The sequence below is a fragment of the Neovison vison genome, chromosome 10 (genome assembly GCF_020171115.1).
Source record: "Neovison vison isolate M4711 chromosome 10, ASM_NN_V1, whole genome shotgun sequence".
In the NCBI taxonomy this organism is placed as follows: domain Eukaryota; kingdom Metazoa; phylum Chordata; class Mammalia; order Carnivora; family Mustelidae; genus Neogale; species Neogale vison.
In genome coordinates this window covers 31,668,910-31,739,283 of record NC_058100.1, presented here as the reverse complement: position 1 = coordinate 31,739,283, position 70,374 = coordinate 31,668,910, and the positions used below count along the sequence as shown (strand labels likewise).

Here is a 70,374-nt window from a genome sequence, read left to right as displayed (position 1 = left end):
ACAGTCCTCAGGGCTCGGGGGTCCCCTTGCAAGAGGCGCCCGCGCAGCGCAGACTCGTCCCGCTCTCCGCAGGGGCCAGAGCACGGAGCGACCTCGGCAGCCGGCCCCCCCGGGAGCCGCTCTCTTCTGCGTCCACCGTTCTCCGGACCTGCGCCCCGGCCCGCACCTGCGCAGCACGCACCCCCTTGAGTGCCCGGAACTGCCGGGGCGCCCCAGGTCCACGCGCGGGCCGGCCCCCCACCGCCTGCAGAGGCTCCTGAGTGGGAGGAGGCCCTGCATCCTCCACCCGCATCTCTCTGAGGCGACGGCTGCCCTTTCGCACTTGAGACATGGTGGGACCTGGAGCTTCTGCAGCCACTAGAGCTGCCCTGAGCCACAGGAAGATGCTCAGCGCCTCCCTCCCAGCCGTAGAGTCCCTCCAGCTCCGCCATCAGGGTGAACGTGCGTCTCTCGTGGGTTGAAGCTTGGAATTATGCGGATGCCTTGTTCACCCAAGAGGCCAGTCCTGCAAGCTGCCTCTCCTGGCCCGGCCGCGTCCCAGCCCGTCTTCCCCGAGCTGCCGTACACATGCCTGCCGCCCCTGCTGCGGCAGGTTATGCCTTGTGGCTCGGGGTAGACTTCGACCCTGGACAGTTGTGTCCTGTACCAATGTCCTACTCTATCTTTCCAAGCCTCAGTTTCCCAGTTAAAACATGTAGTCTCTGCAAAGGTCAAGTTAGATAAAAGTACCTGGCATCACTTTGCAAGTCATAAAGCACCGAGGCCGTGTGTTTGCTATATTTCATACGTGGATTTCCACGACATCCTTCTTGTCAACCTCCTTGCTCGCACGCTGAGACACGGCAGAGCGATTCCGGGGACACTGGAAAAATGCAAATTATGAGCAAACCCAGCATCCATCCTCAAATTTATCAGGAAATGCTTCCATTGTACGCAAAGAATTGATTCTGGTGAGGTAATACGTGAAAATAGAAAAGTAGAACCTGCATGTATGGGATTCCACTCTCACTCATTAAGCCAAGAAGGCTTTCTGGAGAAGGAGGGATTTCCGGCTACTCACAACTACCAGAAGGTGAACCTAAACGCACTTCTGTGGGTGAAGTGGTCCACTGACCCCGACAGCGCGCGGATTTGTCTCCGCGATCACCCGCTCTTAGGCGAGCCGGTGGGGTACACGGGCCATGTTCTCCGTCTCACGGAAGCCACAGGGAGGCCTTGCCAGGTGAGCAAGTCCGCACGGCCGGCCGCATCGGGTTTCTCCTCCTCGGTAAACGCGCAGCTCTGCACCGCGTCTGGAACGGACGTGCGCGTGGATGATGGAGGCTCCGGCGCGGCCCGGCTTCCCCTCCGCTGCCTTTTGCGGCCTCCCAGCATCTCCGAGTGACACGAATCGCTTCCACGCGAGCTGAGCACCCGTCCTCAGCAGGTGCACAAGCTCCGCTGGGACGCGCTGGCTGTCGGGCGCCGGGACGAGCCCGGGACGCTGGGTTTCAGCTTGGGTCACGCGGTGGCGGACCCGAGCCCCACGTCTGGCTGCAGGCGCGGCCCAGCGTCTGCTCGGGTTTCCTTCCCGCTCCCTCCCCGCTGCGCCCCTGCACCCTCTGTCTCTCCCGCTCTCTCCAGTAAATAAAACCTTTAAAAAAGGAAAAGAAAAGGGAAGAGAGCGGCTCCTGACCGCCTGTGAAAACCGCTGCTGAGGCGGGAGCACGCGCGGGAGTGGGGAGCCCGGTGGGCGCTGGGCTCGGCACATGAGGGAACCGGGGCCCTCGGGAGTCAGGACGCGGCAGCTCCGGGCCCAGCAGACGCCGCCGCCCGCCCCGGGTGTCCTGTCCTTCCTCCGGGCGGGCCGGGCGCAGTGGGGTCGGCACCGGCGGTCTGCGGGGAAGCCCCTCCTGACCCCGTCTGCGGCCACACACCGCGCCGGGGCGCCCGCGAGCGCCGCAGGCCCGGCGACCTCCCTCGGGCGCGCAACGACCTCCTCCGCGGCCGGCAGATTTCCGGGAAATGTTCGCGTTCAACGGCCGCGCCGCGGGAGAAGGGGCGTCGGGGGCGCCCGCTCCGCGTCCTCGCACCGCGCCGGCCTCCGGGGTCAGCGGCGGGCACCAGGGCCGCGCTGCGTGGACCGTCCCCAGACGCGTTCCGTGACGGAACATAAGGAATGGCAGCTTAGGTCCCGGCGGCGGCTCAGCTGCCCCGACTGCCGTCTTCAGAGCTGCCGTCTGCCGCGTCCGCCCTCCGGACCGACAATCCGCAGCGCCGCCTTCCCTGACGCTCGGCGGCGGGCGCGGGGCGGCGGGCTGTGCTGCCACCTGGTGTCCAGCGTCGGGATTGCGGCGGGACAGAGGCCGGGGCGGCGGGCGCGGGGGCGGCGGGCTGTGCTGCCACCTGGTGTCCAGCGTCGGGGTTGCGCGGGACAGAGGCCGGGGCGGCGGGGGAGAGGCCCGGGGCGGCGGGCTGTGCTGCCACCTGGTGTCCAGCGTCGGGATTACGGCGGAACAGAGGCCGGGGCGGCGGGGGAGAGGCCGGGGCGGCGGGCGCGGGTGCGGCGGGCTGTGCTGCCACCTGGTGTCCAGCGTCGGGATTGCGGCGGGACAGAGGCTGGGGCGGCGGGGGAGAGGCCGGGGCGGCGGGCGCGGGTGCGGCGGGCTGTGCTGCCACCTGGTGTCCAGCGTCGGGGTTGCGGTGGGACAGAGGCCGGGGCGGCGGGGTAGAGGCCGGGGCGGCGGGAGAGAGGCCGGGGCCGCGGGACAGAGGCCGGGGCGGCGGGGGAGAGGCCGGGGCGGCGGGCTGTGCTGCCACCTGGTGTCCAGCGTCGGGATTGCGGCGGGACAGAGGCCGGGGCGTGCGCTGGTGCGGCGGGCTGTGCTGCCACCTGGTGTCCAGCGTCGGGGTTGCGGCGGGACAGAGGCCGGGGCGGCGGGGGAGAGGCCGGGGCGGCGGGAGGCTGGCCCTGCAGGCTCTCCCAGTCCGTGGTGGTGGCTCCAGGTGAAGACTGGCTCCCGGGCCCAGGGCTGCGTGGAGACGGGGCGAGGGACCGTGCAGAGCTCTGGGTCACGGCTGACTTCAGGAGGTCGACCGTACATACCCAGAGACAGAAAACCCAATCCTGCCCCGAGTCCTCACCAGGGCGAAGTCGGGGTGGCCCCCACTTGCCCACTCCCCACAGATCTTTCCTTTTTTTCATTACTGTAATTGTTTTTAAGATTGTATTTTGTTTGTCAGAGCGGGCACAAGCAGGGAGACAGCAGCAGAGGGAGGGCGAAGCAGGCTCCCCGCTGAGCAGCGAGCCCGATGCCGGACTCGATCCAGAACCCTGGCATCATGACCCCAGCCCAAGGCAGACGCTCAATCGACGGAGCCACCCAGGCGCCCACAGAACTTTCCAAATGGCCTCAGTGATTTTTTCTGCCTGAATCCCACACCCCCCCACCTCCGCCAAAGACTCCCCTAGTGAATGGATGAAGGCAGAGGAGGGAAACCAAGTCTGTGATCCCCTCGGGGCTCCTCAAGCCCCTACACAGAGTTCTGAGTGGAATCATAGTTCAATCCGTGCCCAGAAATCTCCAGGAGACAGGAGCCATCCCGGTGATGCGCATGGTTCCTTAGGAAGGGCTGGACAGGACCCGTGACCCAGCCACACACAAACGCGCAAGGGAAAATACTAAAGCTAATTTAACCAAACATACGTCCGACAGTTGTTTGCAGTCCATCCGCCTGCGAGTCCAAAGCTCCAGGAGCGCCTGGTGTGTGTCCCGTATGGAAACAAAACGGGGAACGCTCACACCAGACTTCCTCGAACCTTTAGCAATAATGCTCTGAACTTGACTTCATCGGGAGGATCGGGGTCAGGAAGGTGTAATTCCATTCTCTAGTGAACTGAGAGTTAAGACAGAAACTGTCTCTTATCCTGGAAGATGGTTTCTGGCGGTTACAACGCTCACAGTCTGTGTCCTGTGACTACTTCTGTTCATACCTGGGAAGAAGACTGAGACGTGGTGACCAAATTTCACACAGCAGAGGCTGGGAAAGATGGATCATGGGTTCGGTGGCAGGACCGCATCCAAAAATCACCAAACAGGGGAAAATTCAGACTTCTCCGAGATGAGACTAGAGCCCGCTAGTTTTTAAGTTGATTGCACAAAGAAAGGGTGTGCAAACGTGGCTCAAAGCAGCAGGTGTGGGCTGCTGCCCACAGCCGACCTGGCACGGCGCAAAAATGCCAGAACAGTCTTGGCGGCACCGACAGAGACAAGCGGCAAAGGTGAACAGAGGCGGACACTACCTGATGGACTGAACCAGGAGGGCAAAGACTCCGGCACGAGCTGACTGTCCTTCGACTTGCGCAGAAGTTCCTGGGTGTCTGAGGGAATGGGGAGGGTGAGCGGGGCCCAGGAGAGTCGGGGAAGTGAAAAGTGACGGACGGCTGGGGTGGTGTTGGTCCGTGGGACGCCCACCTGGGCTTGCAAACCGGCACCGCCTGAAGCTGGGCTCCCACCTCTCGGAGGCCGGGAGATGGGGGATTGCTGGAGAAACCGGAAATTCTTCAGACGCCTTGGGTTTTCCAGCACTCCTTCTCCCCCCTCGTCTTCTCTCCGTCCCTCTGCCCCTCTCCCAGCTGCCTGGATTTCCCTGTATGCGGGGGGGAGAGTGTGACACGGAGGACCCCGGGGCAGAAGGCCGCCCTCCTCGGCCACAGGGTCACCGCTCTTCAGTTGAAAGACCTGAAGTTGAACCGGACCCTGAAGACTGAACTCCAGACGCACGGGAAAGAGGGCCCAGGGCCTGGCTTGCGTCCTGCCGAGGTTCTCAGCTGCACCAGGAGCGACGCTGTGATTCACCCACATGGAGCGAAGGGCGTGCGTTCAGCAATTTCCCCAGCAAAGGCGGGGGTGGCAGCTGCCAGGCCCTTTGCCAGCCTCCTGCCGGGCGGTCAGGACCGAGGACCCCTTTGGACACCGTCTGAGGGAGAGGAGTTCACTGGCTCACATGCTAGTCGGATACAAATTTCCCAGAACTTACGTGGGGGGTCTAAACCCCTCCTCAGAGTTTCAGGGCTGGGCGAGGGCCAGGGGGCGGTTCTGGGGAACCTCGGAGACCCCCGCCGCGCCTCTCTTCTCCCCACACATTTATTCCACCTGAGAACACGGGTCTGCTCTGAACCTGCGTCTTCACCGGCCTTTCCTGTCTACAGCTTATCGCACGGATGGTTCTACGGTCTTCCAGGTCAAATACCATTTTCTCTCAAAAACACGAACTTCTACAAGTTATGGATCAGCAAAGCCGATGCGTGTAAGCGTGTGGGACAGGACGCGGTGATGCGCACCGACGGGGAAGGTTCGGGGAGCGAGTTCAGGGCTTGTGGAGACTCTGGTTGGTTCTGCTTCATGCTGGACATCATCCAGAGATAAGTGGGCCGTGACCTGTGTACCCAGGGCCCTCTCCTCAGAGACCAGAGAATCCCAAGACTTCTTTAAAGGGGCAGCGGGCCGCAGAGGGAAGAAAACAGGTGGCATGACCAGAGCCGACGTCCGGCGCTCCCAGAGGACACGGCAGAACGCGACGGATTCCACACTGAGGCTGCGGGGAAGGTAACTCTGCCCCCTCTCGCAGGCTCGGAACGAAAGGTGTGAAATACAGGCGGGCCCGATTTCAACTCACCTCACCCCGGAGTCACAGCCTTTTCCTCTCATTACCCAACCGCCCGCTCCGGTTACGCTCCCCCCACGATCCTGCCCGTCCCGTCTCTGGACCCGTGTGCGGACCCCTGCCTGGCTTCGGTCTTGAATTTGCCTACGGTCTTGAATTTGGGAGCAGGCGACCAGGCGGTCTTTCCTCTGGAACACTGGGAAGCTGCCTACTGGGTTGCCCCTCCGCCCTGTGCTAAGAGGCATCTTAGAGCATCTTCTCCGTGGTCCTGGACCACGGAGCCTCCCCAGATGTCACCCACGCCTGGCCGCTGAGGAGCGCTGGGACCACGACATCCCAGAGCCCCGTGGCACTGGGGCTCAAGCAGCTGCGCACGGAGCAGGGCTCACAGGCCAATGGCAAAGCTGGGGAGCATGTGCGGCTCTGCAGCAGAGTGTCCTCCTACCGGGAGAGCCCTCCTGGCGGGGCCTGGAGGCCCCACATCCTGAAACTGTAGAGACGTGATCCTGATCCACCAGGAGATCGGGCCCCAGGGACAGGTGTGCTCGCTGGTGGAGGACAGCCAGCCAGGGTCGTACACAGAACGACAGGAGAAGCGTCTGCCAGCTGCGAATCACTTCATGTAGACCCCCTCAACCGCCCTCTTGCTGCAGGAGGCCTTGAGGGATCACTCGGGGACAGCGCTGGCCCCAATCCCAATACCTTTCTAGCTGCTTGACTCCTGCCAGTGGGAGCACTGGTCGCTTCTCGGGGATTCCTGGGAAAGTCCAGTCTGGCCTTGGCTTTGCTCTGGGGGACGCACTCCATGTCCTCCAGGTTTCACAGCGTGTGGCCGACTACGACGTCCATCCGGCGGCTGGAGGACTAGGGACAGATGTCGCGGTCACACACAGGGTCAGCCCCGCCTGGTGAAGGCTTCCGGCTCTGCCCCCGACGTCCACGCCGTGGCCTCAGCGCCCACTGATCGTGCAGGCTGGCTGCAGCGCCAGCCCCGCCTGTCTCCCTCCGGTGGGCGGACTCGCTGTCCCCACACCGCGCCCGGCAGGGCCTGTGCCCGTGAGCGTCCAGCACACACGTTCGTGAGTGTCACCGTCCTTTCCTTCTAGTTTGCATCTACTCTGGAATCTGGGGCGGCTTCCCTGAAGAGGGGTCTCTGTTGACCAGATCCACTGCTGCGCCCCGTGCCCTCAGGCGCCCCCCACTTGGCACGGAGTCCACGTACCAGGTCCGCCTGGCAGAACGGCCGCCCGCCCCGCAGCAGGGGGGATGAAGACCTATGACCGTCCACACTCGCGTGACTCCTCCGTCCGGGATGTTCCTGCCCAGGAGGATGAAGTGACAAGTTACATCCCCGCTTGCTCCAGACGCGTCCTCGGGCGCCTGCGGGGCGCGCGGCTCAGATGCGGGGCGTCTGCCTTCGGCTCAGGCCATGGTGCCGGGTCGCGGGATGGAGCCCCGCGTCGGGCGCCCTGCTCGGCGGGGAGCCTGCGTCCGCCTCTCTCCGCCGCTCCCCTGCCTGTGCTCTGTCCCTCTGTCCCTCCCTCGCTCTCTCGCTCTGAGTCACATGAATAAATAAAATCTTTAAGAGGCAGAAACGTCCAGAACACGCAAGCACCGGAGGGATCCGCCCGCGAGTCCGCGTCGGGCAACGGCGCCGCAGCCGCTCGGACCCGGGGCTCGCGGGCCTCGTCCGCTCCCGGGCAGACACCGCCGCGCACCGGCCGCTCCTCCGCGGACGCGAGACCCGCGCACCCCGCGCTTGGGGAGGCCGCGAGGGCGGCGACCGGCCCGGGGCCGCGTGTCCCAGGGTTTCGTCCGACGGAGTCCGGCCCGGCCCGACGCCCCCGCGGTTCACGGTCGCGCACCAGGTCATCCGTCGGGGCGTCCGTCGGGGGCGTCCGTCGGGGGCGCGTGTGGAGGCCGCGCGGCTCCGACGGTCGAAGGGCCTCGGAGCCCCGGAGCCGCCGCGGCGCGAGTCGCGTCCCTCGTGTCCCGGGACGTCATCCCTCCAGCGGCGTCGCCGTCGTCAGCTCAGCCGCTCGCCCCGGAGCCCGCGGCGGGGACACGAGTGTCCGGCGCGCGCCGCTGCCGTCGGGATCCGCTCCGGAGGCGGCGAGGCCGCGTGCGACGGGCCCGGGGGGACCGCGACGGTCTCGGGCAGCGCCGGACACTCGGGCTGAACCGGCCGCGCGTCCAGGGCCCGGACCTCCGCGCGGCCGTGGGAACCGGCGTCGGGTCCGCTCCCCGCGGGGTCCGTGCGCTCGTGGCGGACACGGACGGCACCGGGCGCGGGACGCTCCGGCGGGAAAGGCCGTGCGTCGCCGGAGGAGACCCGAGGACGGACGTCGAGCCCGACAGCCCACGGGGCGGCTCTGGCGGGAACACAGGGACCGAGAGCCTCTGTCTCCGGCGAGGACAGCGGGTGACAGCGAGCGCGGCCGGACGTGCGGCCGGAGGGAGCCCCGGGGCGGCGGCCGCGCTCCTAGACCGTCCCGGTTCTTACTCCTCACGTTTCCCTGCGGAGGCTCAGCGCCCCTCATGGAGCCCAACCCGGGGCTTGAACTCGAGGCCCTGAGATCAGGGCCTGAGCTGAGATCAAGAGTCCGAAGCTCCACCGACGCAGCCACCTGGCGCTCCTGAACCCTTATTTTCAATACACTCTCCTCTGCCTTCATCCCCCAGTCTTCACGGGTTAGAGGTACAAAGTGCATCAGAAAGACACGGACCCCACAGCTTCGTGGGCAGGACAACAGGCAGTGCCCAGCCAGGACGGAGGGGAACAACCCTAGAGCCCCAAGCCCAGCACAACCCCGGAGGCCACAGATTTTCGAAGGGCTCTCAGTGCCCACGCTGGGAGCACTGGAGGGAGGAGATACGGGTAGAGCAGCACGGGAAGTGTCTCCCCAAAGGGTCACAGACCCAGGGACATGCTTCTCTACCTGCTACCCTGTAAGTGCCTTACACTGAAATACTGGTGTTTGCTGCTTTGCAAATACACAGAATCATATAAATGCTAAACTCATTACTAAGTTATTGGATAGCTACAGGCCTTTCTCGCCAGGAATGTCAGGGGGTCTTTAAACAACAAATAACTTTAAAAAAAAATCCAAGATAAAATAATGCAGTCAGCAAGAATGAATGGATACTTAATAAAGGACAAAAGCAAGAGGTCAAAATAGAAGAAAGGAGATCATTTCCACTCAAAAACACTCAGTGAGCCTCTACCTCGAACGGTGTCCGTGTTTGTTGTTAAAATACAAGGATGGATAGCCGCTGTTCTGGGGGAATCTTCTTTCAGTGCGGCAGAAAGATGCCTAAAAAGATAAAACTGAGGCAGTTATAGGAACCCTGACCTTCAAAACATGACATTGTCCATGAAAGACGGAACTTGGGAAAGCCCGCCGCTGGACACAGGAAGAACTGCATGGAAGATGATCCACCTTTTCTGGTTTCCAAGTGGGAGAAAAGTTCTCCCTTCGTAGTTAAAACCTTTGAGCTGAGATGGTGGATTTAGGGTCAGTTAGTCTAAAACCTTGGACCTGAGGCTCTGGACTTAGCACTGGTTCAACACTTGGGAACAAGCAACCCCAAATGGCAAAAGTGACATTCAGTCAAGACTGGAGGGGACGCGGGGGCTCAGTCATGGGGCATCTGCCTTCGGCTCAGGTCATGATCTCAGGGTGCTGGGATCGAGCCCTGCATAGGGTTCTGCTTAGCAGGGAGCCTGCTTCCCCCTTTCCCACTCCCATTGCTTGTGTTCCCTCTCTCTGTCTTTCTCTGTCAAATAAATAAATAAAATATTTTAAAAATAAATAATAAAAAAATAAAATAAAAACAAGGCTGGGCTACTGTGGCAGGTAGGTCTTTTTCAATAAAGGCCACGTGTCACGTTCTCTTCTCCCAGCATGGCTTTGGCATGCCTACTCTCCAAAGGGCGCGTCCACATTCCCTCCCCCTTAAATGTGGATGGGCCGGAACTAGAACTAGAATCTGTGCTTATTGTCTGTCGGCCGCCGACCGCCAGCCAGGTTTCCTGCGGTCGTCCGTAACCTCTTCGCCTCCAGCCGACGTCCTCGTCTCAGGAACTGCTTTCAGTGCTGGCTGACCAACACTATAACTCCTGTTGCCTGCGGCCCTGGAAGCAACCGAAAATTGACTTATTCACCACAGATAATAGTTGCATAATAAAAAGGGTTTTTGTCCTAACCCAAAAGAAGCACAAATTGGGAAAAGAACTGGAGTCGGTCAGGCCGCAGACATACATACTTCCGGGAGTCCTTCTTCATTGGCTTTCAGATCACCTACTGCGACCGACTCCACGCATCAGTGACGCCAAACCAAGGTCTTCTCTTCTGGAAAGAGAATCGGCCACTATAAATGCCTCCCGAAACCTTGCAACAATCCCACAAGAACCAGAAGGGTGCAGGGGTTGGGCTTACCATGTGGCTTTGCCATGCGGTTGTCATTCGGGGGGAGGGAGAGAGAAAGCCTCAGCGAGGAGGTGGACAGTCTGTCTGCTCGTGGTCCGGGGAGAAGGTGGGAAACCACGGAAGAAAAATGCCTGCTTTCTCCCGGGCATCAGTCTTGGTTTGGATATCAAAGAACTGAATTATCTACTGAGGGTATTTTAACTAATGAGTGTAAGGACAATCTTGCAGAATGGAGGGCTGGACGGGAGCTAGATGAGGCACCAAAGACGCAGCGTTCAGACACGGATGAGTCTCCACCTCCGCCTCCCACTCATGAAGGTCAAGAGCCAGACTGACGTGCACCAGGCTGACCAGCGAGTGTCTGTCTCGGGCTGAGCCTTCGGGGATGTCTTGATCTCGTTGGGGGTTTTACAAGCAGATGTACGTGTAAAACCTCATTTTGAGGTTTGTTTACTTCCGGAGTCTTACATCTCAATACAAGTGGTTTCCCAGCAGACTCCCAGGATCGTAAGCTGAGTTCTAGCGAGTGCTCCGGACGGAGGGGCTTGCCATGCTCAGCCTCCCTCTGTGGGCACAAAGCCGTTAGGAAAAAAGGCACCACAGCTTGGTTTGAGGACCTCTACGCAGTGGTCACGCATCCCCCCAAGCCGGCCCCAGAGCCCGGTGCAGCAGAGGCTGTGGTGGTTTTGAAAGAGGCATCAGGAACCCAGAAGCTACAAAGTCTAAGTGCTGCTCCTCACAGAACGTTCTCCCTCCACTGCCAGCCGACGAGGATCCGTGTGCGACTCTGCTAATGGAGACGGTGGTTTCCCTCGCAGGCCCTTCTGCACACTGTGGTACTCGAGATCCAAGACCCTAACAGCAGCCCAAGAACCAAGATGCGTGAGGCATTACCAGGCAGACAAGCCAAGCAGTGGGACAATGAGCGTGTCCCCAGTAGGACCCTGCGCATCTCCATGGCCCAGAGTCTCTACGAGTCGGGGAGAGATGTCTGCCCAGCTGGAGCGGGACTTGGGCTTTGCACAGGATCTAGCCAGTATGTTGGATCCTCCAATGGGAAAGTCATTACCTCATGGGATGATCTCCGCCCCCTTCCTAGGCTAGACCAGTCACGCGTGCTAACAAACCTGGGTGGCCCACTGAGTGACAGGAAGCATCTGGAAGCACCTGGCCTAGGTATGCTGGGCTGAGGTGTTTGGTGACAAGGCTGACTCACCTGGAAAGGGGAGGGCTGGTGGAGCCACACAGACCACACAAAGGTCCCACAAGGGAAGACACCTTCACAGACCAGGGGGACACCTTCACACACCAGGCTTGGCTCAAAGAATTGTATTAACTATTTCGGTTTTATTTTTAAGATTTATGTATTGATTTGAGAGAGAGAGTGCAGGGGAAGGGGCAGAGGGAAAAGGGGAGAACCCCCAGCAAACCCCATGCTGAACACAGCTGAAAGCAGGGCTCCGTGTCACAACTCTGAGATCACGACCTGAGCGGAAACCAAGAGCCAGACGCTCAATCGACGTCCACATGCCTCATTCGGGAGGGGTTTAAGTTTCTCTAAAATTCATCGCGACAGGCCTGAATCCCTGGCGTGGCATCAGTGTTGTTCAGGAGCTGGGTGAGGAGGGCAGCTGAGCAAGGAGCCGGTACAAAAGCTCCAAAGTTTGTCTAGGACGTCAGAGGCTCCGTCATTCATTAAAATGACTTCAGCAACCAAGGGTTGCTCTCCCAGGCAGAAATGAGCCTGCACTATCTGGAGAAACCACCAGAAAGCACACAGCTCTGGCTGCACTGGGGACACCGCGCAAGGAGAGGCCCTCGGGGCAGAACCAGCTGTCGTGTCCCGTGTTTCACAACCATCGCGGGTTCCTGGCCAATGACGTGCAACCACCCCAGACTCGGCTGAGGCTTACGCTGTCGCTGTGCAGAGGACCCAATCCCCTGAGCAAGATGAATGGAAAAAGCAGAAGGTGATCGGCTTCTCTCTGCTCTGACCTGGGCCACGTTTCCTGTCCAGTCCTGGCCGTGGGGAGGGGGGCAGAAAGGGCAAGAGGAGAGACCAGTCCGTGGACCTCACTGAGCTTGCTGAGCTGCGGGCGCATGAACAACAGCTTCAGTGACCAGGGCAGGGCCCTTGCCAGGCCTCCTGGGTAGCTGGAGGCTACCATTGCCTGAAGTTCTAACAGACAAGAAACGGCTGCTTTTGCAAACTTACCAAAATAGCATCTTGCAGAGATGGCGAGGGGTCCCTCGCCTGGGGAAAGAGCCAGGGACTCAGTGGCGTGCTGTGTGGACACCCAGACTACGGCTGGGTGTGCAGTCGGCGTGCGTGGGCTCCCCACAGGCTTCAAGCAGAACCCTCTCCCACGCCTTCAGGGACGCCCAAGGGACGACTCTGTCCGCAGGCTTGTAACGGTCTGGGAGAGCCAGGCATCACGCAGGTCTGAAGCTTCCTCCGAGCGGTACCCGCACAGCCCGCAGCGGTACAAAAGGGAAAAGGCAAACCGAGAAACACTGACTTTGCGCACCGGCTCCGGGCCTGCTGTAGCACCGGCCCTCGCTGCGGCGGAGGCTGAACTCCCGCCTGGAATGAGGCTCCTGCAGCACTTACGGCTCCGTTTCTCTGTGCCAGGCAAGTCGGCTCCAAACCTGGCTCTGCAGCTGACCTCCAGGGCACTTGTCGGCACGCGGATTCCTGGACTCGGACCCTAAAGATTCTTATCCAGGAGGGATGGAGCGTGCCCAGAGCTGTGCTCCAACAGGCGCTCCTGGTCACGTGGCACAGGGGATCCATGGAGCGGTATTTGGAAGGAATGGCTCGAGCCCACGCTGTCTCCACGGCATCCATCGCTGGGATGGGCTGTGGCTCAGACAGGGGGCCTGGGGGATCACCCAGCACGTTCTGGGCTCCCCACACTGACCTACTAGCGTGTGCCTGACACGCATCTCCGAGCTCTGCCTCCCCACGGGCCCCACAGCTGTCATTCTAGCACATAGGCACGGCACACCAACTGCACTCCGTTTATTGGGCACCTACTCGGGACAAGGCACAGTTCCAGGTGCCGCGGGGTACAAAGACAGAAGGCTAGCCCTCGCCCTCAAGGGTTCACAGTCTAGTGGGGGAGAGACAGGCTCACAGGCAAACAAAAACGCGGCCGGGTGGGGCGAGCTCCAGAACAGAGGCAGGACCCGTGGGAAGGCAGGCAGCCGGGCAAGGTCGCGTGTGCCGAAGCACACTGGGTGTTTGACCGGGCCCTCTGGCCAGTCCTCGGGGGATGGGCAGGATTGACACAGACTGGGCTGACCAGAGAAGGACGTCTCAGGCACGGGGAAGGCAGAGGGCTGGGAGGGTCCACTGACGTGTTGGCCGCTCCCGGGATGACAAAGGGACCTGAAGCTGGGAGCGCGGGCTGAGGCCAGGAAGTGGGGGTGTCCTCCTGGTCGGGTAGGACTTCGTTCTGTGCGCAACGGTGAGCCACGGAAGGTTTCTGAGCAAGGGAAGGACAGGACCTCACTTTCTGAACCCCAGGCGCATTGCTGCAACGCGTGATGGCCTCTCTTCTCCGGAACATCACTCCGGGGCTTGGTGTCACCCTTTCTTGGTGTCCAAGCAGAAACCCCGGGGCTGCAGAGACTTCCCAGGGCTGCCCAAAGCCAGGAAGGTGCGGTGCAGGTAGACATGGAGTTTGCTGAAGAGCTTCGCACCACCTCCATGGAACAGCAAGCAGGAAGTGAGGCCTTCTAGAATCATCTGAAAGTAAGCAGCAGGGCCAAGGAAGGTGCCCTGTGAACCCCAGTTACCTAAGCATGTCACCGACGGGCTGCCGAAAAAACAGATGTGGGACAAGAAACCAGAGAGCATCTCCAAACTAAACCACATCCCAGAACCCCTCCACCCTGCACTCACTGGGTGGGGAGACCTGGCTGTCTAACTCACCTGACGCAGAGGTGGGCCTTCTAAATGCTCTGTACAGACAGGGCTCTCTGCTGACCCCTCCCCAGGATCCGGCCTACCCATCCAGCGAGGAGGGAGAATGGCGCCCCCCACTCCCTGGGCCACCCCAGCCCGAGAAGGGATGTGAGGCCACCGCTGTCCAGGTGGACACGGCAATGCTGGTCAGCGAGGGCTCCCCCAGAACCTCGGCACCCGCTGAAGTAGGTGCCTGGGCGGAGAGGGGCGAAGTCACAGCTGGGCTCCCCAGAAGAAAGGTCCCCGGGGAGCTGGCGTGCACGTCTGGGCCAGGCCCGGCAGGACCCCCGCCGCCATTGCTGATGGTCCACAGGCACGGGTAGGGGCTGCAGAGACAGACACAGAACGCTGAGGACGCTGCCCGCAGGCCCAGCCAGCTGCCCGGCACGCACACTGCACCAGGAGGCCCAGATCTAGGAAGACGGCGCCTCCCCACGGCTTTCTGGCTCTGACACAGCACAGCCCTGTTTCTGCGGAGCAGCGGAGGCCAGCGGTGACCCGCCGCAGAAGGAGCACGGAATTAGGTGCCCTGACCTGATTTCCTCCGCCCTGCCACCGGCACGTTTGATTTTGAACACAGCGTTTCACTCGGGGAGCCCCGCCCTGCAGCCTGCGGCTGGAGAGCCAAAGGGGGGCGGACATGGAAGGCCAGGCCTGAGAGGGGGACCTCAGACTGGCAAGAGGGCTGACGGCTAGCGGCCAGCACACACGGGCGGCAGAAGACCCGGGTCGGCCTCCCCGCCCTACGGCTTACGGCGTCCGCGGCCTCACCTTCAGGACTCAGGGTCGCGCTCACGCACAGGGTGCAGAGGCCGGCGTGCACTGGAGGACGAGGGGAGCGGGCGATGCCCGGCCCACGGCACCCAGGAAGGGCGGCGCTTGTAACGGACGCTCGGCTGCACCCCACGGCTCTGCTCCCGGCAGAAAGGCTGGGAGCTAGACCCCCGCCTCGGACCGCTCCCATTTGCAAGCCCTGGTCACAAACCTGGCTGTGCTGGGGAATCACTAGGCAAGTTCTGAAATAACACCGGCACTGGGGCCTGCCGCCGCCCACCCTGACGCGACCATCTGGCCTGTGGCCCGGGGATCGGGGCTTTTTAAAGCTTTCCAGCGGATCGTAATTTTTGCTCCCGAACACAGACGAAAACGCCCGCTGCTGCAGCAGGTGGGGTAAACACCCACGCCCGTGGCCTTCCATCGTCCCTACGTCCCGACATTTCGAGTCCTGCCTCTTCTGATACAGCCCGGCCGGAGAAGAGCTCGGTACACGCTGACCGTCCTGGGCACGTTTGCTATTCTCTAGCAAAATCCTTACGGAGCCGGTCATCAGTTAAACACGCTACTGAGGGAACAAGAGGGAGAAATGCCCCCTGTGCTCTGCGCCCCAGCCCAGACACTACAGACCTCACGGGGCCAGAGGAAACCCACAGAAGGCCAGGCTCTGGGGCTGTCTGTCTGTCTGGGTGTTAGCCAGCTCGGCTGGCTGGGATTTGAGGCCTGATCTCCAGAAGAGACGTTTCCACAACGTCGCTCAGGGTGGGCCCCTTCCTGATGCCTCCCGCCCGGTGGGAAAGCCGGGCTCGTTACACACGCAGTGCGCGACCTTCCGGACGCTTTTAAGGCCTCCGAGCTCTAGTTCCTCCAGTGGTAAAACAGGACTGGAACGCCAGCCTTGCGGATGTCTTGGATACGGTAAATGACTTCCGTGAAGTATGGAGGACAGAACTCGCCACAGGGCTCCTGAACATCTTCAAGGGCTCACTGTCTCCCCTCCTACCGCAACCCAAATCCACGCTTCTTCCTTAGATAACCCACTCGAGCGCTGTCCAATAGATACAAAACGTGACCACAACTGCAAGACTAAATTGTCTAGTAGCTACATATTTCAAAGAAATTAAAAAAGAAGGAAGACAAGGAAGGAGGGAGGGAGGAAAGAAAAAGAAAGATGAGGCTCATAGTTACATTTTACGGAACCAAAAATATTTAAAATATTGTCATTTCAACATGGTTTTGAGGTAAAAAGAGAAAAAGAAAGAGTTGAGCTTTTTATGCTCTGTTTTCTGCTACATCTTCAAGCTAGTGTGTGCGTGTTTCCAGCACACACACCCCCCGGGTCCCGCTCCGTATCCAGGGCTCAGTGGCCACCCGCAGCCGGCGGCAGCTGGGGGGACAGCACAGCTGGACCCATGCACCAAGGCAGCATCAGCATCAAAACCACCAAGGCTGGGACGCCTGGGTGGCTCAGTTGGTTGGACGACTGCCTTCTGCTCAGGGCGTGATCCTGGAGTCCCGGGATCGAGTCCCGCATCAGGCTCCCAGCTCCATGGGGAGTCTGCTTTGCTCTCTGACCTTCTCCTCGCTCATGCTCTCTCTCACTGTCTCTCTCTCAAATAAATAAAATCTTTAAAAAAAAAAAAAAAAACCACCAAGGCTAAGCGCACAACACCCACAGCTTGTCAAAGGGCAGAATCGCAGGCTCCAACCCAGACCTGTCTCCAGACCCTGCATTTTACCAAGATCCCAGGTGATTCTAACTCTCCTCCGAGCGTGAGCAGCCGTGCTGTAGACCCAAATGCTACGATCTCCTGACGTTTGCTAGAGCGGCAAACCACACACATCCTCGGACATCTCCGAGACCCACCTTTCAAAGTGGGATCCCTTTCTGGACCTCCTCACCATCGGCGCACCTATGTTGGAAGTACAGCTGGCGCTTCTGGAGCGCGTTACCGCTCACAACGTATTTTAGTGCCTTTTCTCCTCCTGGGCTCATCATGACCCAGGGCAGACCCTATTGTTTCCGCTTTAGCGACCAGAATGCTGGAGCTCAGTGAGGCCAAGAAAACTGCCCGAAGACAGGACGTCAGTAAGGGACAGAAGCAGGACTAAAGCCCACGTCCACCAAACTCCAAGGTCCCTTTCTGTCCTCTCTCCCCTCATCTCCAGAAGTCCGAACAAAACGCAGGTCTCTGGTGTGCGGGTCACGCCGCGGCTCTGTCACCTGGGCTGCGGGCCAGACACCCTCAGCCTGTGCCCCCGGTAGGACGGGTGGTTTATGACAACACGGACAACCCAGCATCTTGATTCTCAGCATCTGCGGACACTCCTCCGTCCACCTCCCACAGTCCGTGTCTATCTGCCACCACCACGGCTCACACCAGCTCTGGCTGGTTCAGGACAAACGACTCCAGGCCATAAAGCCTTTTCCCTTTTCAAAACTGAACACCGAAGCATGCAGCGGAGCAAGCACTTCCCCACCCCCCGTCTCTGGGAGAGGAAAGTCCATCGTCTCGCTCCCGGCGCTTGCTAGTGGCTTAAGAGTCGGGACAAGGACTCCGCAGCGAAGCCACCGTCGGAAGAGCGGACCTGAGTCTCCCGCACCCGCATCCCCCCCGAGACCACCGAGGAGCAAAGCTGCCGGTGCTGGTCTTACCTAGGCCCTGGGTTGAGCGGGCCGCTGGTGTGCGGCGCGGGCAGGATGCTGGTGTGCGGCGCGGAGGACAAGGAGGTCCAGCTGTCCGCTGCGGAGAACACCTGCAGGTTGCTGCTCGAGCTCTCCATCAAGCTCACTTTGGGGAAAGGACAACAGTTGAGTGGACAGAGCGCGGAGAACAGACAAAGACGGCGGCCGAGGACGCGTCTCACGGCGACACACCGCGGTCGGTGCTACAGATGCCGGGAGTGTGGGGGCCCTTGCACAGGGACACGAGACACGGTCTCCCAGACACACCCAGGCCCACCGTAGGCCACACGGCGCTCACGTCTGAACCGTCACCGCAGCGACCTGACCTCCCCACTGTACAGAGGAGGCCTGGAGGGGAGGGACGGTCGCCGTGGGTGACCAGACCCGCCGGACGCGCACCACCACGCGCTGTCCCGTGGAAGAACGGGCACGTCAGCGTCCCCTCAACACAAGCCGAAGGGCCCGCCGGAGCCCCAGCCGGCATTTCTGAGGACCGGCCCCTTCCTCTTCTCAGCAACCCCAAGTAACGTGAAACCCCGCAAGCACGGAGTCTGCGAGCCTCCGTCCGCATGAACAGTGCAGACAGGAGGAAGAGGAGGGCGAGGAGGAAGTTTCTGGTGCCCACGCCAGGCTGGCCCAGTCACGCCTCTCAGGACGGGGCCCTTGGAACCGCTTCAGCCTCAGCCCCGCGCCCCGAACCCCCCACCCCCGCCACCTCCGTCACCTCCGTTCCAGACCCGCCCCCCAGCCACCCCGGGCCTCTCCCCGCCGTGCCTCTGCGTGCACCACTCGTCCCTGGAGTGCCCTGGGCCTCTCCTGGGTCCCCTGCTGTCCCCCTCACTCCCGCCCACTGCTACCGCTTTCCCCTTCTGCGCATCCCGCAAATCTCAGCTCCAGCCGGAGCCCCTGCGGGCGGCTCCGCGGCTCTTTCTCCCCCAGCACCGCGGCCGGTGAGCGTCACAGACGTCCTCCAACTCCACTGTGCCCGCACGTCACCCCGGCCCTGGTTAAAGTGAAGGAGAACCCAAGAGCCTACACTTGTAACAAGCTGTGGTGTTGCCACGGGTCCGAGCGCCACGGGAGAGCCCCCGCAATGGCGTGCCCCGCTCTGTCATTTACGTGTCCCGAGCTTCCTCATGCAAGAGCCCCTCCCCCCATCCCCATCCCCATCCCCCCCACCCCACCCCCCGCCAGCTGGAAGAGGGCCTGACGCCCAGCGGGTGCGCAGAAGCTGACGGAGGAGGGACCGGGGGAGACCACCGCCCACTTTCTGATGCCACGAAGCTCCATGTTACGTCTTCCCGGCAGAGGCTTTCAGGGTTGCTGGGAGCAGCAGCGAAGGGACAGGCGGCAGGCGACCGGGAGGGCCTCTGCGGACAGCTTGGGCGTCCCGAAGGATGGAACCTTGACGCTTCTCCTCCACGGCCCCTGGCGCTTCTTCCCTCCCTCTGTCGGCTAGTGTCGCTCTCCCCACAGGAGGCCAGAGTCTCTGTCAGGCTGGGTGTTTGTCTAATCCGCTCACGGACACAGCCCAGCACACAGCCAGCCCTCAGGAAATCTCTGGTGCACCCGTCACTGAATGAGAAATCAGCCCTTGGCTTCCCTTCTCCCTTCCTCCCTCCCCACATATCTAACAAGCAGGCAAGGGTCTGGGCTTCTGCAAGGCCAAGGCCGGCTCGGTGGGGGCCAGTGAGGAGGACCGCGCACCAAGGCCAGCGGCAGCTCCGCAAATAAGCAGATAAGCTGCCGATGTGCCCGAGGCCGGCCCTGCGCGCCCCCAGCCGAACCACGCGGAAGTCTGGCTGCAGAGTCGCCCCGCTCCCAGAGACCTCCCCACAGGGGCCGTCCAGGACTGGGCCCGCTCCGCCCTGGGCAGAGCCGCGGCCTACGAGTGCAGAAAGGAGCCGCGGGGAGGCGGTGAGCTGAGGACCCTGGGCCCCCCCCAGCTTGGCTTTGGAGTCGCAGCTTGAAATGCTGCGTCACCGGCGGCCTGGGAGGAGACCCCTCACACCTATCAGGGACCAGGAGATGGTCTTACGAAAAAATCATAAAACACGGAAGACGTCATGATTATATGCTCAACTGCTAGTGAGTAAAACAAGAGTTAAAATAACAATACACAAACCGCCCCGTATGTTAGACGAAAGCCATGCCACCTTCCGTACTTCTTGTTACTCCCGGCTGTTCACTGTTTCCCGCACCAGCCCCACCCCCCACCCACACCCCCGGGGGCTTCATTAGCAAAACCACGCACCTGAGGGAGAATGGTTTCTGTGCATGTGGGCCGCAGGGTAGGGAGCCTGCCGGTGCCCCCGGAGGCCGGGGTAGAGCTCACGGCCGTGGTGCGTGTGCGGCGCAGACAGAGGCAAGGGGGCCGCATACTGGTAATTGGCGTTTCCTGCTGCGCACACTGCCTCCGGGTTGGAAAAGATCCAGCCTCCCACTGGAAGAGACAAAAGGAAGGCTCGGACCGGACCGACCCTGAACTTGCTCACCAGAGGTCAGGTCTCCAGGCCCTTCACACTCTGCGCCTCTGTGGGAGCGACACTAAAGGTCTGCCCCAGGGAGACGGAGGCCACCCCGCTGTCCCTCCCCTTCCACGCAGCAGCTGCTTCGGACAAGGCCCGCAGGCTGAGGCCCGGAGAGCCGCGCAATGCTGGCACAGAGCTGCGCAGAGACCCTTCGAGTGAGTGAGTCACGGGAGTGCGGAAGTCAGGCTGCTTCTGACCCACTTGAGTTAGATTAAAAGTCAGTCTGAGACGGGGATGTCAGATGTCTGTGTCATCCCCAGCCACTAGGGGACCTTCCGGGTGCTTCACGGGAACAAGGGTCTCTCTCTGCCCAGGGGAAGGTGTCTGCAGTTCTCACTCCCAGCCACTGGCTCCCCTCACCACCCCCACCAGAGGCTTCTGGAAGCAAAACGTGGGGAGCTGGCTAGCACTAAGAATCTTGCAGAACATTCTGGAAGGTTATACAACAGTTCACAGAAATTTGTTTTTGAATGAAAAGGACAAGAAACAGAAAGAAAAGGCACCCAAACTGGAAAGAAAGAAAGAAAATGTTCTTGACGCAGATGTCCAGTGGGCAAAGCCAGGCACGGGGTCTCCCGGAACCAGGCTCCTGTACCCTTGGCACTGTGGGGACTTTCGCTGAGAGTACGGCAACACGAGAGCTCAGTAGAGGTGGGGCTCAGCACGCGGGGCCAGTACAGAAGGTTCATTTTTCCAGCTCGCTTTAAAAAGTGCTTTTCTTTCTTCCTTTTTTTTTAAGTGCTTTTCTGGGAGCTGTTCCCTTTCCACTCTGCAGTGGAGCACGCGCCAAGGCTTACGGGAAGGAGCCAGGAGAGAACCCCAGAACCCCAGAGCAGGTCGACAGCAGAGTGCCCGAGCGAGTGAACCGCTACGATTCTCATTCAAGTTTCTCCGATGCCAGGGTTAACCTTCCGCCCTGACCTCACGGGCCTGGGCCTCCGCTGCAGCTCCAGGGCCTTCCTCCCTCAGGGGGTCTCCCCCGCCATCCTGACATGGGGAGGCCGGCGCCTGGTGAGGGACCCCCAGTGTCTGCAGGGTCCCCAGCCGTGTATCACTCACCCCACCCTGTGGGCGTCCTGTCAGCCACCCAGAGTCCTCCCCACGGGCAAGGCTGGAGTCTGCCTGAAGCACTGTGGTGGGAACCAACTCGAAAACGGGCAAACACTAAAACAGGGCCAACCCAGGCCAGACCACCAAGAGTGGAAGTGGAGAGGCAGGAGAGACTCCCAGAGGGCACTTGGGACAGTCCGTAGCCCCTGGGACACGGGAAGTCCAGTCTGAGAGCTCTATCTCCCGCCCCAGCTTCGGTCCAGCCCCTCAGGAACACTGGTTCTCTCTGGGAATCCTGGAAGGGCACACGCTGGTCTTGAGTGGGAGAAGCAGCCTGTTGAGTCTTGAGAGAAGCTGTAGGACAGTACCCAAGCATCTGCGACAGGGAGGGTCTGCGTGTGGTGGGGGGTGGCTCCCAGGGTCCCCAGGGGGCCCCCCACCCGGCGTTCACCCGACTCACGGTGCGAGTAGGCCACGCGCTGGCTCTCGGACACAGCTTCAGGAGCGTCTCTGAGGTGACTCCTGGAACACAGGGAAGTGCGCCCGGGCTGTCCAGCGGAACACAAGTCCAGCGGGACATCTACCCCACGCTCCCGTTGGAAAGCAATCCCTCTCTTGAAATAAGGAAACCAGACACCTTTGGTCTCGGACGTCTCCCCACTTCACCCAGGGTGCTTTATCTAGTGTGTGATCCCCCTCAGAACACGACCCTGTTTCCCGCTGTCCCACTTAGTTGGATCTCTTCGCTTGTGGTCACTGCTTCTGCCTGACCCAACTCCGGCGCCGACAGCAGCTGGGGTTTGCGCAGGACTTCGGGGCACGCACGAATCTGGGATAGGCTAGACCCACCAATAACCCTGCCAGGAAAATACTGCTAGACCCACTCAGCAGATGGAAAAGCGGGTCTCAGAGAGGCAGCATGACCAACGCCAGGGAACAGTGGAGCCAGGACTCCACGTCAGGACGACCTGCTCTTCCTGTTCATCTCACACCTGCGATCTCCCTTGGGCTTTAGTTATCTGAAATTAAGTTAAATTAAATACTAACAGGACAAAGTCCATCAATAGAAGTCAATTAGGTAATATTGTTGTTTTTTTTTTTTTCTAGAATGGAAAAGGAAAACACGAAGCTGGGGAGTCACTAGCCTAAGTGGTAGCGTCACGTTCACCATCCCAGAGGTCTCGGAACTGGCAAGAGCAGAAACTACACTTATCTTAGCCAAAAGGCCCAGAAGAGATCCCTAGCAGTCTCTGAATGGCCTTCCCTCAGACCTGACAGATAGGAGCTCTCACTTTTATGACCCACTTATACGAATCACTCACCTCTCCTGGGCTACATGTAGTTTAAAAAAAAATTATTGCACCTGTACCACTCAGAGAGAATTGGAGGAAGGGCAGAGTGATCATTAAAACTCAAAATCACGGGGCGCCTGGGGGGCTCAGTGGGTGAAGCCGCTGCCTTCGGCTCAGGTCATGGTCTCAGGGTCCTGACATCGAGTCCCACATCGGGCTCTCTGCTCAGCAGGGAGCCTGCTTCCCTCTCTCTCTCTGTCTGCCTCTCTGCCTACTTGTGACCGCTCTGTCAAATAAATAAATAAAATCTTAAAAAAAAAAAAACACTCAAAATCACTTTTTTTTTTTTTTTACATCTGCCTATGTTACTTTCAAGAATCGGTAATAAAAGAGAGCTGAGCAAACATTGCCAGTTAGAGGTTCCCCTGGAGCCCTGCTCCCAGGCACAGATGGATAGGGCTTTGTTGAATATGGAATTAAATGTCACAAACCTATTTCTATCAATGGTAATGGAAGTTCCTTCCAAGATGAGCATAAATCTCACATTTGCAGATGTCAGCTCATGTGATTTTACTGAAATTTCTCTACTCACCTTTCCTTGGCATCCAAGAAGGCTTTGGCAAAAGGGTTGTACTTGATTTTGAGAGCTGTTATCTTCCATTTACAAAGACAAGAAGCGTTAGTGAAAGTGGAACATACACGAACAAGCGGAACCCTTTACCTTCACCTGGGAACTTCTGTGACATCAGAAGAACCCCTCTCTCTTGCTCCCCCTCTCCACATGTCTTTGCTCAGTTCTGCACGAAATGACTCGTGCACGGTCTCTGACAGCCCTGTGCTGTAGCCCGTGGTGAAAATGGGAAACACAGCGGGATATGAGCAAAAAAAGGGCAAAGCATTAGAAATGTGCAAAGCCTGAAGTGCTAACTCTAGCATTCCTTCTTTGTTTATTCAGCTTTTTTTTTAATATATTGATCATGCCCCTCACATCAGCTACTCTTCTAAGGAGTCACCAGGAACACGGTCAGTCACGCAGGTTTGAGTCCATGTCTCCCGGAGAACACGGTCCAGCCTCACTCCCTGAGTCTCCGTGATCACTTCCTCGGTGATCCGGGTTACAGAAACACACTGTACCGCTCCCAGCCGCTGGCGCTCCATCCCACGGCCTTTGCCGGCTTCCCTCTTCGGAGCCAGCGGCCACCACGTACAACGTCTATTAGCTCACGGCCTCTCCCCGTGGGCTGTACGGACCTGAGGACAGCACCCACACCTGTGATGCCCACCGCGGGGTTCCCAGCAGGCAGTCCTAGTCAACACACCTTTGCTCAATAAAAAATCACTGAAAAGAATGTATTTCAGCAAGGGCCTGGTCGAAAGAAGAAAAGTTAAATAAAAGCACCACTCTTTCCGACCCGGGAACAGGGAAAAAATCGGAAGAGGGAGGCGAGCCATAGGGTCTGATGCACCTGTCCCCGTCTTTCTCCTGGTCTAACCCTGGAGAGGTCAAGGTGCACGGTGAGAAGAGCCCTGACCCACAGGCCCCCGGGGGTGCATCAGCCTCGACTCAGCAGCGAGAGAGGCTCTAGGTGTGGGTTTTCTTGGCTTGACTCCCACGGGGCATAATCAAGGCTGAAACAGGCCATCGGGCAGCGAGGACACGGTCTCCAGCACCCCCGACATACACAAACATGCACTCTCCAGAGCTGCAAAAGACACCCCCCCCAAAGACCCAGACTCCCTCCAAGGGAGAGAAGCAGGAGAGGGTGGGCCACCTGGAACACAGCGTGTCTTCGTCTGCGAAGACGGCACCTGCTGAAATGATCAAATATTGAACCTTGTTCCCACCCGCCGGCTACAGCGGCTCAGCAAGAGGCCAGACTACGTAAAGGAAAGAAATGACATCTTCTCTGCCCATCTGGGATCCGAGTTCAATCAACAGCTCAGTTTAACCTGTAGGCTCTCTAAGTAGTTTCCAAGCCCAGGTGCTCATCAGAATCCTTTGGGGAGAATTTAGAGACTCTAGACGCAGGTACCAGCCCTGGGGACTCAGACTGGGTGGGCTGGGAAGGAGCCCAAATTCTTTAAAAGCCTCCAAAAAAGAAATGCAGATGAAGGCAGCAACAAGACACCTTCTGGGTCTATTTTGGTATGGGGGGGGCGTTTTGTTTTCTTCACCAACAGGTTATCAAAGCTGCTGGGAACAGTGCGGGCCCCCAGAGGCATAGCTCTCTGCCGGGCAGTGTGGGGGTACCCAAACCCACGCTCTCCCTGGAGCAATGCCATTGCTAGGAGTTCACCCACGCAAGCCAGCGGCAGTGGATGGGGGGGCGGGGCCGACCCTGCAGCGTTATCTCCAACAGCCGATGAGACGACTGTGCACGGCCGAATGCCCAGCAGTGGGCAGCTGACGGCCCGAAGCACGGATGTCCTCCGCGGGCAGGTCAGAAAAAGAGAGACGCCTGGAAAAAAAGAGAAGTCTGCAGACTAACATGTAGGACAGGAGCCGATGCATGCGGGAAGCCCCATTCTTCCGTCTGTTTAGAGACGGGCATACCGGGCGGAAAGCACGCTCGAAGCCTCGCGTGTCGTGTCCTCGGGGACGGTTGGAGAGGCAGGAGAGAACGGTCAGCTCTCCTTTTTCTTTTTCGTGCTATTTATTTAATACACGGGCGTTTCTCTAACAAACAGGTATTTTTCTAAAACTTGAGTCAGAAAGAATCCGACCCACCCCGCGCTGCTGCGTCCGGACGCGCCGGCCCAGGACGCTCTCCAGTGAGCCGAGGGCCCGGTCGTGGCGCCCCGGCCAGCGGCAGACGCCGGGGCTGGCTCCTCGCCTCGAAGGGCCCGGACTCCCCGCGCGGGGCGGCCGAGGGCACACGGGGCCCGGACCACGGATCCCCGGGCGTCTGGCGCTTCCGCGCGGCGCAGGCCGCACCTTCCAGGGCCCGCAGGGGAAGCGCAGGCCGCGGGCAGACAGGCAAGAGCGGGTGGAAGGGGCGACCCGCCGTTGAAGCGCGTCTCTGGGGGACCTCGGAGACCTGCAAAGCCGCCGTCCGGCCCGCGCCGTGCCCCCCGCCCGCCCCGCGCCCGCGCACCTCCTCGTTCTGGTAGGCCGTCACGGCGATGAACTGGGTCTCGGGGAAGGAGCAGTTCGCCACCATCCGATGCGCGCCCCCGACCCGCACGATGTGCACCTGCGGCACGTACTTGTGCAGGGAATTCAGCGTGATCTGCGGGGGCGGGAGAAGCAGAGGACGGAGGCCCGCGGACGCTGCGGCCCGGCCCGGCCCCCACGGCCACCGCGCCCCGGGCCGCCTGACCAGGGCCGGCCAGAAAGCTGTCCTAAAGGTCGGCCCTCCGCCCGGCCCCTGCTCCTTTCACTCCCTCCCTGTTCTCCGAACAACGAACGTGGGCTTCGTCGGTGAAGACATCCTGGTCTTCACAGGAGGGGCCTGACGTCTCCCAAGCCGCCACCTGCAGAGCGCGCACCGGCCACCGCCGCCCACGGCGTGCGCTCGCGGGGACCCCCGAGCCCGAGTGCGGGTCTCACGGCGCGAGGCGGGGGGGGGGGGGGGCGGGCGGCAGGAGCTGGGCGCGGGTCAGGAAAGCCCCGGAACCTCCCGCTCGCTGCGGGGAGCGAGGCGCATCTCCTGCTGACGCGTGAGCCCCGGGGTCCCGCAGGCCAAGCCGGGGAGTCAGAGGAGGCGCGAGGCCCCGGGACCCAGCGGCTCCCAACACAAACAGCGGGGGGCCGGCCAGCCTCTCCCCCAGCCACGGGGCCGCCCATCCCCTCAACCGTCCACGTTTTCTAACATAAATCACAGCTTTGCAAGGTACATTCACAGTCTTCCCAGAGAAAACAAAAGAGGGACAAAAGCCCCGAATTCTTATTTACTCTAATTGGAAACCTTAAATAAAACCTTCCTTATTTAAGGTCTGTTTGTTTTTCTGAAAACCCAAAGCCGCTGGGATATTCTACTGACAATTATCATAATGCCCCGCTGGAAGCCGCAATTATTTCATTTAGGAGCAGCTTTTTATTAAGGTTTTTGTCTACTGCCAACATGCCACTTACACCAAAGAGAGGAGAGAACAACAGAGCCGGGACCCACAGACATCTCCTCGCGGGGCTGGGTAAAAAGGCAGCACACAGGCCAGCGCTGCGGCAGGGCCGATGATTAAGGAAACCGCGCACTCCCGCGCGCTCTTACCATCAGGAAGTCCATTAAAAACTGAGAGCAGCCAATTAAGACCTGTTTATTCCCGATCACATTTGGGCTCCAGGGAGTAATTGGCTTCCGTGGGAGAAGAGGCCGGTGAGGACCCCTCTAATTGCCTAAATGCACCCTTGATATTTCTTGATTGGCGCTGTGGGGCGGCCGCATGTCCGGGTGACCGGGTCGTACCTGCCCGCCTCCGCTGAGCCTGTTGGTGAGCTTGACTTTGCTGAAGGAGATGGGAGCTTTCATCCAGTGGGCCCCGAAGTTGGGGGAGTCTGGGTGGATGTAGACGCAGCTGTGGCTGGAGACCTCCGGCTTGCCCGCGGGCATCCACTCCCCGTTGACATACTTCCAGCGGTGACTGTCCGTGGGGACAAAGTCCAGCAGGAGGGAGTACATGGCATTGGGGTCCAGCCCCGTGACACTGATCTTGAGGACAGGGAACATCCGTCTAAAAGGAAAGGCAGAAATGAGTCACAGGAGGGATGTCAATGTATGCGGGACACCTTGCCCTCACCCAGCCGTCCCTCCACGCTCGGGAGACCTGCCCTGGAGTGCCCCCGGGGCGCAGAGAATGCCCCAGGCCTGCAGCCCCAATTCCAACAGGGGCCTCTTCTTACAAATGCATGTCATGTTGGGGGTTTTACTTTAAACCACTGTGTTCTGTTTTAACGTCCGAAAGCCACTGATCTCATCATTTGACAGAGGAGGCTGAAGCCCAAAGTCTGTCATCAGATGCCACATTCTCACAGAGACCTTTCTTCAAAGACATCTCCGGGCGCACACCAGTCTCCACACTAACGCCACAAACCAGTCCTTCCCCCACAAGGAACCCCAGTGTGGAACAACAGTAATAGCATGAACAGGGAGCAGGCGGTTTCACGGTTAAGGAGGTGAGGGAGCACTGGGCTTTACGGTTAGACCAATTCCTTCCCTGCATGACTTCTCAGAGCCTTTAATATACTCATGCACTCTACAAACCTCTGCAAAGGTAGGGTCTGTGCACACACTGAACTGGTATGACTGTGGAGCCATCCTTTCACTGAGGGTTTTGTGGGAATTTGAGCTCAAGACGCACCGACCTGGACCCCTTGGTCCTTCTGCCGTGCTCTAGAACAGCACCAGCAAGTTTGGTCTCACACATTTGCAGAGGCCCCTCAGTGGGTGTCTCATTCCCTCTGATTTGCTTTTCCCTCGACAAATGTACTAAATTGCTCCAAATTATCATTAAAAGACCTGGTTTCTAGACATTCCCCCCTACCCAAATGCCCGAGACACTGGCTTATTTGTCAATACCTCTTAACATCTGAATCCCCATACTGAGAAGCTAACAGTCCCGAGTCTAGACACTTGCTGCCAAAGCGACCCCTGAACCAGCAGCACTGGTCCCTGACCAGCTGGAAGGTCATTTGAAATGCAGAACCTCAGACCTCACGCTAGACCTGCTCGATCAGAAGCTGTGCTTTTCCAAAGTCCCCAGGCCAGTCACAGGAACATTAACGCATAAGATGTGAGGGTGTAGAGCATCTTTAGCTTTTGAGAAAAAAACTCGGCAGATATGTGAGGGAGTGAGGGCAGGGCTGGCTCACGGTCATTTGCAAGGAGACCCTGGCCTTGGGGCGCCTGGGTGGCTCACTCTGTTGGGTGTCTGCCTTCGGCTTGGGTCATGATCCCAGGGTCCCACATTGGGCTCCTTGCTCAGCAGGGGGGTTTGTTCTCCCTCTGACCCTCCCCCTGGCTCTTTACTTCTCTTGCTCTCTCTCAAAAAACGAATCAATAACATCTTTAAAAAAAAAAAAAAAAAAAGGAGCCCCTGGCCTTGGGATTATGCATGGGAATGCTGACGGCTTGCTCCCTCCCTCCCTCAGCTCCCCAGAGTCGCTTCTCTCCTCCCCCAGTCTTGGCTCAAGGAGAGAAAATCTAAATAGGAGGTTGGACGAGTGCGAGTGTGTGAACTACCAGCGACTCCGGAGGGAAACCTGCATCTCGAGTCCAGGTCCTGCCTGATGCTGCGCGACTCACCTCCTCCCTCCTGTCCCTTCACGACATGACGGTGACTTTCCTGTAGAGGAAAATGATGGTCCTCCCCCCGGGGGCTACCTGTGGCATCGAAATTCGTCCCCTTGCATATTCTTTTGCTTTTTCTTCAACAGAAGGAGTTCATCTATTCTTTTCTTGTCGTATTTGACGAAACTACTCCCTTCCACAACATAGTTTAACATTTTCAATTATTTTAATAATATTGGCCAAGTATAGAAAGAAGAAGCCCCCTGAAAAGCACAGATGCCGTTTGCCAAGAATCACCAAAGCAGACATCAGACATGACCCCACGGGCCACACTGGTCACCCTCACGGACGGGAGCCTGGCTCGTTTCTGTGAGGCACATGGAGAGACGGTCTGATTTCCAGTCTATGGCTTTTTCTGAAATGGTGAAATTGTTTGGTCCGGTGTGGTTTGGTTTAAAGAAAACAAAAGAATGAAATGTGTAATCGTAATTTCACATATGAAGTTAAAAAGTACTGTAAGTTTTCTTGATAAGGATATGCAGTACATGTAAAAGTAAAAAAGAAGAAAAGAAAAGAAAAAAGAAAGAAAGCTCATATAACGTATCTTCGTCATACACTGAACTGGCAGAGTAAGGACACAGCCCCTCAAGCATGTGGCATGGCCGCTATCTTCAGGGCATGAAATGTTAAGAAGTTTCTTACAATTCTGCCTTAAGACTGAAGAGATGATTTGGAGCACCTGAGCGGCTCAGTCGCTTAAACGTCTGCCTTCAGCTCTGGTCATGATCCCAGGCTCCTGGGATCGAGTCCTGTGTCCAGCTCCTTGCTCGGTGGGAAGCCTGCTGCCCTTCCTCTCTGTCTCTGCCTCTCTGCCTACTTCTGATCTCTGTCTGTCAAATAAATAAATAAAATCTTTAAAAAGTAATAATAATAAACTGGGGCACCTGGGTGGCTCAGTGGGTTAAAGCCTCTATCTTTGGTTCAGGTCATGATCCCAGGGTCCTGGGATCTAGCCCCGCATCGGGCTCTCTGCTCAGCAGGGAGCCTACTTCCTCCTCTCTCTGTGCCTGCCTCTCTGCCTACTTGTGATCTGTCTGTCAAATAAATAAATAAAATCTTTTTTTAAAAAAAATATTTTTAAAAAAAGTAATAATAATAAATAAATGTAGAAGATAATTTTAAATTGCAAGACTGTTATGAAGGAACAACAGTGGGTGGTGTCACAGAGGGGAATTAAGAGTGAGAAACTGCTCTAGATGGATCTTAGCAGGTCCAGGGGACAGTAAGCTAAGACCAAGTAAGGAGAAGAAATGAATCCTACAGATGCCAGAAATGACTTCTATAAAAGTAACTGCACACGAAAAGAACAGCAAGTACATGGTCCTGGGGTCCAGATAAGCCTGGACCATTGAGGACTACCGAGGAAAGAGAAGATTAGGGTGACTAAGGCAAAATGAGGGGGGAAACCTTATTTTCATTTGTGCTCTCTCTCCTTGCTGTGTCATGCTTGGTCTCTCAAAGAATGTAGCATGACCTTTAATTCCAGAATACGGGAATGTGTCATGGCTTTTCTCCTGTCGTGCTATGTTCAGGAGCCACACCTGATATTCTCCAGAACCTGTGACCGCACGAAAAGATTCTCAACATTGTCAGCCATCAGAGACATGCAAACCGGAAAGTGCAGTGAGGAATCACTTCCCATTCACGAGGACGTCTGTGATTAAAAAGTGGGCAGTAACAAGTGTTGCCCAGGCTGCAGAGAAACTAGGAGCCTGAACCCAGCTGGTGGGGATGCGGAACGGTGGGACCACTCTGGAGAACAGTCCAGTAGCTCCTCAGCCGGTTACAGACAGAGCTGCCATATGACCCCGCAATTCCACACCTACACACGCATGCGAGAGACATGAAAACACACAAAATCTTGTACACAAATGTTCACAACAGTGTTATTCGTAAGAGCAAAGAAAGTGGACACAGCCCACGTGCCCATCCACTGAAGAATGGGTGAACAAAACAGGGCCCATGTACACAAGTGAGTATGATTTGGCAATAAAAATGCTACAGCACGGCTGAACCGTGAAGACATGACGCTCAGGGAAAGGGGCAGTCCCAAGGGACCACGTATTGCATGATTCCACTCATACGAACTGCCCAAGTCGGCAAATCCAGAGACTGTAAGAGATTAGTGGGTGCCAGGGCCGAGCAGGACGGGGGGACTTGGGGGTGATGGCTAGAGATGCAGGATTTCTTTTGTGGATAATGAAAGTGTTGAAAACATTATTTGTGAGCATGTATGTATAACCCTGTGAATATAGCAAAAATCACCGAACTGTACACGCTTTCAGTGGGTGAGTTGTACGGCACATGAATGGTCCCAATAAAACTCCTTTTGAAAGTAAAGAAAAAAAGATAAAGAAACCATAGTCCTGGATTTTAGAAGGACACATCTGAAAAGTTACAGAACGGAGCCGGCTGGGTAGCTAAGTCGGTTAAGTGTCTGACTCTTGGTCTCCGCTCAGGCCTTGATCTCAGGGTTGTGAGTGCAAACCCCGCACTGGGCTCCGTGCTGGGTGTGGAGTCTACTTAAAGGGGGTAAAAACTTTGTGAAAAGTTACATAATGGTTTATTGCTTTATTCTCTTTAGTACTTGTCTACCAAGAATTTTATGATTATTTCTGTTTTGTTACACAGCTACACCTGTGGTGAGCACAGCAAAATGCATAAACTTGTCAAACCACTATGTTGAACACTTGAAAATCAGACAACACCATATCTATCTACTCAAATAAAAAAACTTATCTTAAAAATACTTTTGTTCTTTTATCGCCACACGAATGAACTAAGATGCTATGAATTTTTTAACCTCCATTATCCCAGTGAGGAACAAGGAGGTCCGTCACATTGCCGCGAGTCTGGTAACCGGGACGGGAGCTCATCCCAAGTCTAGGCCTAGTCCAGACCCTGAGCCTCGTGTCCACGCCACCCCCACGTCACAAGGAGCAGGAGCACTGTCCAGGGGAGTCCGTGCCCTCACATGCGGGCAGCACACGCCCGGCTTTGTCCTCCAGGGTGAACTGCACCTCTAACCCAGCCAGCTTTTCCTCTTTCCTTTCCAAGGGATGGCTAACCACAGAGAAGCCCCAGCGCCTCTGGGGAGCTGAGAAACATGTACACCGGCCCCTAACTCGGGAGAGGGGGGGAAGGAGAGAGAAGGGGGGAGGAGAGGGAGCTAGCGCCAGGACCAGGAAAGCAGGTGCGGATGGAGGAACAAGCACTCCGCAGGTGGCTGGGTTCTGCTCCCGGCCACGGCGCCAGGAGGCCCGTCTCTGGCCTCTGCTTTCCTTGCAGGCGATCTCAAGAGCCAGGACTACTGACGGAGGCTATGAGGAGTGAGGTCTGCAGGAAGGAGGCAGCTTTTGCAGGTGAGGGGAGCAGAGATGGTTGAAGGTAAAACTCACTCGCTCCCGTAAGCACCTTCCTTTGTCCCCTCCCAGAATTGCAAGAGGCCGAAACAGCGGGTCGGAGGCAGGTTACGCAGACACAGACGACCCTCAGGGATCGTGCCCGTAAACCTGGGGGAAGTGTCTGGGGCTACAGGGCACAGAAATGTATTTGCCGGATGCACAAGTTCCGTTTTCTCCCCTCTCTCTGTCCCCGCATCAGCTCGCTGCCCTGAATCACTGGCAAATCCGACTTAGGATTCCCAGCGCATATTTTTGGATAACAAACGGACGTCTCAGTTACATCCGAGATGCTTCCAACTTCTGAAAACCTGCTGGAGGCAAATCCGATCAGAACTGAGTCGAAATTATTCAACTGCTTGGAAATACCTGGGAAACAGAGCATCTTCCGCTAACATGAAGATGTTTTAGTAAAGAAAACAAGAGGTGCAAGAGATTTCACAGATTTGCCTCAGAGCCTCAAATTAGTTTCTTTCCTTCAACCTACAATCGAAGTGCAAGTTCGACGGGAAAGAAAGGGAAGATTCACTGCCAGACGCACTACGGAGGGTGCGAAGGGAGGTTGTCGCAAATGCTGCTGCTGCATCTGAAACACAAGCGTGGACAACAAACTTATGTTTAAAAAGAGGGAAGGCGGGAGTGCCTGGGTGGCTCAGTGGATTAAGCTGCTGCCTTCGGCTCGGGTCATGATCTCAGGGTCCTGGGATCGAGTCCCGCATCGGGCTCTCTGCTCGGCGGGGAGCCTGCTTCCCTTCCTCTCTCTCTCTCTGCCTGCCTCTCTGTCTACTTGTGATCTCTCTCTGTCAAATAAAAGATCTTAAAAAAAAAAAAAAAAAGAGGGAAGGCGGGGGCGCCTGGGCGGCTCAGTGGGTTAAAGCCTCTGCCTTCGGCTCGGGTCATGGTCCCAGGGTTCTTGGATCGAGCCCCGCATCAGGCTCTCTGTTCGCCGGGGAGCTTGCTTCCTCCTCTCTCTCTCTGCCTGCCTTCTGCCTACTTGTGATCTCTGTCTGTCAAATAAATAAATAAAATATTTTTAAAAATAAAAAAATAAAAAGAGGGAAGGGAAAAGCAGGGAAAGAAAAGGAGGGAGGGGGGAGCCGGGAGAGATGGAGGGGGACAAAGGTCGTCGGGATCCCAGCTTCTGGGCATAATGCGCAGGAGAACCCTCTTTCCCACCTCTGACCTGTCAGAGGCAAGCCTCCCACTGGCACGCACTGAAGGGTGTCCTTCTGAAACCCAGACTGAACTCTTCCGTCAGGCCATGCTATGTTATTTCAAAACTTTCTCTTCTTTTAATTTTATTTAAAATCGGCTAATTCACATATCGTGCATTCCTAGTTCCGGAGGCGGAATCTGGGGACTCATCAGTTGCGTGGAACCCCCAGTGCTCCTCACTTCCCATGTCCTCCTTAACGCCCCTCAGCCAGTTACCCGTCCCCTACACCTTCCCTCCAGCAGCCCTCAGTTTGTTTTCCAGAACTCAAGCTCTTATATCGGACAGGAACTACCTGATGACCCCCGCTGATGCTTCTAGAAATCCAGAGTCTGCCCACGGGGGCCGGCAGGCTATGTGAAGGAAAGGGGCGGGAGCCGGGTGTTAAGCTTCTCTGCAGAGAAGGGCTGTGAGGGCAGGTGCCCTGGGCTCAGGAGTTGGTGTGAAAGGCAGGGGTGAAGCATCTGGAGGAGACGGGTTGGGTCTGCAAGCAGAGGACAGTGGGTACAAAGGAGACATACAAGAATAGACCCATGAGAGAAGAGGGACGGGAAACAAGAGCTTTCTGTTTCGAGAACAGTAAGAAGTTGCTAACAATTTAAATCTGTGAAAATAAGAGACTGAGAGTAATTTCAGGCTAACCTCATTCATTATCAACACATCCATTTCTTAGACGGGCATCTCCCTTCTTTTATCTGAAGTGTAAAGGGAACTGTCTGTTTCCTGGCAAAACCTTGACCCTAAGGGGTTCAGAGACCATAATGGACCCTAAGAGAAGATTCAGTTCAGTTGCTTCCACGCTCAGCAGCAACCACGTTGACTGCAATGAGACGTTTCTACAAAGACTATTTTTCACATATTTAATATCAAAGGACATTAAACGGGAAGAATTTTACATTTTAAATAAGCAGAAAAAATGACGTAGGTGAACACGGGCAAGAGAAAGCTCTTCCTAAATTGTGAAAGAACATCCCAGTGTGCCCTATCATTAACCTGGATCTTAAAGGCTTCAGAAACTGTATTTCTTCCCACTGGACTAGACGGACTGTATTTTTACTCGGTGATGGTGCTTATTCTGCTCTCACAGGCAGCGCCTGGACAGCCGCATGGAGAGTGTGAGGCTGGACGTGAGCACAAACACTATCCACTAAGCACAAGGGATGAACCACAGTCGCTCCCACCGACTACTGGACAGAACTTGTACAACTGCAGCGTCATTCAGCGCGAAAGGAAAGAAAGTAAATCCAACTAGAAACGTGGGGCTGATTCTTTGATATTAAAAACACATTTTGGGGGCGTCTGGGTGGCTCAGTGGGTTAAGCCGCTGCCTTCGGCTCAGGTCATGATCTCAGGGTCCTGGGATCGAGTCCCGCATCGGGCTCTCTGCTCGGCAGGGAGCCTGCTTCCTCCTCTCTCTCTGCCTGCCTCTCTGCCTGCTTGTGATTTCTCTTTCTCTGTCAAATAAATAAATAAAATCTTTTAAAAAAAAAACATATTTTCGGGGCACCTCTGTGGCTCAGATGGTTAAGCCTCTGCCTTTGGCTCAGGCCATGATCTCGGGGTCCTGGTATCGAGCCCCGCATTGGGCTCCCTGCTCGGTGGGGAGCCTGCTTCCTCCCTCTCTCTACTGTTCCCCCTGCTTGTGCTCTCTCGCTCTCTCTGCCAAATAAATAAATAAAATCTTTTTAAAAAGGTATTTTCTATTTCTTTCTACCCAAAGTAATGCATAAATACAGATCAAGGGCAGGCACTGAGATCTTTACAACTGCAGATACCAAAAGTAACAAATCCGATACATGAAGCAATCAGGGGACCCGTTTAGAGTCAGAAAACAGAAATAGCAAGCTCGTTTGGTTGGTATTCCGAGCAGGTTTAATATCCTTTCTACTAGGAGTGACCACACTGTATTGAAATGCCCTTATCTCTGGCACACCTTCCCCTCGCAGAGCACTTCAATGCCGTGCAAAAGCGCTCGAGTTCACAATTCTCCCAGAGAGGCAAGGGATGGTTCATTTCTACCGTGTGGATTTTATCTTAAAATGGGAAACCAAGGCATCGGGAAAGGAAGCATTCTGCACAAGGTCAAAAGCTCGCCAGAAATCCCGCCGGCCTCAACTTTTCTCTCCAAGCGGAATTTCTCCTGAGGGCCACCGCCGAGCCCTGCGGAAACAAGCCACACTGAGGCGCCTTCTGACCTTTGTACTTCCTGACCTTGCGAGCCAAAGGGCCTGGGAGCGGCCGCTGAACGCCGGGGCCAGTCTGGCCAAGCCGCGGGCAGAGAGACGGTCTTGCCGAGCATGTGCACTTCCTCTCCAGAGGGAGCGCTCCCACCGCGACCTCGACAGCCACTTAGCAGGGCTGGATCTCACAGAATCCAAGAAAGGCCGGCAGAGACCGGTTGCTGCTCAGCTCTAATTTGCCGCACTAGAAAAAAGAAGGTGTCCTCCCTCTTCTCAGGGAGCGCATCACGGCCTCGGCAGGTATTGTCCTTGCCAGGCTCTCACGCCGTCACACACACACAATGTCCCACCAACACACACCAGGAAGCCGAGGGAGCCATGGGCAGCGAGATGACGTCTGCCCTTTGGTTCCCCTTCTTCAGCTGGTCCCGAATTTCTGGCAAGTTTGCCGTGCTTACGAGGAAACACTCAGCTTCCAAATAAAGTCGACTTTCACCTTATCGGAACCGAGCTGGAGCTCAGGTCTGCTCCAGGACAGGCAGCGAGTCAGAAAATAACAGTAATTTCGGGCTAATCTCCCTAACCCGGGGGGCATGGCCCCCGTGCGCTGCCTTCCCGCAGTCTCTCCGGTGAACACGCACGCAAGCTGGCTTCACCCCTGCGCCTCTGCTGATCTCGGGAAATTGATCGAGTTGGCTGGGGAAAGCCGAGTGAGCCTGTCCTTCTGAGCTCTGCCAGCAGCCCGCGCTGCCTCTGAGCAAAGACGGGCAGCCTCTCCGGTCGCCGGGGGCTCGCCGGCCTCGCCGAGCCCTCCCAGCCCAAGCGGGCCGGCGGAGAAACTCACCTGCCGTTCTTGGTCACGATCATCTCGTTAGTGACTTCCTTGAATCTCTGCCAGAGAGGGGCATCCTCCAGGACGACCTGAAGCTGCTTCTCTGTAGGGTCGCCTTTCTCCCTCCCGGCCTGTAGCTCACTTTCCACCACGTTGAGGAGGCGAGACACGGAGCGGTCGCTGCTCTTCTGGCTGCCCGGCTCGCTCATGGCCACAGGCCCCTCTCAAACTTGGCTGAGAAGCGTCACCTCTCTGTCCTGCCACCACCTCCTTCCTCCCCTCACTTGCCGGCTTTTCAAACCCAGCTGGGCAGTGTCTGGGGAGCTGGAGAGAAGATGCCGGGCCCTTGCCTAAGCCCCTAGCATGACACCCCTTAAAGTCTCCAAATTATACCACCAACCTGTTAAGCTCCAGTGGGGAGGGGAGGGAGGGAGAGGTAGGAAGAAAAAGCCCTCTCTTAATTACTCATCGGATCAGGTGGGAGACAGCCCCGCTCTCCCATTGGCCGCCAGGCACAGAATAGACATTTAAGAAGAGTACTCCATCCAAATTATCAGGCTTTTATCTTGTTGTACCTGAAGAGGTCTAATCACTGTTTTGAGGACCATTTTCCCATTAATTAAAATTGTTCCAGGCCCAGACTGCAACAATCAGGCAAATCATGTTTGTGTATAAATCGTGGCATGTGGCACCTATAGGAAAAGAAGTCCTGGTGAGGACCGGCAAACTTGATGCCAAAGCGGCTTTCTGGACGCAGTCGAGAACCCAAATCCCGCCGCTGTCTAGCAGCCCCGGAGAGAAGAGCGTGCGCCGTGCCAGGAACAGGACAGCTGCGCCCGGGAGTGAAGGAAGGGGCTCTGTGCACCCCCACCCAAGGATCAAGATCCAGAGAAAAGGAAAGTGGACCTAAGGTCTCCTCCTCCCCGGGCACCCCCCACTGCTCCTCTCCCCGCTGAGGGATCCTATCCCATGCACACGCACCCCTGCTCATCCCAAAGGCCCACAGCGTCTCCGGCAAATGGGACTCTGAAGCTTGTCCTTCCTCCCTAGAACCCAAAGCCCCAATTTGCCTTTTTCTAGCCCTCGCCAGAGAGGAAAAAAACTCATTTAGCATCATATTACTCTTTCTCTACGGAGGCATTCTTCCCTCAGCGACTGAAAATAAGCTGCTGACATTACAGTGCTGAGCAACTTTGATCCAGAAGGATCAGGAGGATCCAGAAGGGCCCTCTGGCTTTCCTGGTAGACAGTCCATGACCTACCTGGCATTCCAGGATGGATTCCCACATTCCCAGGTAATACACTACCAGTAGAGAATGCTTCTCTTACCCGTAACTCAGAGGAAAACCTGGGGAGGTGCAGGAAAGGACAGGGGTCGCACGCTCTACCTTCCCAACCCAGAGTAGACCCTCGGGGTTAGAGCTTTTCCCTCACTATGACCACAAGAGCATCAAAATGAAAAGGAAAAACAAAAGCAAAAATGAAAACATAAAGTGCACTGAGGACAGGACATTCAGTACTTAAAGTGTATTCAGGGCAGGGACCCTGGGAGGCTCCGTGGGTCTAGCTTCTGACTCTTAGTTTTGGCTCAGGTTCTGGTCTCGGCGTGTGGGATCGGGCCCTGTGTTGACCCGAGGCTCCGCACTCAGCAGGGAGCCTGCCTGAGAGTCTCCCACTGCCCCTCCCCCCAGGCTCATGCTCTCTCTAAATAAACAAATAAATCTTTAAAAAAACAAAAGCACCTAAAGATACTCTAACTGTATGACCCAGCAATCGCTTTCCTTGGTATTCATCCAAAGTTGTTGAAAATTAATGTTCATACAAAAACCTGCACAAAGATGGGTTTTTGGGTCTTTTTTAGATTTTATTTATTTATTTATTTGTCAGAGAGAGAGAGCGCCCACACGTGCACAAGCAGGCAGAGAGAGAGGGAGAAGCAGGCTCCCCACCAAGCAGGGACCCGGATGTGGGACTCAAACCCAGGACCCTGGGACCATGACCTGAGCCGAAGGCAGTGGCTTACCCGACTGGGCCACCCAGGCGTCCCACGGAGAGGTTTTTAGTAGCTTTATTCACACTTGCCAAAAGTTGGAAGCAACCAAGATGTTTTTTAATAGGTGAATGGATAAGTAAACTGTGGTCCATCCAGACAGAAGAATATTACTCACCACTAAAAAGAAAGGAGCTATCAAATATGAAAAGACATGGAAAAACCTTACATTCACACTATTAAGTGAAAGAAACCCGTCTGAAACGGCTACGTTCCAGAGCCTGCGGCATTTTAGAAAAGGCTCAACTACGGAGCCGGTGAACACTGGAGGTTGCCAGGGGCTGGGGAGAGAGAGAGGAGAACAGGTAGAGCACAGGGGGTTTTTAAGGTGGAGAAGATACTCCGTAAGGTACCATAATGATGGATACACGTCATTATACGTTCACCCAATCCCACAGAACGTACAACACCAAGAAGGAACCTAATGAAAATCCTGGGGGCCGCCTGGGGGGCTCAGTCGGTGAAGCGTCTGCCTCCGGCTCAGGTCATGCTCTCAGGGTCCTGGGATCAAGCCCCGACTCAGACTCTCTGCTCAGTGGGGAGCCTGCTTCTCCCTCTCCCTTTACCCATCCCCGTACTTGAGCTGCCAAATGAATAAAATTAAAAAAATTTTTTTTGAAATTAATAAAAATAAATAAACTTGGTTGGGAAAAAAGAAAGAAAGAAAGAAAGAAAACCCTGGATGTGGAGTAATGATGACATGTCAGTGTAGTTCATCAGTTACAATAAATGTACCGTTCTGGTGCAGGATGTTGATAGCAGAGGAGGCTGTGGGGGGGGGGGCAGCAGGTATATGGAAATCTGTACCCTCTCAGCTCAATTTTGTTGTAAAATTAAAAGCACTCCAAAAACTAAAATCTACTCAGGCAGGCAGTGAGAGGGCATCTGCATATGTGACTATCCAGAATTACCAGGTAGGCTGCAACGCAATCACAGAAGTCTTTATATGAAGGAGCGAAGGGTCAGAGCCAAACAGAGAAGGTGCAAGGACTGAAAGCAGGCATCAGAGAAGAAAGAAGCTGCGCTGCTGGCTTTGGAGACGGAGGAAGGAGTTGCAAGCCGAGAAAAGTCAGAAGCCTCCAAAAGATGGACACACAAGGAAATGGATTCTCCCCTAGAGCTTCTGGAAGGAACACCTGCCGACACCTGGCTTTTAGCCCCATGAAACGGACTTAAGACTTTGGACCTCCAGAACTAGAAGATAAATTTACGTTGTATTAGGACACTAAGTCTACGGTACTTTGTTAGAGCAGCAATAAGAAACTAATACAGAAAGAGTGAATGAATGGAGGGAAGGAAGGAAGAGCGAGGGAGGGAAAGAAAAGAAACTAATACAAAGACGACAACACATCCAGCCAAGCAGAGATTTCAAGACGGTGCGGCTTAGGACCATGGCGTAAGCGTGGCTGGGAGCTTCCTCTTCCAAAGAGCGAGGGAGTAAAATCTGGCATAAGTACACTGTGTTCCTAAAATAAAAAACAAGCCATTTACCTGGGAGAAACTTTTCCCACGAATCTTTATAAAGAAAACACTGAGTAATAGAGTGAACAGTGTTTCCCCAGACAGTCCATGGTATCACTCAGATGAGGGTCCCTGCCTTCAAAGAATTAAACAACCTAAGACGGAGAAAAAGGCATCTGCCCCGAGAACTTTAATACCGAGTGTGCAAAGTGTTTTGGAAGTACCGATGACGGAGAAAAGTAGGAAATATTAGTTTTGTTTCTTGTCAGTTTCATCCCAAATCATGAGCTCCTGAAAACCAGGGTAGCAGGTCAGCTCGAGGGTCTCTTCAACCTGGGGGCCCGGGAGAGGACGACTCTCGGGGAACAGCACATGCAACGGCCGCCCCAAGAGAGGGCCCCTCCCAGCATGGCCGGTGCACCCTCTCCCGGCCTTCAGCCTGGCCTCTCCGGACAGCTGCTGCCCTCCAGGCTACACCTCCTCTGAGATCCGTCTTGTGTTGGATACTTCAGAGGGAACCACGTCAAACCGCAGCTACTCACCCTCTGTTTTACCTGAAAAAAACTAAACATCGATTTCCTATGGGTCAACCTAATTATTGGGTTTGAAACTAATATAAAATGCCTTGACTGATACGTCTATAAAATGCCATTTTACTTTAATTGTTCTCTAGCTATTATCTTATTATAAATGACTCTGAGAAACATAAGCAAGAAAATAAGAACCACCCACAATCTCAATACCCAGAGACGACTTCTGTTGACAAGTCTGGCATAGACATTTTTCACGTACAAATACACACATACTTTCTGTTTTATAAAGAAAAAATGGGATTTAGGGGCACCTGGGTGCCTCAGTGGGTTAAGCCTCTGCCTTCAGCCCAGGTCATGATCTCGGGGTCCTGGGATCGAGCCCTGCATCAGGCTCTCTGCTCTGCAGAAAGCCCACCTCCCTCTCTCTCTGCCTGCCTCTCTGTGCTTGTGATCTCTCTCTCTGTCAAATAAATAAATAAAATAATTTTTTAATGGGACTTAGAAACAGCATGGCAGATGGAACACACGCTTTTATATCTGCTCCCCACCGATCCCCTCTAAAATGGCTCCAAGGAAATAAAAAATGTAAATCCACGAAGCTGAAGCATACAGAAGAGGAAATGGGGGCAGGAAAGAGATGACAACCAAGGCTGGAAACCGACGAAAGAGACGGCTGGGAGGTGACGGCTGGGGCAGATCTGAGAAAGCTAAATCTTGGCTCTGCAGGCAAAGGCCAGCGAGAAGCAAGCCAGTGTGTGCCCCAGGACTCGGAAGTATCTCCGGCACTGGGTACATCACTTACGCCTAAAACAGAGGGGGGGTACTTCCGGCTCAGACCAATCAGGAAAGGTTTAGAGAAGAAACAGTTAACTTTTAGTTAGAGAAGAAGGTTTAGAGAAGAAAGAGAAAGTTCGGAAGTTTAGAGAAGAAACAGTTAACTTTTTTGAGACCCCAGTCCTCCGCCAGCAACGATCTCTCCCCTGTTGCACAGAAAACAAGAGACTTTCGGTAGAGAGAGGGTCTGAGGGGATTTGTTCGCAGAGACAACAGTCACTGACGGGGACAGCGGTGGGGACCATAGTGAAAACAGAGGGCCAAGACACACTCCTTAGGTAACAGATGTGAGGAGTCCTCAGTGAAACGACCCATCCCCAGCCACTGCTGATGCCAGTCAGACGGGGGAAGCCGACGTGGGTGAAGCCCTGCCCGTGCACACAGGCATCCGTCAGCGTTTATGTACCTCCCCCTTAAATACAACCACACACACCATTTCAGACATGCCAGTCAGACCAAAGGAAAAAAATAAATTAAGGAAGGAATCTGAGGAAACAGAGACCATTCTGTAGTCTCACCTAAGACTTGGGTCCTTTTCCAACCTCATTCAGGTTGTTGGCAGAATTCCATTCCTTCTGTTGAAGGACTAAGGCTCCTAGAAGCCACCACTCTCCATGACCATTTCAGAAAATTGTCCGTTTGCCTTTTTCCTCCAGGCCAGCAGGAGAACATCTGTTGTTGCTTCATTTTGCTTTTAAGAGCTGAAATGATTCAGCCAGACCGACCCAAAATGATCTCCCTTATATTAAGCCACAGTCAACTAATTAGGAATCTTAATTACATCTGCAAAGTTCTTTTTGCCACATAAGGTAACGTCATAACAGAGGTACCTCATCATCTTCAGAGGTCCTGCCGACACTCAAAGGGAGGGGATTACATGGGGCATGTCCACCAGGGACAGAAAGTTCGGCAGCCATCTTCAAATTCTGCCTCAGAGTACATCAAAAATAAACAAGCAAGAGAACAGTGGAAAATCTGAAGCAACTACAAACTACCAGGGAAAAAACAAGTTGTCCAAGAAAAAAGTGTAATCACAGCATACCGTGGCTTAACTGGAAACACACGTAAAAACAAATATTAAATATTGATTTAAACAAAAATCATATTAAGATGAAGAGCAAAGGAGAAATTTATATTGTAAGGAGAAGGGGATGCTAAATTCTCATCTCCTATAGTGTGAAGATAGTAAATAATGTCTAAAGTTGAAAAAGCAAGAAAAAGCAGTATAGGTATGTCTAGAAATCCAGAAAAAACTGACAGAAATAACAGCAAAAAGAGAGGAAAGTGATCGCCTCTAGAAAAAGAGACGAAAGCGTTTTCTTTCTTGTAGTAAGTTTTTAAACTTATGAGTAAATAAAACACTAAAAAATTTATTTTATAATCCAATTTTTAACAGTTTATAGGAATATTTTCCAATGTTATCAAATAATAGTTCACATTATTATTTTAAAGTTTATCAATCATTCCATCTTAGGAATGAATCATGTTTTATTTAACCTATTTTCCCTATCTTCTACTCTTTTCTAAGATTTTATTTATTTATTTGTTAGAGAGAGATAAAGAGCACAAGCAGGCAGAGTGGCAGGTAGCGGCAGAGGGAGAAGCAGGCTTCCTGCCGAGCAAGAGGCTGGATGTGGGACTCGAACCCAGGCCCCTGGGATCATGACCTGAGCTGAAGACAGCCACTTAACCAAATAAGCCATCCAGGCATCCCCCTATCTTCTACTCTTAAATATTTACTGGCTCTCTGGGTTTCTTTTTTATAATTTTAAACAATTTGACAAAAATTTTAGACAATAAATATTTGGGAACACCCATGATTATTTTCTTACACTGTATTCTCAGAAATTATGTCAGTTGATGGAACAAAATGCGCTAAGCACCTTCATACGCACTATCTCGTTTAATCCTTGCAACAATTCTATAAGGTCAGCGCTATGATTATATCCATTTCTGGGTGAAAACTGAATCTCAGAGTGGTTTCAAGTAATTTGCCCACAGGCATCTAACCTGTGAATAGTAAAGCCCGTACGGGAGCCCACGGAGTGGTTTATTCTTCTAACCATTATGTTGTACCAAGTACCTGGCACCGCACGATATGCTTGTATATACGACCGCATATAATACTCATAACCTGGTAAAGAATCCTTGCCGCCGCCACCGTTTTTTTTTTTAAACGGGGAGGGCACTCGGGCTCTGAGGCATTACATATCCTGCTTATGACACGTACAAGGTAAACAGTAAAGCCATTTCAGTCCGAGTTATCACTCCGAAGGCTATTGTTATTTTTATTGACTCGCAAGGGATCAATCATTATATATACTTCAAAAAAAAAAGAGGCTCAGAATCCTTCACGGAATGCTTGTCTTCTCCGAGATAACACGCTCCTCCCGCTTTCCACTGGCGTGTGCTGCTGAGAGCTATCCTCTAGGAGCCCCTGTTTTGCAACCCGGCATATTTTATAAGTAGGGGCTCTGGTCAAACATCTTAGAAAACTAGTCACTCATTTGTTCCAGTGTCTCTGCAGCACAATGCTTTCCTCAAATGCAGAATTCAATCTTAGATCATACATGTTTTAATGTCATATCTTCATCATTTAAAAATATGACTTCATACCTGCGTCTTGGGGCAAAATCACTGAACTAACTGCTTTCCTCCAGTATCATTTGCCGTATTACTTTTTACCTAAAACCAACAGCTAGCTAGAAGACCCTCTATAATTATTGTATATTATTTAATATACCAAGATGCGATGAGATAGAAACTATTTAAGAAAAATCATTGTTTTTGCTTAACTATATGCTTTGAGAGGCATTGTGATTTTTATTGAGCCCTTTTTAAGAGAAAACTAGTATTTTGTAAGTATTTTTTTCAAGAATATTTTTGTTTTTAAAACATATTGCTATCTTTGAGATGACCTAAAGGTATTTTGATGGAAAACACTGAAGAATAATACTCCACTAAGAAAGCTAAAAATAGTTTCACAGGAAAATAATGAAAAGTAAAACTAGTAGATTTTAAGTTATTATTACATGGTTCTTCCTGGATTGGGGAATGCTGCACTTTCAACAAAGTATCAAAAAAAAAAAAAAAAAGACACACACACAACCAAAAAAACTCAACCCAATTAAAAATATATCTACTACTCCTGATCTGTGAAGAAGTGATTTAATATCAGAATGGAAATGAGGGGGAGTCTGGGTGGCTCAGTAGGTTAAGCATCTAACTTCAGTTCAGGTCATGACCCCAGGGTCCTGGGATCGAGCCCCATGTCTGCCTCTCCCCCAACCCATGTGCACACGTGCAATAAAATAAGAGATGATGAACTGAGACATCATATAAAACCCTAAGCACCTAAAATCCTGGTCCCTGGGGCACCTGAGTGGCTCAGTGGGTTAAGCCTCTGCCTTTGGCTCAGGCCATGATCTCAGGGTCCTGGGATTGAGCCCCACATCGGGCTCTCTGCTCAGTGGGGAGCCTGCTTCCCCCCACCCCGCCTGCCTCTCTGCCTCCTTGTGATCTCTGTCAAATAAATAAAATAAAATCTTTTAAAAAATCAAATCAAATCAAATCCTGGTCCCCTGCTAGCTGTGGAGACAAGCACCCGTCTGGAGTGCTCAGCCACACGTGTCACAGCCACTGCTCCAGCTCTCACCAAGGCTTCCCAGCAGGTGCAGCCCCACACTCCTCGTGAGGAAACAGATACACAACCACACAACCCTCATGCCAAAAACTCCTTAGAGAGCCTTTGAGGTGTTAACAGGAAGATTGCTGTGTAAGTAATTCTGTTGTGAGTTCTATAAAAAAGCAAAGACCTCTTTCTGCAACAATCCACCCGCCCAAGGGTTTCATGTCCATCTGGATTTTCACTTACGGGCCTATCTGGAAGCGGGCTCGGTGCAGGCTGTGTGCCCGGCACCACGTCTGACCTCCAGAGGCTCGGACCGCAGGAGACGGACAAGTTACCTGCAGGGCCGGTCTGGCAGGGGTCTGGCAGGGAGTCCCCCCAGGAGGAGGAGGAGGAGCAGGCAGGAGGAGGAAAGGGAGAGCCAGGGACTCCCTCACAGAACAGGGGACACTTCGGCTGGGTTTTGAAAGAAGAGCTGCTTGTCTTGGGCACAGATGGAACGATACTCCAGGAGACAGACTATCCGACAAGGTCAGAGGAATAAAAACACGGAGAGTTTCAATAACATCAAGGTTCAGCCCCCAGAAGATCGGACCACTCGGGAAATGACAGAGGGCTCGGATGTGCGGTTTCCGTGAGTGAACGATTGTGGGTGTGGACTCACCTGGTTATTGTGACAGAGAAATGTGACCAGCTTGGGAGACCCACGCCTCTGAGGATATTTCTTAGGACAAGTAAAAAGTAAAACCAGAAAAGAGATGGAGCTTAAATTAAAATGTTACTAAGGCAATAGCGAAGGTAAAACCTGAGCCTCCCCAAGGAGGGGAGATGACTGGGAGTCAGCAAAACCTGCCACACCCCGTGAGGAGTCGCAGGGTGATTCGGGCGGGTAGACAGGCGGAGGGCAGCATCTTGGGGCGAGGGCTTTAGGCGGCGTAGCATCCGGGTGGGAAAACAGGCAGGCAGGGGAGCCCTGGAGGAGGTGGGGGAGGGTAAGGAGGGGCAACAGGGGAAAGACTCTGCAGGGGTGAGCCCTCCTGAGAAAGCAGGGTCCATGGAAGCTGCTGCCCTTAGTATGGCGGTCAAAGGAGAAAGCACGTGCATGGGTCACGCTCAAGCGGCCGGAAGGGGCCAGGCAGGGGGCGGGACCGTCCCCCAGGAGAGATCAGGGAGGAAAGCTGGGAGGAACGGGCTCCATGTTCCCTGCAAAAGGGGCTTTCACTTCCAAGAAGGGTCAGCACAGTCTAGCTCTGAACACAGCCTTGGACACCACCTGAATGTTCGGAACTGGGAGCTGGGCAAAGCAGATGCCCGGTTCCAGGACCTCTGGCCTTGAACACAGCTGAAGGGCTCAAAGGGCAAGATGTTCCTCTCCTGCCTGATGACTCAATAAAGTTCTGTCTCCCGGGCCCAGCAGCTGCCCGCCTGCCAGGCAAGGGGGGCCTTATTAATGAAGGTGTGAGGTCTAAATGACACCTGATAGCACTTCTGTGTCCCCAGGCACAGAGTGGCCCAGGTCCTAGACTTAAAGGGCAGGAACTGAAAGCCGGACAAACTGAGCGCCGGAGCCGCGAGCACAGCCGCAGAATCCAGGTCTGCACATTCGGTGCCGGCAGCCTGCAGAAACCTAACACCTGCCTCCACCCGCCTCCGGGGGCCCCGGGAAATTAACACTCACCCAGGTATCGGTCATAATTAAACTGAACAAAAAGACAGCTGCTCTACCTTTCTTTTTTAATCATCAACGTGCAGCCCTGGGGATTACTAGCTTTGGGGGGATTTAGGGAGGATTACTCTTTCATTAGTGTCTGGGGTCAGTTCCAATACAATGACACCAGAGCCTGTTAAGATACCCTCTGAGGCCACAGTCCATCCGTTCCTATGTCTCAAAGGCTGGATCTCACAAAGCCGCTGGTAACACACCATTTCTCAGGTCCCCCATCAGCTGCACTTTTTCATCACAACGGTCCCCCAAAATGAATTCTGCTCTGAGTTTCTAGGGGTCTATGAGAATGTTGTTCCAAATCCCCACTTCAGTCTCTGACGATGGTAAGAAGGAACAGTACAGGGACAGGAATGGGAGTGTCCTCCGTGTGGACACAGCTGACAGATCTTTCCCTCCCTACACAGCTACGCACCACATATCCAGCACCTCTCCCGCAGCTAAATCGGGGACACCGACACACAGACGGCCGAGTGAAGGCTGGGCACGCCAGACACAGGGAAGTGGAAAGACTGGTGCCCAGCCAAAGGTGTCAGAAGACATTCTCAGTGCTGTGCGGCAGATAAACAGAATGTGTCTGACTCAGTCTGCCGGCCTGCTCTGGCCTCCTTTCCCTGTTTATGCTTCCACTCCTCCAGCGGTACTTCTCAAGGGCATATTCTCCTCCAGGCGCTGTGCAAGGGGCCGGGGGTAGAGCCACTGGCAGGAACAGATACGGCCCGCACCCTCGTGGAACAGAGTCGGCTAAGGACAGGGGCACCAGTCAGGGAGGTGAGGGAGGGCCTCCCAGAGGAAGTGAGGCCTACAAAATCTGAAGGACAGGTAGGAAAGAACTGGGCGAAACGGAGAGATACAGGAAGATGAAATCGCATACACAAGGCCCACCAGGCCAGAGAGCGTGACAGAGAGGAGACTAAGGAAGGAAGGTGGGCAGGGAGGCAAGGGCGGGACCAGAGGAGACCATCCAGTCTGCTGGGTCAGGGTCGGAGACGCTGCCTCATCCTAAAAGTGCTACACTTCAAAAAGCCCACTCGCGTCACAATGCAGGGACTGGACTGCACGAGTGGACAGATCAGGGGCGTTTTCTGTCTCCAACGAGTGAGTGGTGACATGGACCTCCCCGCACCATCTCTGAGTCACAAGGCCACGTCATGGCCTCACTGAACAGCAGTAACTTGAATCTAAAATGAGTCTAAAACGGCCTCCTTTGGTTCTCAGGGAGCAGCTCCAGTTCTCGGATTAAGAATCTGGGGTGCCCGCCTGCGTCTGCTTTCTTCCAGGACTCCCGTCCTCTCCAGGCCCAGCGTCCCTCACAGCCTGCCAGCCAGCGATGCTCCTGCCGCGCAGACCGCAAACGCTTCTCTCCCGATCCTGTTCGCAAACCCTGGGGATCTGTGAACGACTTCGGGCTCTGTGCAGACTTCTCGGGGTGCGTCAGCGCAACTATTCCCGGATCTTGGTTCACAACGGCCGCCGAAGGCTGTTCTGCTCGGCGGACAAGGCCTTCCCACCGCACCCACCGGAAGGTCCGAAGACCGTGCCAACCTGCCGCCTGTGAACACTTTGAGCCGCTTTTCACTGGGCACTGCTCCAACTGCCGTTTTGTTTTTTTGTTTTTAAGATTTTATTTATTTATTTGCGAGAGAATGAGTGAGAGAAGCATGAGAGAGGAGAAGGTCAGAGGGAGAAGCAGAATCCCCAAAGAGCTGAGAGCCCCATGCGGGACTCGATCCTGGAAGTCCGGGGTCATGACCTGAGCCGAAGGCAGTCGCTCAACCCACTGAGCCACCCAGGCACCCCAACCGCCGCTTTTCTGCCCAAAAGAATTGTTTTGGTTTTCCTGAACTTTCCTATCAGCTGCAGAATTTTTAATTTCGGGTGAACTTTGCACAATCTATAAATTTCCCAATTTCACCTCGTACTTCCTCTTGAGCAATATCTGTGAAAATACTGACAGTGTCCATTTCAGCTTTGGTCGTCAGGGGACCTCACTACTCGACATGCTCCCTTCTTTCTTATTTAATCCCCTCAACTCGTAACAAATTACCAGCACAGTGTCTGGTCCTGCCCCTACCTCCCTGCTCACCTTCCTTCGCTGGTCTCCTCCCCATCACGCTCTCTGGCCCAGTGGGCCTTGCGTGTCCGGTTTCATATTCCTGCATCTCTCCTTTTGCCCAATTCCTTCCTACCTGCCCTTCAGATTCCAGAGGAAGCCTCGCTTCTTCTCCTCCCTGACTGGTCGCCCTGGTCCAAAAACATTTCTATATACAAACTTGCTAGTGATTTTTTTTTTATATATTGTCTGTTGGTTGACTGATTGTGTTATCTACCTTAAATCAAGCTCTCTGACTTTCTAAATAGAAGCTAACATTTCCTCCTTCCTCATGAGTTAGCGGAAGGATGAACATGACTCCAGAAAACAGAAGCGGGTTCTAGCCCACAGTTCAGAAGAAAGAAGCTGAGGGACGCCTGGGTGGCTCAGTCGGTTAAGCCGCTGCCTTCGGCCCAGGTCATGATCCCAGAGCCCTGGAATCAAGTCCCACATCGGGTTCCTTGCTCAGCAGGAAACCTGCTTCTCTCTCTCTCTGGATGCCACTCTGCCTGCTTGTGCGCTCCCTTGCTCCCTCTCTCTCTCTCATTCTGAGAAATAAATAAATATTAAAAAAAAAAAAAAAAAAGAAAGAAAGAAGCTGAGGGGTGCCTGGGAGGCTCAGAGGGTTAAGCATCTGCCTTCGGCTCAGGTCATGATCTCAAGGTCCTGGGATCGAGCCCCTCATCGGGCTCCCTGCTCGGTGGGAAGCCGCCTTCTCCCTCTCCCTCTACCAACCGCCCCCCCGCTTATGCTGTCCCTCTCTCTCTTTCTCTCTCTACCCCTCGCTCTGTGTCAAATAAAGAAATAAAATCTTAAAAAAAAAAAAAAGTTGAAAGATTTTTGAGAGGTGGGGGGGATGGGAAAAATGGGTAGAGATTAAGAGGTACAAACTTCTAGTTCTAGAACAAGTAAGTCACAGGGATGAAGAGTACAGCACATGCAACACGGTCCACATGTCATAATAACTGTATGGTGAAACATGGTAACTCTCTTTACCATGTAAACATGTCCTAATGTATGTAAATGTCAAATCTATTCTATGCCTGAAAGTAACATTGTGTCAGCTACACTTTAACTGAAATTAATTAATTAATGTATTTAAATAAAGTTTTAATAAAGAGACTTCGCTGGGTGGGGGGGGGGTGCACCTGGGTGGTTAAGCGTCTAACTCTTGATCTCAGCTCAGGTCATGGTCTCAGGGTCATGAGATTAAGCCTCTCTTGGGCTTCCGCTCAGCGGGGAATCTGCTCACCTCTCTCCCTCTGACCATCCCCCTGCTTGTGCTCTCTAATAAATGAATCTTTTTTTATTTAATAAAGGGAGGAGGGGCAGGGAGAGAGAGTCTAAGACTTCACACTGAGTACGGAGCTCAATATGGGACTTGATCTCAGCACCCTGAGATCAGGACCTGAGCCAAAACCAAGAGTCTGATTCTTAATGGATTGCATCACCCAGATGCCCCAAAAAAGAGACTTTCAATTACCCACTACGTATCTATATCTAAATCTAATGAGAAATGTCTTTTATAATGAAAAAAATACATGCAGATAAATGAGGAACCAAACGAACAGGTTTTTTTTATGTACAACTGAAGCATTTTACCTAAATTAAATGTAATGTTATCTTCTAAAACTAAATTCTGAAGCACAAAAATTCTAAGGCAGCCTAGCAAACTACTCCGGTTATGAGGAAAGTAGGAAGAATGAAATCAAATTTCACCCTGCATGCACAAACATATTCACAATACTTGACTATTTTTTTGTTTTCTTTTGCATCTGCTTTGATAGAACTTGAAAAAGATAGCATATAAAGGAAAAAATATAAGAGCTGAGCAAAAAAAGTACACACACACACAAAAAAAACCAGCCAGGAAGAGAACCAAAATGGTCATCACGCTTATTAGTCAACTAGTCAAAAGCTTAAGAATTATAAAGAAACATAAAAGTCCATTTTAGGGGATGACAGAATCTCAAAAGTTAAGAGGACAGTATTTTTGTTTCCATTAATGGCAAACTAAAAATCCGGAACAAGTCCTCGTGCTGAGGAAAAATACGTAATCTGAACAAAATATAATCATCTCCTTGAAGTCATCAGAGCACCAACAAGATGGCAAAGAACTACAAGGTCAGGACACAGAGGAAGATAGAGGCTAGGGAAGTGATCTGGGTGTTTGCAGTGCTTTTCCTGAGAAGATTTTTGTGATTCAAAAGCGGAGGCTAACAATCTCACAAGCATTTTGAAGGCCTTCTCAGTCTGGGGGGCAGGGAGCTTAGGATGCAAAGAGGTCAAACAACAGATCTCTGGGTCTGGCCTTGAAGAGCCATGCCCCAGGTATAAATTGTCTCTGGAAGATTCCAGGCTTCAAATTATTTCAACTAAGCATTCTGCAAATGCAACACCAATGCCTATAATAAAAAGAGGCAAATAAGGTAAAAGACAGTAGGAAGGAACACCAGAAAAACCAAAGGACACTAGAAACAGAACTATAAGGAAGGCGTCAGATAATAGATTTGACCCATACATGCTGACCACTATCAGGGAGGTAAAAAAAAAAAATTGTAGGGATTTTTCCACAGGAAACTGAAAACTATTCTTAAAAGAACTAAATGGAAAGTCTAGAACTAAAAATACAACTGAAAATAAGAACTCAGTATGGATTGGTTCAATAAGCTACTGGTCATAGCTGCAGACCACATCGACTAGAAGAGCCCGGGTACTGGTAACGAGGTGTGAGGAAACAGAAGAACTAAAGCACACAGAGAAGAGGGAGGGACAGACCACATCAGTGTCCCGAAAGGAGAAGAGAAACAAAGAAGCTGTAGCTGAAGGCATAGAAGCTAAGACCTCTCCAAAACTAATGAAAGACATTGAGCTAAAGGTTCAAGAAGCCCATCTTAAGACCCTAAGAAGACACTGGCACCCCAGTACCTCACAGTGAAATACTGAAAACTAAGCACAGAGATGGAAAAAGGCAGACTGCCTTCAAAGCGCCACCAATTTTCATAAAACAGACTTCTTAACAGAAACGATGAAAGTAAAAGGACAACAGACCACTGAGAATGATTCTGGAAAGCTGGCACACTAGGAAGAACCAGAAAGCTGTCTTCCCACTTAGATAACAATCGTACTGGCAGAATCCAATTTAACTATTTTGGAATCCTGGAATCTGTTGAAGACTTGCACCTTCCAAGGGAAGGCTTGCACAGTAAACTGCAGTTTATTTCAGCGAATTTCAGCCCTCAGCACAGACTACCACCCACCTCCCACCCCTAGGCTCCTGACAGGCAGCCGTGCACAAGTTCCTGGGACAGCTACACACAGCTAGTGAAAGCGAGTGTAGAAAGGACCCTGACCTCTAAATATTGGAGGTCTGTGCTCTGGTGGCTGATTGCTGCTTCCTCTCACAGAGGTGCACACAGAGAAGTAAGCAGCCACTGCTGCTGCACACCCCCCACTTACTGAAGTCCCACCCCCTCCAGCTAAAGTCATTTCCAGGAGATTTAGAGGGCCAGTACCCTCTCCCCACCCACTTTCATTCTTTTTTTTTTCCCCTTTGGGACGTGTACGTTAACAACTAAGACAATCAAAAACAAGACATATACTGGGAAAAATAGGAAGTTCATGTCCAAGAAAAGGCTCAGAAACGACTACACCTCAGGCCTCTCCTTGGCACAAAGACAGCCTACAACAATCAAAACAAAACAAAAAGCAAGGGATGCCTGGGTGGTACCAGCTGAGCATTCAGGTCTTGATCTCAGGGTTGTGGGTTTGAGCCCCTTTGGGTTCTATGTTGGACGTGGAGCCTGCTTACAAAAAACAGACAACAACAACAAAAACAGCAAGCTCTGGAGAAGAGAGAAAACCTGATTCCCACAGTTATCACATTATTATATTCAAATGTCCAGTGCTCCACCAAAATAAATAAATAAATAAATAAAAATAATAAATCTCACAAGTCATACAAAGAACGTAAAGTATGGCGCGCTCAAAGGGAAGAATTCAAAAGCATCTGTCCCTGAAAAAAAATTAATGACAAGTAGATTAGACAAAGACTTTAAAACAACTGTCCTAAAGAATCTTGAACAATCAAGGCGCCTGAGTGGCTCAGTGGGTTAAACATCTGCTTTCGGCTCAGGTCATGATCTCAGGGTCCTGGGATCGAGCCCCACGTCAGGCTCTCTCTCAGCGGGGAGCCTGCTCCCCGCCTCCGACCCCGCCTGCTGCTCTGCCTATTTGTGATCTCTCTCTCTGTGTCAAATAAATAAATAGAATCTTAAAAAAGAAAAGTCTTAAAGAATCAAAAGAAGATGGGGAGAAATTCAAGAAAATGTGTGAACAAAATGGAAATATCAATAAAGAGATAGAAAGCCTAAAAAAAAAAAAAAAAAAAAAAAAAAGGAGAAATCCTGGCACTGGAAAGTACAATATGGAAGTGAAAAATTCACTGAAGAGATTCAAAGGCAGATTTGAGCAGGCAAAAGGAAGAATTAGTAAACTTGAAGGTAGAACCACAGAAATTATCAAGACTGGGAAACAGAAAAGATTGAAGAAGAGTAAAGAGAGCCTAAGGGACCACTTGGATACCAACAATTTGACTAACATATGTACTGTGCATGTCCCCAGAAAGAGAAAGGGGCGGAAAGAATATCTGAAGTAATGATTGAAAACTTTCCCAATCTGATGAGCAGATATGAATAGGAACATCCAAGAAGCTCAATAAACTCCAAGATAAATGACCCATACCAAGACACATTATAATCAGACTTTCAAAGAACAAAGAAGTGAATCTTGAAAGCAGCAAGAGGAAAAGTGAATCATCACATACAAGGGAACCTCAGGAAAAGTATCTGCAGATTTCTCATCAGAAACTTTGGAGGCTAGAAGACAGGAAGCCAATATATTCAAAGTGCTAAAAGAAAAAAACTGTCAACTACTAAGAATTCTATAGCCAACAAAACTGCCCTTCGAAAGGGAGAGAGAAATCAAAACATTCACAGAAAAACAACAGATGAGGGGTTCATGACCACTAGTCCTTCCTAGCAAGAATGCCCATGGGAGCTCTGCGAGGGGAAGCAAAAGCCCACTAGCCAATACCTTGAAACCGCATGGAGAAATGACATCTCGACATATGAAAACCCAGGAGCAATTATGAAAGCAAATTTTGTTGTAAGAATGGTGTGTAACTGTATTCTTGTTTTCTACATTACTTTAAAGACCAATAAACTCCAACACATTTAAAGTAAAAAAAGGATTTCCATAAAAACTAGTATTACTGTAACCTTGGTTTGTAACTCCAAATCCTATTCTCTACTTAATTCAGGAGACTAACGCATTTAAAAGAATTTTTGTTTATGTTTGGGGGCACACAATGTATACAGAGGTGTGATTTTGTGACATCAATAACCAGAAGAGGTGGGTACACAGCTGTAAAAGAGTAGTTTTAGGGTCTTATTGAAATTAAGCTGTTATACTTTCAAATTACAGTGTGACAACTTTAGGATGCTAAATATAATCCCCATGGTAACCACAAAGAAATCACTACAGAATACACACAAAAGGAAATTAAAAAGGAATTTAAACTTTTCACTACAAAAAAATCAATGAAACACAAAAGAAGATAGGAATGCAAGAAATCAGGGGCAAGAAAAGCTACGGGATCTATAGGAAAGAAGTAACGCAGTAACAGAACTCTCTCTGACCAGAAATTACTTTTCATGCACGTGAACTGACCAAAGGAAAGAGACTGGCAATATGGACAAAAAACACATGACCCAACTCTATGTTGCCTACAAGACACTCATTTAAGATCCAGACACACCAACAGGTTGCAAATGAATGGATGGAAAAAGATGCTCCAAGCAAACAGTAACCAAAAACGAGTGGGAGTAGCTATTCTCATAACAGGAAAATAGGCTATAAGTCAAAAAATTTTATAAGAGATGAAAAGAACACTATAAATAAAAGGTTCCATATGGCAAGAATATTTAACAATTATAAACATTTACACACCCAAAGACAGACCATCAAAACACATGACACAAAAACTGACAGTACTGATGAGAGTTCTACAATAATTGTTGGAGATACCAATGGCCCACTTGGAATAATGGCTGGAACAACCAAACAGAAATTAGGAAAACAAGGACATAAAGAACATAGAACAACTCAATCTAACAGACAAATACAGAACAGTCTACCCAAAACAACAGCATAAACGTTCTTCTCAAGTATACATGGGACATTTTCCAGGACAGAAGACATGTTAGGCCACGGATTAAGTCTCAATAGATTTTAAGACACAGATAACATACGAAGTATCTTCTCTCACCACAATGGAATGAAACTGGAAATCAAAACATAAAGAAAAATGGAGGCACCTTGGTGTCTCAGTAGTCAAGTGTCTGTCTTCGACTCAGGTCATGATCCTGGAGCCCCAGGACTGTGCCCCACATCGGGCTCCCTGCTCTGCATGGACTCTGCTCCTCCCTCTGCCTCTCACCCCGCTTGTGTTCTCTCTCTCCTCTCACTCTGTCTCTCTTGCAAATAAATAAAATCTTTAAAAACAAAAAACAAATGGAAGGAAAACTCACAAAATTGTGAAAAAGAAACAACACAGCTTTAAACAGCCAATGGATCAGAGAATAAATCCTGAAGGAAATTAGAAAATAGAGATGAATGACAACAAAACACAATATACCAAAATTCATGGGACGCAGCAAAAGCAGTGCTAAGGGGGAAATTTATAGCTATAAATGTTCACATTACAAAACAAGATCTCAGGGGCACCTGGGTGGCTCAGTGGGTTAAGTCTCTGCCTTTAGCTTGGGTCATGATCTCAGGGTCCTGGGATTGGGTCCCACATCAAGCTCCCTGGTCGCAGGGAGCCTGCTTCACCCTCTCTCTCTGCCTGCCTCTCTGCCTACTTGTGATCTCTGTCAAATAAACAAATAAAAAGTTAAAAACAACAACAACAACAAAAACACAAGATCTCCAGACGCCTGGGTGGCTCAGTCAGTTAAGCCACTGCCTTGGGCTCAGGTCATGATCCCAGGGTCCTGGGTTCCTTGCTCCGCTGGGAACCTGCTTCTCTCTCCGCCTGTGCCCGTCGCTCTGCCTGCTTGTGTGCGCTCTCTCTCTCTCTGGAAAATAAATAAATATTAAAAAACAAGATCTCAAATCAACCACCTAACTTTACAACTTAAAGAACTAGGGGAAAAACAACCTAAACCCCAAGCTAGGAAAAGGAAGGAAATAAACATTAGAACAGAGATAAATAAATTAAAAGAAAAAAAATCAATAAAACAAAAAGTTGGTTATTTGGAATGATAAAAAAAAAAAACTGACAAACCTTTCACCAGCTGAAATAAGAAAAGACAGAAGATCTAAATTACTATGAGCAGAATTCAAAATGGGAGGCATTACTATCAACGCCACAGAAATAAAAAGGATTCTGAGCATGCTATGCACAGTGACATACCAAACAACGGGATGATCTAGTTGAAGTAGACAAATTCCTAAAAACACAAAACATACTAAAGCTAAATCATGAAGAAATGAAAACGAAGAGTAGGCCCACGACTAGTACGACAGAAGCGCACTCACAAACCTCCTGCCGTGGGGGCCTGGCTGGCTCCAACTCTCGACGGCGGCTCAGGTCACCATCTCAGGGCCGGGATCGAGCCCTGCGTTAGGCTCCCGAGTCCAGCGGGGCGCCCGCTTCTCTCCTTCACCCTCTTCCTCTGCCCCTTCTCTCACTATTCCTCTCTCTCAAATAAATCTTTAAAGAAAGAAAAAACTTCTTGCTGAAGCAAGTCCTGGGCCTGGTGACGTCACTGGTGAGTTGCGTTGTTAGGGTCCGTGATCAAAGGAACGAGACTGATACAAAGCGAAGGTCAAGCAAAACTTTATTTCACGCCAAGCATCAAGAATCAAACTGACCGGTCAGAGCTATCTCTTACAAAAAGGCAATGACGATGATCCCGACAAGGTCCCTTCCAAGAATGCCACTCTGGACGAGGCTGCTCTAGATGAGGCAGCTCCGCGGATGAGGCCACTCCATGATCGGAGCCGCTCCCAAGAAGAGGCCACTCCCAAGAGGAGGCCGCTGCTCGATGAGGTTGCTCCCCAGATAAGGCCGCTCCCAAGAAGAGGCCATTGTGGACAAGACCGCTTCCCGGACAAGGCCACTCCCAACGACGAAGAGGCAACGATGACAGCTAGGATGACAAGGACAACCTGGATGACAGACTCTGCTCCCCACAATGCCTCTCTGACAAGGCTGCCACCCAGAGGAAGCCACCGCTCTGGACAAGGCTGCTCATGGCGGCATTTTGTGGTGAGGCTGCTGGCAGCTAGAGGCTGTTGGCATCTCAGGGCCGCTGGCGTCTCGGGACCATGGCGGCATTTTGCAGTGAGGCTGCTGGCAGCTAGAGGCTGTTGGCATCTCAGGGCCGCTGGCTTCTCGGGACCGCTGGCGTCCAGAGGCTGCAGGCGTCGGGACCACTGGCGTCTAGGGGCTGCAGGTGTCGGGACTGCTGACCTCGGGACCGCTGACCTCTGGACCGCTGGCATCTAGGGGCTGCAGGTGTTGGAACCGCTGACCACTGGACCGCTGGTATCTCGGGACTGCCGTCAGCACAACTGCTGGAGGATGCAGCCTGGGGCTGCTGAAGGTGGGGCCGCCGGCGGCTGGGGCCACTGAAAGCTGCAGGCGGCTGAAGGCTGCAGGTGGCTTGGGGCCACCGGAGGCGGGCTCCGCTCGGGGCCGCAGGCAGCTCAGCTGGGGGCCACAGGCGGCTCGGGGCAGCCAGAGGCAGGACTGCTGCCCCGGTTATAGCTCTTACAAGAGCTGTTCCAGCTCCTCCACTCCGCCAACTCTTCCACTCCCACCAACTCTTCCTTCCGCTCTCGCCACAGCTCTCGTACTCTCCGCTAGCCTCACACAGCGACCTTTATGCAGTTGGTTGAGCCCCGCCCCTACACAGGTGGCCAATCGGATCTCAATTCACCCTAGTGGCTATACAGCGCCACACCGATTGGACGTCTCCACCCGGCCTGCCCCGCCCCTCCATCCCGGGTCCACAAGCAAGTTCCTCTGGGAGGGGCAGGCCCTTACAATACAATTCCGTTGTAGTCAGAGAACATATTCTTTACTTTCTTTCTTTTTTTTTTTTTTAAGAATTTATTCGGGAGGGAAAGAGCATGAGGTGAGGGGGAGGGGCAGAGGGAGAAGGAGAAGCAGGCTCCCCGCTGAGCAGGGAGCCCAGACTCTGGGCTCAGTCCCAGGACCCTGGGATCAGGACCTGAGCTGAGTGAAGGCTGACAGGGAACCGGCTGAGCCACCCAGACACCCCCAGAGAACATATCCCAAGTGATTTTAACCCTTTAACACTTACCGGGACTTGTTTTATGCCCTGCCTGTCGTCTGTCTTGGTGGATGTCGCATGTATGTTTGAAAGGAATGTGTGTTCAGCAGTTGAGTGGAATGTTCTAGAAATGGCACGTTGGTCCAGGTGTTGTTCAGGTTCTAACCATACCGAGGTGGTCCGTCCTTCTGTCAGTCACTGAGAGGCCGTGAATCATGATGTGTATTTCACTGTGTTTTCCATTCAGCTAGTTTTAAACATAAAAAAAAATATGCAACATGAAAATGTGCGGCTCAGTGAATTATTTCAAAGTGTCGGTGCCACCGCCGTCCAGGTCAGGAAGTAGCGTGTCGCCAGCATCTCCGCGTCCCCTCACTCTCCGTGTCTCACTTCCGTGTCGCTCCTCCCCGCGCTGGGCGCCGCCGCCTCCTGCGGCTCAGCGGTCGCGAGCTCTGTGGGGATTTCCTCACACGCGGGCCTGAGGCAGCGCGCGGCGTCGTGGCTTCACCTCCACACGCCGCGGAATGGCCGCCGGGGCAAGTTCCGTCGACCTCCGGCCTCTCGCAGGTGTCGGGACACGGAAGGTAAAAATCCTCTTTTCCTTGGGACGGGAACCTCCGCGGTTTCTTCTCAGCGCCTTTCGCGCGCGCCCCCCGCAGCGCTCGCCGCGTCCTCCCTGCGCCGCCCTGGCCGCCCGCGCTCCGGGGCTGCTCCTGCCGCCCCCCCGCGCCCGCCTCTGGCGACCGCGCGCCCCCGGGACCCTGTGTGTCGTCGACCCACGGGGACGTGCGACGGGCCGCGTTCGTCTGCCACGTGCTCCGCTTAGCGCCGCGTCCCCGGGGCCATCCGTGTTGTCGCAGACGGCGCGACGGTCGCTCCCGGGACTGAGCGGAGTCCCTGGGTCCGTGTCCCCTGCTTGCTGTCGGGCCACCCTCCACGGACACCCCCGTGGTCTCCCGCTCGGCTGTCGTGGATCCGGCCGTGGCGGGGCTTCTGGGCGGCCCCCTCGCCAGGCGGCTGCCTGCGGCTCAGGTAGGATCGCAGGGTCCCGGGGTCGAGCCCCGCGTCGGGCTCCCTGCTCGGCGGGGGCCGCTCCTCCCTCCGCCTCTGCTCACCGACGCCCGCGCACGAGCAATGGCGTCTGCGTGACGTGTCCCCGCCGCGGTCTCCCTCCGCCGTCTGCTCCGGGGCCGTGTGGAGTGGAGGCGGCGGAGCGGGGCCTCCGGGCCTGTTCACCGTCTCCCAAAAACCGCCTCCAGGCGTGAGGCCGCCACGTTCCCTCCCAGGCCGCTGGCGCCGCTGCAGCTGGTTCTCGGGGGTCTTCGTGGCGACGGGGCGTGGAGCCTCGTCAGGTGTCTGTTCTGCATCAGTTGCGATGGTCGCGTGTTTCCGTCCTGCCGTGAGCGGGTGTTCCCGGGGTTTTCCTCGGCCCAGCCGGCCTGAATAATCCAGAAAATCGCGCCCAGTCCCTTTCGTGCGCTGCTGAATCCGGGTCGTTCGTACCTTCGGGGGTTCCCGCCCTGACGTTCGCGACGGATCCCGGTCAGCAGCCTCCTCTCGTGGTCTCTGGCCTGACAGGACAAGTGAGGAAGCCTTCCCTTCTCTCCAAGGTTTCGGAAGAATTTCCCAGAATTCCTTCCTTAACAGTTCCACACTGTAAGGGCCTGCCCCTCCCAGAGGAACTTGCTTGTGGACCCCGGATGGAGGGGCGGGGCAGGCCGGGTGGAGACGTCCAATCGGTGTGGCGCGTGTATAGCCACTAGGGTGAATTGAGATCCGATTGGCCACCTGTGTAGGGGCGGGGCTCAACTAACCGCATAAAGGTCGCTGTGTGAGGTGAGCAGGAGAGCAGGAGAGCTGTGGCAGGAGCAGAAGAAACAGTCCCCCAGAGCAGAAGAGTCGGAGTGGAGGAGCTGGAACAGCTCTTTAAGAGCTAGAACCGCTTCCGCACCCCCCACACACACACACCGGCCAGCTCCAGCCTCCAGCCTCCGGGGGCCCCGAGCCACCTGCAGCTTTTGAGCTGCCTATGATTCTGCCTCAGGCAGCCCTGGGCTGCCGTCTGCAGCCCCGAGCAGCCGCCTGCAGCTTCAAGCCGCCTGTGGTTCCATCTCTGGTGGCCTCAAGCAGCTCTCTGCAGCCTCCAGCCACCGGCAGCCCCAAGCCGCCCACAGCCTCCAGCTGCCGGCGGCCCCGCCTCTAGCAGTCCGGAGACATCAGCGGTCCAGCTGTCCACAGCTGCAGCCCCTAGACGTCAGCGGTCCTAAGACACCAGTGGTCCAGCTGTCAGCAGTCCCAGTGCCTGCAGCCCCGAGACACCAGTGGTCCCAAGACGCCAGCAGCCCTGAGATACAACGGCCCCCTACCCGCCAGCAGCCTCGCCACAAAATGCCTCACCACCCTGAGGCACGAGCGGCCTTGTCTGCAGCGGTGGCCTCCTCTGGGTGGCAGCCTTGTCAGAGTGGCGTCATGGGGAGCAGAGTCTGTGTCATTGGGGTTGTCCTCCTTGTCATTGTCGTTGTCATCATTGCCTCTTCATCGTCGGGAGCGGCCTTGTCCAGGAAGCGGCCTCGTCCAGCGTGGCCTCTTCTTGGGAGCGGCCCTGTCTGGGGAGCGACCTCATTGAAAAGCGGCCTCGTCCTGGGAGTGGCCTTGTCCGGAGTGGCCTCTTCTTGGGAGCGGCTCCAACCGGGGAGCGGCCTCATCTGCGGAGCAGCCTCGTCCGGAGCGACCTTCTTGGGAGTGACCTTGTCGGGATCATTGTCATCGCCTTTTCGTAAGAGACAGCCCTGACCGGTCAGTTTGATTCTTGATGCTTGGCGTGAAATAAAGCTTTGCTTGACCTTCGCTTTCTATCAGTCTCGTTCCTTTGATCACGGACCCTAACAGTATTATAAACAAGTAACAGGTATCTGGAAAAATCCCCAAATGTTTAAAAATTAAACACATCTAAGTAATCACGGGGTCAAGAAGAAGTCACAAGGAAATAAAGTATTCTGAACTGGGCCAGGCTATGTCTGGGAGAGGCAGGGGGTGAAGATGGGGTGGGGGGTGGGGGCTGGGGAAAGGCAGGGGAGGAGGGGCACGAGGGGAGGAGCTGGTGAGGACAAAGAGGGGAGGGAAGGCAGGGTGGTGAGCAAGGACTGAGGAGGTGGTCCAGAGGTGGGCGGCAGTAAACAGTAAAAAGGAAAAAACAAAAATACTTTGAACTTTATTACAATGAAAATACAACATACCAAAATTTGTGAGATGCAACTAAAGCCATGCTCAGAAGGACATTTATCATGTTAAATTATATAGAAAAAAGATCTAAAACCAATTACTTAAGCCTTTACCTTTATTATAAAGTATAACACATCATAAAAGTGCACATATGCAAAAAACATAGGGTAATGATTTATCAGAGTGAACACCCTGCAAATAACACTCGGCCAAGAAATGGGACAGGAGCACCTGGGTGGCTCAGTCCGTCAAGCATCTGACCCTTGATCTGGCCTCTGGTCACGATCTCAGGGTCCTGGGATCCCAAGCCTGGGATCAAGTCAGGCTCTGCACTGGACATGGAGCCTGCTGGAGATTTCTCACTCTCTCTCCCTCTGTCCCTCACCAGCCTCTTGAGCTCTCAAAAAACAAAAGAAAAAGGACAACCAGCACCCAGAATCCCCCTCCACACTGCATCCCTTCCCAATCACTAACCACCCCATACCTCAAAAAGTCATCACGATCTGAACTTTACACAAATAATGTCCTACTTTTCATTGTAATTTTACCACCTGAGAACGCACCTTTAGAGTTGGGCTTTACCTGTTTTCTTAACTTGTAAGTTAGGAATATCAACTTATATATACTAATATCACATATTAATATATTACATAAAATAACATAGTATATATTACACACGCTTGTTGGCTGTTCACATATTTGTGTTAAAGGACCATTCAAATCTTTTCAGCCAGTTTGTCTCTGAAATGATCATGAAATCATAAACTCCAAACCAGACTGACCGAGATAAAGCAAAGTACCAGCATCATCAGAGAAAGAGAGGTCATAACTCTGAATCTTGGAACATTAAAAGAATATGGAAATAGTGCGAACTTCACACTAACTGACAACCCAGTTTATGCAGTGTAAGCCAGGCAGGTGAGGCAGGTGTGTAGGAATTCTCCAAAATAAAAACATCTGCCACTTCTTACCTTCAAAAATCTTTAAGACTTAGATTCTATTACTCCCATGCCCTTGGAAAGAGAGGATTATGTAACAATTTAGCTCAAAAACCACCTCAAGTGCTTGCAATGCTACATGCTACGCATACAAGGATGTGTTCTTTTCTTGTAGCCAGACAATCTTCATTTGGTTTAGTGACTCCTGGGGAAACAGACATAAACAAGACACGATACCAGATTTATTAAAGATCATAATCCTATCATTTATTAGAAAAGGAAACAAAAAGCAAAACAAGAAAAATTAATAAGTTTTATGATGTCCTGGTGGGGAAAAAAAACCAGCTCTAATATGAGCAAAGTTCCTTCTCTTTGAAATACATCAGCGAAAAGAAAACATTTGTTGTATGAAATAGAATCTCAAGGTACGAAAAGTAGCACACAAGAATATGTTTTTGGATATAAAAGATTCAGTTATGCAATAACCAGAATTCAAAATTAGTTAAGTATTACTATACGATTACAAAAATGGATTCATGTTTTAACAAAGCGTCTTAAGAGCTCCTCATATTAGAACAGGCACAATGTTCTGAAGGCATGTACATTCCCCACAGGGTTCTGAACATCTTTACCCCCAATTTCACAATGAGAATTTACAAAAGTGGCAAAGGAACAGAGCTGAGAGGATGTGAAATCTTTCCTTTCTTGTTCGCAGCGGCTACGTCAAGCGAAAGTACTGAAAAAGGCAAGACATACACTTCAGAGCAGGAAGGCCACAAAGCTGGACGCAGACTGCGCTTCCCCACACGCCCCATAAACGCAACACCCGCAGGTACTCGCGACCAGGCTTAGCAGCCGCACAACGAGGGCCGGAGAGCTTTGCCCGGACTCCGGCCTCCATTTGGTCTAAAGGGGCCCCGCGAGGACTTGAGTCCAGCCAGCCCCGTGGTATCAGGGAAAGTTTGTCTGTGGCGTACAGGGTTCTCCGCACTGTCTATGTGCGGTGACACTACCTTATTGCACACACGGACCTGAGCATCGCCTGTGGATGACGACGCTGTGGGAGGACTTCTCGTCTCACACAGCACGTCTTGTCCCCGAGAGGACACGCACTGCCTAAGGAGCTCAGTCTTCCCTGTTCTCAGCCTGTCCCGTCCAGAGACAAAGTTCTGTGCATTTCTTAGCCTGTTACCAGCCTGCAGGCTCCTGCCAGGAAGGAGGAGTCTCCCGTGGTCACTGTAGATGCACACGGGCCGGGCTGCCCCGCCGCCGCTCTCTGCCCAGGCTTCAGGGCCTCCTGCACTACAGAAACCCAAGCCACCCCCCACAAGGCTTAGGTGTACCACAGGCGCTTGTGCCTTTGGGGCAGAACTGAAACAGCCCAAAGAGGAGGTAGGCAGCCTGTCCTGGCGGACCAAACACACCACACGACAGTTCCGTCTCTTCACTGGATGGAAACACTCAAGACCTCATAACTCCACAAAATGCATAAACTGTGAACTACGAGCTACTTTAAAGTCCCATGATTTAACCTCCCAACTAACTTTTTAAATAAGAATTTCCCAAAAAATCAAAAATTCTGAATCGAAATTCTTGTTAGTATCTTACGGAGAGTTTCAGATGTAAACAAGCATTTAACTTCGGTTGTAGTTCTACTGGCTTTTTAAAAACTGCTATCTGCAAAAAACCTACAGCAACTCTCAGAACATCCCCCAAAATCTTACATTTTAAGATAGAAAAAACTACGCCAAAAATTGAGCAAACATGGATTTTTTCATTTATTTGCTGAAAAGGAGGGTCAAGGATGGGTTGTGAATTTTTCACTCGTCTGTGACCCTGCAGCTGAGTGCGGCCAGATGTTTGAGGGAGGAGCGGGTAGGAGGCCAGCGCGGGCTGCCCCACAGACAAGGATGCACAGCCACAGGCTGAGTTTCCTGACTCACCCCCCGAGGGCCGCAAGGCCACACTCGTCGCCGCTGGAGCTGTCAAAAGCAGAAGCGCCCACACCGGTATCCCCCACACCCTTCTTTCAAGGTATGCCCCACTTCTTAATCATCTTTTCCAATGCAGGTTCCAAAAGCCACCTACTGAGATGCACCTCGTGACTTTCTCTCCTCTCCCTGTCCACACCAATCAGGGTGCGAGGGAGGTGGCAGGCAGGGGACAGCCCCCCAAGGTCCCCATACTAGAATGAGGGAACACCGAGATCATCGACTCAGTGGAAATGCTGCATGCATGATAGTGTCCCCCCCTTCCCAGGGGACCCGCAGCTGGGCCTGGGCAGCAGTGGCCAGTGGCACAGCTGCACACAGGATCTGGGAGCCAGAGCCGCCCATGAGCCCAGTGGGCAGAAGGGAAACCCCCTAGGGAGTGAGCTGGGTGGCGGGGAGTCACACAGCAGGCTCTGAGGGCCGGAGCTGGCTGTCTGGGCCTGGGGAGCAGCGCGGTGCCCAGCACAGCCGCACAGAGGGAAGAAGGTGGGGGGCGCAGCTCACCGGCACGGAGGCACCGCCTCACCCCCGGTGGGCACAAGGGCAGGAGTCGATTCCTTTCATTCCAGAGATGCAACAGCCTCTCCTTCCCCCAGCCGTGGCGAGGGGAGTTTGCAGGAAACAAAAACCAGCACCAGCAAGCCAGCTGCAGGGTCTGAACCCTGACCCCCAGTTGCCCACGAGGGTGCGTGGTAACAGCTCTCAGAGACTTCACGGGGGTTTCTTCCTCCCAACCTGCAGTGGGCTAAAACAAGGAGGGGAACCAAAGGTCGAGGTGGCAGAGGGAAAATGGTGGAGTCTGGGAGAGCCTAAACGCCCCGAAGCCGAGCAGGCGCTTTAACGCGAGAACCACCGCCCTCTACCGGCGGGATCTGGAGGGACCCGGAGCCACCAGGACTAGCAGCTGCTGATGGCAAATGAGACCCCGCACGGCAGTCTGGTGTGCTGCACACGGACAGCTGGACGAGAGCTTCTAGTAAGTTAACGGTCAGAGACATTCACTTGTCACCTTCAAAACTCATCGGCTGCTTCGGGGACGAGGCAGTAATGCCTTCCTGTTAATGGGATGTCATCCACGCACACTGGGCTCAGCGCCTGGCACAGCGGACACACAATGATGCAGCAGGAACTGTTTTCTCTGGGGTTTTTTAACGGGCAAGCCAGAGCCCAAGTAACCTGTTCAACCAGACGCCAGTCTGTGACGGGACCACAACACACACCCAGACCCGGGTGCCGTCAGAGCCCACGGCCACTACCACTGTGCCACACAGCCCCGCTAGAGTCTCAAAAGGCACTTCGACCTCATGTCCCACAAAGTCAAGTCCAAACACTGCAAAGGGCCAGAGGGATCAGCCTTCCAGTTACTGCAGGCCAACCGGAGCTCACAGACACAGGCTGGCCTCACATCTGCTCTCAAGGGAGGGAATGAAGGACACTCCTGACCTCCTTCGGGCCTAGGGCACCTCAGGGGTGAAAGAACGCCACGAAAGCCAGACGGCAGCACGTATTTCCCCTCCTGGCTGAAGGCAGGTTAGGAGCCTCAGGATAAGCCGGGGCGCCCTCCACAGCCCCAAGAGGACCCGGCGAGACGGGCTCCTCACTCTGGTCCTGTCAGACCTGCTTACAGCTCCCCAGCTCAGAGGAAAAGTCTGGCCAGAGCAAGACCCTGAGGGGACCAGCTAGGCCTGGGTAAAGAACAGAAAGGCATCCCCGGAGAGGGCTTGCCGCAGTGGCCCCGCACTGCCAGGAGCTCTGGCAATCAGGCCAGGGCACTTACGCTGGTCAGGCAGCGAGAAGGAGCTGGAAGGGCACACTAACGAACAGTGGAGAGCCTACGGAACCCAGAAGAGCTTCCCAAAGGGGACACCCGGCAGGAGACCGGGCAGTGGCGTAGACAATGGGAGCAGGAAAGGCTCAGGCTTGGCTGATGGCAACAGGCAGAACCGTTGGAGGGGGCGCCTCCAGAGCCACCCCGGGAAACACGGGGGACTGAAGCTAGAGCGCCCAGGCTCTGGGCCCAGGTCTGCCACCAGCCATGGCTTTGGGGGAACCCGCTAACCTCCCAGACCCAAGTTCCTCGACTGCCGGTGAGATAACCGTCACTGGCTCTCATGAGGACCGGACAGGGTTCTGGGCACAAAGCAGGTGTGTGCGGTGCAGGGGGGCTGCGAGGCGAGCCCCGGCCATCCATGGCATCCTGCCCCAGGGTCTACCGCCCCAACTACTCCAGTGCAAAAACAGGCCCTGGTGAAAGGTCACGGGTAGGCACACCTCCTTCCCGCGGGCCCCATGGTGGGGGGGGCTTTGCCTTCCGACCCCCTCTTTCCTGGCCCCATTCCAGGGGAGAGGGAAAACAGAATCCGTTTAAAAGCAGCACATGTAAATCATGAAGAGAAAACCAGAGCAGAAAGCAGCACAATCTCTCACCTCCCATCAGCCCTTGTGCAGAAGCCAACAGTGTCTGTCCCGTCTGCGCTTTGTCCCCAGCCTAGTTCCTGGTCAGGAGGAAAGCTATGTGGCGGGGGGGAGGGGAGGAAAACCCCAAGAGGAGAGTGTGCACTGAATGTCAGAAGACACGCTCCACCGTCAGGTGTGGAATCAGAACAAAGCCAAAATTCAGATTTAAAACCAACTCACATCCCCCCAAAGCGCTTCTTTCCACGTGACTCTGTGGCCAGACTCTCCACGGGCTTGTGTGCAGCTGTCGTGGGGCAGACCCCAGAGCAGAAGCGTGTGCACGCTGGGTGAGGCGGGGAGGGTCTGCATACTGAGGGCAAGTCCGCAAAGTCCCTGTCGACCTCAAAGCTCTGTGCCTTCCAGCCGCACCCCTGCCAGCTCCGACGGGGCTGCCCGCTGTCCCCTGGAGAGCCCTGGCTCCGGAGCCGACCTGCAGCTGCTTCACGAGGCTTTTATTAGGAGATTTCGGTGGAACAGCTTCTAACAAGGGAACAGGTGCAGAAGGAAGTCCACCCCACAAGCGACAGACCCCACCTCCCACACCAGGCTCCAGACGTTTGGGTCTGGAAGACAACACCGTCTCCAAAAGCAACCTTCAAACGTTCAGATCACAAGCAACACAGTGCTGCAGGAGAAAAGGCACGTGTCTGTAAGACAGAGGTTCAGGAGGTGTTTACAAAACTGTCCACCAGCTCCCGTCCATGGCGCCTCCCAGGGCCTGGCACAGCGGGCCGTGTGCTATGCCAGACAGACCGCAAAACACTTCTTCACAGCATCCCTAGGAGGAAAACACACGAACATCAGTGAGAGACCATCACCCCCCAGTCCCCTGTAAGTGGTCAAGACCCTCATAATTCCTGGGTACCGAGAGGAGCACCCTGCAGGGGAGAGGGCACGTGACTGTGCGGTCAAGCTCTCTGGCGTCCAACCGCAGGTTCAACAAGAGCAGTACTGCCGTGGGCAAGTGACCGTCTTGCTGAGTTCCAAATCCCACATCTGCAGGAATTAATACAGTGAAAAGAACAGGTATCAAACAATGGACAGCTACTGACATGAGCCAAAGGAAAGGACCGGAAGAAAGCAGAGGTTATCGGAAACCAAGAACGAAGAACTGTGCACTTAGAAGTTAACCAGAATTAGCAGATGCACTGAAAACATCAGACCCAGTCGCCGCTCGGGCCTTTCCTCATTCCTCGTCCTAAGCAAACAGCAGGAACCTAAGAGACAGCCTGCCGGAGTTCCCGCGCACAGGGGACTGTCTGCAGTGACCGGGTACTTATCAACCTGCTGGGTTAGGCCTGTCCCAGGGCTTACTCCCTAGAATGCACATACGTGGAAAGGAAACAGTGGGTCCCCAGTCCATCACCATCCCGCTCAAGGAAGCGCGGCCGACTCAGGCCCACGCGTGGCTGTGCAGCCTCCCGCCCCGCCCCGTCTCTCTGCCCTCAGCCCCACGGTGTCAAGGGTCCTGGGACAGTCATGGAGGGAGGAGGAGGTAAGTGAGCGGATCTGCGTGAGCGGGCACCGTGCTTGAACAGTGAGGTAATTCCAGCGCAGCGCGGAAGACACGCTCTACACTGCAGTCCCAGCAGATGTGCTGCACGAGAAAGAGACGTGCAGTCAAGTCAGATCCCTCACGGCAGCAAACACCACGCATATCAGAGGACCTGGAAAGTTGCCGAACAAGGAACCCACCTAATTTTGCCTCACCCCTTCCCAAACATATGTGACCACAGAACGCTTTTCTGCCGTGTAACCACTCTGCCCGTGGAACATGGAGAAAGGTGTGAGCTCTATAAATGCCCGCCCAGGTCAAGTGCACAGCCCTGAAGGGCTGAGCAGGCCCAGCTTCATGGGTCAGAGGCACGGGCCATCTCCCTGCGCCCGTACTTGAAAGGTTTCACCTCTGGTTTACACTCTGTGGCTGCCATCTTGAAACTCTCGATCACTGTTTAACCAGGAGCCCACAGTCACGTTCTGCACGGGACCCTGAAAATGACAGACCTGGTCCTGGCATGATGATACCTTCTGTGGGCAAACTGATAAGATCACGGGACGCTCAGGGATGAGCGGTTCTGGCTCCTTCCACATAAAAACCCAGCTGCCCAAGACAGTTCTACCCATACGCTTCTCAGACAAGTCCCCAGCACCCCAGACTTGCCGGGTCAGCAGAGGATTTCCTAACTGTTACCCCCTGCAACGTACTCCCAAGCCACACAGCTGCCTTTACGGTGAGGGGCCTGTGAACTTCGCATCGGGCACTGCCCAGCAGCTTCGAACCAGTCAGCAGCGGAGTCGGAACTCGGGAGACACAAGCCTGCTTGTCCGCCTCCCAGGTCCTGTGCGGTCTCTCGTCTCCTCAATACAGCTCAAGACAAGCCTCTTTCTAACTAACAGGTACTGACAGACACGTATGGAAATTAAGCTGCCGCATGACAGCAGGGTCAGGCAAAGATCACACGACCAGTTTTGAGAGGCCCCTCGCTGCAAGTGCCGAACGAAGGAGGCGTGCCTCTGGGGAGGGCCGGGCCCGGCCCACGCTGCTTACACGCGTCCTCTTGGGCCACAGGGGTCTAGTGAGCCGCCCAGAGCCACACTGCTAATGAGCAAACCCTGGTCCTCCGAGTCCTCCTGGCCCTGTTGACTTTCCCTTCATAAACGCATCTGGAACGTTCTCATCCATGGGTACTACAAGAAAACAAGTGTGAGCCTGGCTCCCTCCACCTCTCCCTCAGAGATGCTAAAATGATCTTCACCTTTCCTCCACAAAGCTACGCATTCCAAGAGGGATTACGTGCACACAGGCCCTAGTTGTCACAGGAGAACGTTCTGCCACCAGAACTGGGGACCCGGGCCAATGCCCGTCACCCTGCACCACAGGGGAGGAGGTAGACAGGACCCTCAGCTTACGAATCTATAAAATGGATACACTTTACCTATTTGCCTGAAAGAATTTTAGTAAAGATAAAACACGTGTTCTCTGAAAGCACCCAAAACAAAGGGCCCTCTGCCCCAAGTGACGGAAGGCACAGCCCTAAGCGCAGTCAGTCTTACCTGGCATAGGGTATGTAGGAAAGGCTGTACCTGTGAAGAAAACAAACAAGAGACAAAATTAATGCAGGGACTCTCTGGAAGGAACAGGCCTCAGCTGTGAGGACGCCCTGTCCCTAAGGGCCCAGACCCTCTCCGTCCTCAGCATGGGGCGTACACGCACCCCTGTGCACACGTGCATGCACACATGAACACACGCCGTGCCCCAGGACAGGTGGTGGGTCGTCGGTGGCCGGAGAAGGGTGAAAGGCCCACGTGGAGCTGACCCCATCACCTCGGCCGCACGGGGTCAGCAGGTCCCACACAGCGGGACGGCGCGGAGCCCTATCCTGACACAATGCCGGATAACACCCGGCGCAGCTCCCCTCTAGGATTTCACAAACCCTCAACAGAACGAACTGCCACCTGACCGGGAGGGTCTTCTGCTCTGCTCCTATCAATTTTAAAAGAAGAGAAAACAGAACAAAAAGAAAAAAAGAAACAGCACCAACTACGCTATGGATAACAACGTAAGGAAGTGAGGATTCTTCAGGAACCCGGGCCCAGAGCTCTCGGGGACCCTAGCTGGATCAGGCCCTTCACCCAACAGAGGCCCAGGCAGGCGGGAGGCCCCAACGCTCACGACCAGCCCTGAGGAAAACACAACACGGTCGGTGCTGGCGCGTTACTGCCGTCTGCGTGAGCCTGTACAAACGGTGAACCTCTGGAAAGTGGCTTCAGATTCAGTCTATAGGCAA

The 70,374-nt window shown here is 53.9% G+C and overlaps 2 protein-coding genes across 2 annotated transcripts in view; both read right to left on the bottom strand.

Moving 5' to 3' along the window:
- Positions 1-14,086: 14,086 nt before the first annotated feature.
- TBX19 (T-box transcription factor 19) lies at positions 14,087-36,501 on the bottom strand. Its single transcript, XM_044266270.1, has 8 exons — positions 36,305-36,501; positions 26,786-27,050; positions 25,475-25,609; positions 22,972-23,033; positions 21,548-21,609; positions 19,761-19,949; positions 17,477-17,612; positions 14,087-14,372 (listed from the first exon to the last, which is right to left on the bottom strand). The coding sequence occupies exons 1-8, from the start codon at positions 36,499-36,501 to the stop codon at positions 14,087-14,089; spliced, it is 1,332 nt and encodes a 443-aa protein (XP_044122205.1).
- Positions 36,502-62,383: 25,882 nt separating this feature from the next.
- SFT2D2 (SFT2 domain containing 2) overlaps positions 62,384-70,374 on the bottom strand; it is a 19,110-nt gene continuing 11,119 nt past the window's right edge. Inside the window, exons 7-8 of the mRNA XM_044266900.1 lie at positions 69,641-69,670; positions 62,384-67,364 (exon numbers count right to left, since the gene is read on the bottom strand). Coding sequence (XP_044122835.1) covers positions 67,325-67,364; positions 69,641-69,670 — 70 coding nt within the window. The 3' untranslated portion in view covers positions 62,384-67,324. The remainder of the gene's footprint in view (positions 67,365-69,640; positions 69,671-70,374) is intronic.

Excerpts from the sequence above, each read along its gene's own strand:
- TBX19 (XM_044266270.1), bottom strand. The coding sequence starts at position 36,501 with ATGAGCGAGCCGGGCAGCCAGAAGAGCAGCGACCGCTCCGTGTCTCGC. Across the intron at positions 19,950-21,547 it reads GCGCGTGGCCTACTCGCACC|TGGGAGGCTGGATCTTTTCC; the intron begins GTGAGTCGGGTG and ends TGTCTCTTCCAG. Across the intron at positions 14,373-17,476 it reads CCGCTCAACCCAGGGCCTAG|CCCCTACCCGTGCCTGTGGA; the intron begins GTAAGACCAGCA and ends CTGTCTCTGCAG.